Genomic DNA, 72,089 nt, shown 5'->3' with positions numbered 1-72,089 from the left:
GTGTGTGTGTGTGTGTGTGTGTGTGTGTGTGTGTGTTTGCCCTGTTGGACTGGCGACCCTGTCCTACCCTTCACCCAATCGTACCCACCGCAACCCATTTACATTACATTTAATAATGTTACTGTTATTAGTATATTTAATAATGTTATTATTGCTGTGTGTGTGTGTGTGTGTGTGTGTGTGTGTGTGTGTGTGTGTGTGTGTGCAGGAGCTGTCTCTGTTTTCTGTGGTTGATGTGCAGCTGACGGTGGCTGAAGCTTCACTCAAATACACTGCAGTACTGAAGAGACCTGGATCAACCCCAGCATGAACACACACTCACACACACTAATACACACACATACATACACACACACACACACACACTCTCATACACATACATACACACACACACACACACACGACTGGTTTTAATGTATATGACTTGAGATTAGTGAGCAGATCTGCTGCTGTATATTTTTAATTTAACACATTTTAAAAGCGTGAAGTGTTTGTTTTAGAAGCGCTCAGTTCTGTGTGAGCTGAGAATGTTTCTCTGAAGTCCCCGTGTGTCTTTTATTTCTTATTTTTAAAATATTGAAGGTTATTAACACATTAAACACATTAAACACATTAAACACATTAAACGCATTATTACACACGAGTACAGGTGTTCCAGAGGAGGCAAGCAGAGGGCGCCAGAAAGGTGCGGTTTGTTGTTCCACATAATTTAACCAGGGGTGCACAAACTTTTCAGTCTTTAGTAGAATCCAGCGTGTAGGTTATTAGTGTTAGATCCTCTGCTCGGTGATGGTCGGGGTCCTGATGCAGGTTAAGCCGCTGTGTGTGTATGAGATGATCCAGTTCTCCCAGTGGGAGGTGTTTTCAGTTCCTCTGTTAACACCACATGGTGTGTAGGATTATGTCTCTGTATTTATTGCTAGCTGACTCTCACTGTGCATTGTTATTTTATTTTTATTTTAACTCAGTTTTTGGTGTTTTTAAGAGGACGATGAACTGAACTGAACTGTCACAGAGGAACATTAAAATATTTACATGCATACCAAAACGAGACTGCTGATTTTATTTCTGCACTTATTTCTGATGTAAAGCTGCTAAATGTCAGATTTGTGGTTTGTTGGGACAAGGAGGCCCATCATTACACTGTATACATGCACAATATGGCCAAAAGTATGTGGACACTATGAGCTTGTCGGACTTCTGGGTGATCTTTTCAGTTAGAACAACAGCCACTCTTGTGAGAAGCTTCTCACAAGACTTTCAGATTTGCCTGTGGGAATTTGTGCCCATTCAATCAAAAGATGACAGCGTTGATCTACAATTTCCACATAAATAATCGATCTGATCTTTCTACCCTTATACTAAACATAATCCGATACATCAGACATGAGTGTTAGAAACAAGGACGTTATAATTATGATCATTTCTGCAGTTGCTTTTCATCCAGCACTGTTTAAACCTCCCTCTTCCTCCGTTCTGGAACCAGTCCAGTCCACTAAAGATCCAATTTCTACCACTAAAGATCCAAGACAGTCCGGCCTACCTGGTCAGATCACTGCTGAACTTCAAGTGCTGAGGCTGTGGTGAGTACTGCTCGAATATAGTGCTAAGGTCTATTGGAACAATCAGGGGTCATTTAATATAAAATCCTCGATCCATCACTCATGTCAGATTTTTAATCAGGTCACCCACCATTCCTAGGGACCCAATGTAGGGGTGGTTCAGTTTTAAATGACACCCATCCATAGGAAAAGACTGTAAGTCCAGAATTACTTCAGGTGACATTGTTTTTGATTTCTGAATTTTTGTCCTATAATGTTGAAAAAAGTTTATAAATAATCTTCTTGTACTGAATTCTGCTTGTAAGTTAATTGGTTAGTGGAACCATTTAGATGCACAAAGTAAAATAATTATAGTAAAAGATTTTTCCACAATGAATAATAAGTACTATTTTATTTAAGCCTGAATATCGTGATTGTTTACGTTAATTGCATTTAGTGGATGCTTTTATCAAAACCGACCTCCAATTAAGACCAAAGACAATCCAAGAAGTTGATGGTTGAGAACCTGGCAGTTTTGGGGCTTTAACCAGCCACTCTCTGATCAATAGTTAATCACCTTAACCACTTAGCTACTTTTATTTAAGGTGGACCACTTGCTCTTTTGGATGAAACAACTTTCTTCATGAGAATGTATCATGTAAAATCTAAATGACCGAATAGAAACAGACTGAAAGGTTTCAAGCAGCGTAATCAGGTTCCTGACATGAACCCTATGCTGTGAGACCTAAAACCTAAAAGCAGTTCATGTCTGATGCTCCACCTAGTTTAATAAGGGGTGCTATTACTTTTTCACAAACGTAATTTAGATGTTGGATGACTTTGATCCTCATCATTTTCTTATTTGTGTAATACACTATATGGACACTATTTAGTATGTAAAGTTCTGCAGATACAGAACATGCTGTTTCTAACATCTTGTGATGAAATGATAAAGGTAAGTAATCATGTTTTATTCATTATTATTAATATATTTTATATTATTGTTGTTGTTAATTCATATACATCTTTGCTTGGGTCATTTTCGACTTTACGGCTGTTCTTAAAAAAATAAGATAAATAATTCGATTGACACAAAGTTGTTTATGCAACTTTAAAACCACCTGAACAGTAAAAAAACAATTGCAGAATTACATGCAATAAATGTTAAAATGTATAAATGTAATGTCATAATGTCATGTGTAAAATCATTAAAATGCTTAAAAATGTAAAAATACTGTATTGTGTAATTTACACTGCGTTCTGTACTTGTAGTTTGTTTATTTGTTCCAAAACTCACGAATTATTTAGAAAAACGCTTTAAAACGACATAGACACTCAAAAAATCCAAGTAACCCCAAAAAGTAGCTAATACAAGACTTATTTGTACCTGATGGGTGAAGTAAACAAATCTGATGGGTGAAGTAAACAAATTTAACACAAACGAGACACTGAATCCTACTTAAACACAATTACGAATAAAATGTAATAAACTGGCGCCGCTGTGTGGCGTAACGCTGGAACTACAAGTACAGAACGCCATGTAAATTACACAATACAGTATTTTTACATTTTAAGCATTTAAATGATTTTATACATGACATTATTTTATATATTTTTACATTTATTGCAGGTGATTCTGCAGTGTTTTACTGTTTAGGTGATTTCTATGGGCTTTTTAATATTTTGTGTTGACTAACATAAAGTTGCATAAACAACTTTGTGTCAATCGAATTATTTATCTTATTTTTTTTATTAAGAAGAACAGCTGTAAAGTCGAAAATGACCCAAGCAAAGATGTATATGAATTAACAACAATTAACAACAATAATAATATAAAATATATTATGTATATAATGAATAAAACATGATTACTTACCTTTATCAATTCATCACAAGATGTTAGAAACAGCATGTTCTGTATCTGCAGGTCTAGAACTTTACATACTAAATAGTGTCCATATAGTGTATTACACAAATAAGAAAATGATGAGGATCAAAGTCATCCAACATCTAAATTACGTTTGTGAAAAAGTAATAGCACCCCTTATTTAAGTGGAGCATCAGACATGTGTTCATGTGTCGTTTTAAACCGTTTTTCTAAATAAGTCGTAAGTTTTGGATCAAATGAACGAATTAGGACGAGGTGTTTCTGCAGCTTTATGTTAGTCAACAAAAAATATTAAAAAAAACCCCGTAAAAATAAATAAATCACCAAAACAGTAAAACATTGCAGAATCACCAGCAATAAATGTTAAAATATATAAAATAATGTCATGTATAAAATCATTAAAATGCATAAAATGTAAAAATAATATATAATTTACATGGCGTTCTGTACTTGTAGTTCCAGCGTTACGCCACACGGCGGCGCCAGTTTATTACATTTTATTCGTAATTGTGTTTAAGTAGGATTCAGTGTCTCGTTTGTGTTAAATTTGTTGCCTTCACCCATCAGGTACAAATAATTATTTACTTTCCTTATATTCACATTATTTGTAGAAATTTCTTATAAATTTAAATTGTAGAAATGTATTAAAAACCATTAAAATGTTGAATTATCAAACGATTTCTTGTATTAGCTACTTTTTGGGGTTATTTGGGTTTTTTGAGTGTCTAGGTCGTTTTAAACCGTTTTTCTAAATAAGTCGTGAGTTTTGGAACAAATGAACGAATTAGGACGAGGTGTTTCAGCAACTTTATGTTAGTCAGCAAAATATATATATAAAAAAACCCATAAAAATAAATAAATCACCTGAACAGTAAAAAAGTTGCAGAATCACCTGCAATAAATGTTAAAATACATAAAATAATGTTCTGTATAAAATCATTTAAATGCTTAAAAATGTAAAAATACTGTATTGTGTAATTTACATGGCGTTCTGCACTTGTAGTTTCAGCGTTACGCCACACGGCGGCGCCAGTTTATTACATTTTATTCGTAATTGTGTTTGCAGTTTTTCTCGATTGCTTTGGTGCATTTCTCTGATCAGAATTAAAATTCTCATAACTGTTAGTTCAACCTCCACAAGATTTAGTCATTTGTGCACATCACAGTAGCAGTTTCTCATTCCTTCCAACAAACTGCAAATGCTTTTGGACATGCATCAATTGCTTCCATACAATTCTCTGCTGTTTTATAACATTATCATTTGCTTATGTCATGTCAGTCAAAATGAACTATACGAATGAATGCTGAATAGTCGTTCCCTATTAAACTAATAGTCCTTATTTCATTGCTTGAATCATTACATACGAAAATGTTGAAGTAGTTGTCAAAATCAGTCAAGCAAATCTTTTGCATTTCTTTATCATTTTTTCCAGAGAATGTCTCCCAAATTGAACAGTTTCTCTCAGGTGAACCTCAGCTTTCACTGATGAGGAGTGTTTGAAGCATTAGTTGTAACCAATGATAAGCCACTTCTCCACAGTCACTCAGAGCTGAATCCCACGAACCCTCATTTGGCAAGCATATATGAACCGAGCAGGACATAGTGTGTACCATTTCGACAATACTGTGACACAGAAATGGAAGGTCAGCATCGTGGAAGAGGGGTGAGGATGCGTGGAGGAAGGGGAAGGGGATGAAACAGAGGAAGAGGAAGAAGAGGCCAAGTACATAGGCAGATTCCTGATGGAATTAGGGCTACAATTGTGGACCATGTAGTCAATCACGGCCTCACGATGGCTGAGGCTGGTTGAAGGGTGCAGCCAGATGTTGGGAGAACCACTGTAAATTCAATTATTCAAACATTTCGTCGGGAGAACAGGTGTGTATATTGGACACTAAACAATCTGCACTGCACTACTGTCACTGTGTCATACATGAAGCTTACAGTGGGACAAGAACTTGTCACTTTTTACATTTTACATTTAGACTAACAGCTTTATTGCAGCACAGATTCACTGTATTGTAGTGTAAAGTAGTGTTACAGTAAAGATTTGCCATATTTACAGTATGGTACAAGTGAGAGGCACTGTTATTGTACACTACAGTAATATGGGTTAAAGCAGTATATCTCATGTTTACTGTACATTACTGTCATTTTACTCTGCACCACATAGGATTGCAAAACAACCTCCGCAACAAGAGGAAGCCATTTGTGCAATGGTGATTGCAAACAATGCCCTGAGGTTGAAAGAGATACAAAGCGCTGTTATAGAGGACGACAATACAGTATCTTTGGGAATATTGAATCCGTTTCAATCGCTACAGGAGAAATAAAATGCGCATGAAACAATTGTACAATGGGCCATTTGAACGGAACAGTGACAGAGTGAAGGAGATCCGTCACCAGTATGTACAGGTAAAAACATTTATGTGTTCTGTGCATACTCTAATGTACAGTGCTGTAAACTGGTTACTTTGTGTAGTGCCATGCAGTACACTTACATGCAGTTCATACTGTACAATATGTTGTCCAAAATGCGTTATGTTACACAGGAAAAGGTGTTATAGGTTTTCTCTCTCTCTCTCTCTTCTGGTATAAAGCATGTACTGGAGCTGGAGGCCATGGGAAACGCTGCACACATTCATATACAGTATGTTGATGAGGTGGGTTTTAATCTGGCAAAAGGTAGAATTCGTGGAAATCGCATTGGACAGAGAGCAACCATTGATGTCCCAGGCCAACGAGGAGGGAATATTACAGTGTGTGCAGCCATCTCAGAAAACGGCGTCCTCACCCATATACCCCGTCTTGGTCCATACAACACACAACTGCCGACTTTTTTAGACACTCTTTTTTTACAGGGACATAATCCCTGAGAACGAGAGGGGTCTAAATGGAGACCATCTGAACGAGTATGTTGTAATATGGGATAATGTGTGTTTTCACCACTCAGATTTGGTCAGATGGTGGTTTGCAGCACATGACAGGATGCTGGTGGAATATCTCCCTCCCTACTCCCCATTCCGTAATCCAATAGAGGAGGTTTTCTCTGCCTGGAGGTGGAAGATATATGACCGGCATCCACATACCCAAATGGCCCTGCTAGTGGCCATGGATGCAGCATCCTTTGGTCCTGCAGAGGGTGGATTCGCCACTCGAGGAGATACTTTCCTTGCTGCATTGCCAGGGATGATATTCGCTGTGATGTCCATGAAAATATGGAATGTCTGGATGTGCAAGAATGATTTACAGTACTGTGTATGTTGTATGTTCCAATTCAGTTCCAATATGTACTGCAATATTGTTTACAGTTGTGCACAGCTCTACCCAAAGGGTGTTTCTTATGTTTGTTGTAAATAAGTTTGTACTTTGCTTTAGCACAACGCTGTGAACAAGTTAGAATTGCAAAGAGCATATGCAGTAAAAAAGTGAAACATACGTATTGAGTGTCTTGTACTCATTTACCTCACTACATACAGTAATGTGCTAATAGTGTTTAGTGCTGCCTTGAGCATTTTCAGGTTTTCATGATCTGACTTTTTTTTGCATTGGAAAACACAGAGTGTCATAATGAAAACATGACGAAGCCATTTGACTATCTTGTTCATAAACAATGGTGTCAGGACTTTATTTTGATGACACTGACACTTTCATTGACATGAATACTTGCTCTTGAGGAATGAACTCTCCATTTTGAGCAAGTAAAACGCTTTTGCAGGTTATCAACTAGGTTTTGCAGTTTGTACTAATTGTTTTGAGAAATGTACTTACTGTTGTGCAAATGTTAATAGTGATGTGAGAAATGCACCAAAGCGACTGAGATAAACTGTAACTTTCTATTTCTGTGTTCATGCTGCTCTGCTGAACCGATCTAATGATCCGACTCCTGCATTCGACTCCCGACTCGGAATTCCCGACTCTTATCCATCCGGATCTTCCACAGTGAAAATCCTCCCGAGTCAGAGACAGAGAGAAGAAACCGAAAGTATAAAGTCCCGATTCAACAGAAGATTATTGTACTAAATAAATGAGATTATTCATCATCACACGGTGAGTTTAAAGCGATCAGAGTTCCACTGTATATGGAGTTTAGTTTAAAGCAGCAGGAAGTGTTTGTATCAGAATAAAAAGCTGGATTGTTGTTAGATTCATGATGAAGAGTTTGTTGTGTAAAATGGAGGAACCGTTATTTCTGATGGTTTATAAGAGCTGCTAGAGAAATCATTCAGTCCCTCTCCTGTTTATTACTACAGTGTCGTTCTAACTGTTCAATATTCAGCTCTGCTTCATTCTGCATCTTTATCTCTGTATTATGTATAAAGTGCGTTATTAATAACATGGGTGTGGTGAGAGCTTCAGAGCTTCTACATCAGTAAGAGTTTATTTACACTTATTGTCTCACTTAGATTCAATATATATCAACTTTATACTAAATGTAAGTTAGCCAAAAGTATGTGGAAACCTGAACTTTAGCTTTTTACACGTTCCATTAGAAAATCTTCTAACAGGACTCTTCACAAGTGTGTCTGTGGGGAATAGATGGACAGACAGACAGACAGACAGACAGACAGACAGACAGATAGATAGATAGATAGATAGATAGATAGATAGATAGATAGATAGACAGATAGAAAGACAGATAGATAGATAGATAGATAGACAGATAGAAAGACAGACAGATAGATAGATAGATAGATAGACAGACAGATATATAGATAGAAAGACAGACAGATAGATAGATAGATAGATAGATAGATAGATAGATAGATAGATAGATAGATAGATAGATAGATTGTTAGGAGTTTCTCAGGGGCTGTTGTTCCCTAGACTCCCTTTGTGGGCAGTTTTGGCGACATCTGGTGGTGGCTGGAGGCACTTCACCTCCATTTTCCAGCCAATAGATCTCTCCTCTGCCTAATTAGGCACACCTGTCTCCAATCTACTCCTCATCAGCCTACTGTTTTAAACCCTTGGTTTCTTCCCAGTCACCACCAGATTGTCAGTTGCTGTTTGCTCTGCACACTGCCTGGTTCCCTTTGCACCTGTTCCTGTGTTCCTGCCTTCTCTGCCTGGTTCCTGGATCCCCCGCCGGCTCTCTGTTCCTGTGTTCCTGCCTTCTCTGCCTGGTTCCTGGATCCCCCGCCGGCTCTCTGTTCCTGTGTTCCTGCCTTCTCTGCCTGGTTCCTGGATCCCCCGCCGGCTCTCTGTTCCTGTGTTCCTGCCTTCTCTGCCTGGTTCCTGGATCCCTCGCCGGCTCTCTGTTCCTGTGTTCCTGCCTTCTCTGCCTGGTCCCTGGATCCCTCATCCACCTGCCACCTGGGGTCCCTGTCACCCTTCAACCCTCTAAACTGCCGCTGGTACCCTCGCCTTCACCCTCGTTCCCTGGTTCTCTGTTTGGACTGTGATTCTTAATAAACCATTTAAACCCTGTTTCAGTCTCTGTGGTTGAGTTCGCATTGTGGTTCCAATTTCAAACCTCTTAACAGTACAATCTGGTCTACCATGGAACCCGCGAACCCCTCCACAGATGGGCAGGAGTCCATTGAGTCCCTGCTGAGCTGCCAAGCCACTCAGCTGATTCAGCACGACCAATTGCTCAGGTCTCTCATTGAGAGCAACCGCCAGCTTGTGCAGCAATTAGGCCAGGTCTTCCGGCAAGTTGAAGCCCTTACCTTCGCCCAACCTATCTCGTCCCCGAACCCCAGCGCCGTGCCACACGTTCCTGTTGCCGAGTTGGGTCCCCCTGCGCCGTCCATGGCTGAGGGACTCACCACCCATCCGGAACCTTACCATGGTGAGTTGGATAAGTGCCGGGGTTTCCTGTACCAGTGCGGCCTGGTCTTTAGCCAGCGACCCATCACCTTTGCCACCGACGCCAGCAAGATAGTCTATGTGATTGGACTCCTCAGGGGAAGAGCCTTAACTTGGGCCGAAGCTGCCCAGTCTTCTGTGGGTCCACAGGCGGGTAATTATGAGGACTTCCTCTGCCAGTTTCAGGCGGTGTTTGATCACCCTGATCATGCCGGGGATGCGGCCAGTCGACTGTTGGGGCTACACCAGGGCTCCCGGTCTGTTGCTGAGTACGCCGTGGAGTTCTGGACGCTTGCGGCTGATGCCGGCTGGAATGACGCCGCCCTCCGGGGAGCTTTCCGTCGTGGCCTAGAAGAATGCCTTAAAGATGAGTTGGCAGCCCGGGATGAACCTTCTAGTCTTCAGGGTCTCATTGACCTGGCTATCCGTCTGGACGGCCGGCTCCGGGAGCGCCGCCGGGAGCGGTCGTCACGCCCTGCTCCGACCCCGAAACCAGTTTTTCCTAGATCCTCTCTTCATGAAACGCCTGTTCCGTGTCTAGCTTTCCCCACTGCGGAGGGTGCCGAACCCATGCAGCTTGGACGAGCCCGGCTCGCCCCGGAAGAACGTCTCAGAAGATTGCGTTCGGGCGAATGCCTCTATTGTGGCCAAACCGGGCACCTTCTCGCTTCATGCCCCATACGCCCAAAAGGTGGAGCTCGCCAGTAGGAGTGGGGACTCTGACGAGCTCAAGACCCACAACCCCACCTCTTCGTCCTCGCCTCCAGGTCCCTGCTACCCTATGCTTCCCTGGGAATCCAGTGTCCCTCCTGGCACTCATCGATTCTGGGTCAGAAGACAATCTCATCGATGAGGGTTTTGCCACCAAGAAGGGGTGCGTCTTGGAGGCTCTCGACACCCCCGTAACCGCTTTCGCTCTGGATGGGCGCATGCTCGCTCGCATTACTCACCGCACTGCTCCAGTGACCCTCGTTCTTTCTGGCAATCATCGCGAGTCCCTCCGTTTCTCGGTTGTCAAGACCCCCAAGTCCCCTCTGGTTTTGGGTTTCCCATGGCTCTCCACCCATAATCCCCATCTTGATTGGCAGCTAGGAAAGATCACTGCTTGGAGTGATCTTTGCCACTCCCGGTGTTTACAGTCTGCAGTCCATCCCTCTAGCCCTCGTGCCGACCCTCCTCCCTCAACCTCTCCTGACCATGTTGACCTCTCCCAGGTCCCCTCCGAGTATCATGATCTCAGGGAAGTATTTAGTAAGGACCGAGCTCGATCTCTTCCTCCACACCGGCCCTACGACTGCGTTATTGATCTCCTCCCCGGGGCCGCACTTCCCACCAGCCGCCTTTACCATCTGTCTCGTCCTGAGCGTGAAGCCATGGAAAATTATATCTCTGAGAGTCTTGAAACGGGTCTCATCCGTCCATCCTCCTCTCCCCTTGGTGCAGGGTTCTTTTTTGTGGAAAAGAAGGATAAGTCCTTGAGGCCCTGCATAGACTACCGAGGGCTGAACCAGATCACTGTCAGGAACAAGTATCCCCTTCCCCTCTCGTCTTCTGTGTTCGAGTCGTTGCAAGGTGCTTCTATCTTTAGCAAACTTGACCTCCGCAATGCCTATCACCTGGTGCGTATCCGTGAAGGTGATGAGTGGAAGACGGCCTTCAACACTCCCCTAGGTCATTTCGAATATCAGGTGATGCCCTTTGGCCTGACCAACGCCCCCGCCGTCTTCCAGGCCCTGGCAAATGATGTTCTACGAGATTTCCTTTACCGTTTTGTCTTTGTTTACCTGGATGACATCCTGATCTTTTCCCGGTCTTCTGAGGAGCATGTTGTTCACGTCCGGCGGGTTCTTACCCGCCTGTTGGAAAACCGACTATACGTTAAAGCCGAAAAATGTGAATTCCATGCTCGCACCATCGCCTTTCTAGGTTTCATCATCCAGCCTGGACAAATTAGGGCTGACCTCGAGAAGCTTCGAGCTGTGAAGGAGTGGCCGACCCCATCCTGCCGTAAGGCATTGCAGCGCTTCCTGGGGTTTGCCAACTTCTACAGGATATTCATCCGCAACTACAGCAAGGTAGCGGCCCCCCTCACCAGTCTGACGTCCACCAAAGTCCCCTTCTCTTGGTCCCTAGAGGCTCAGGCCGCTTTCGACCGTCTTAAGGCCCTATTCACCTCGGCACCTGTTCTCTCTCAACCAGACCCCTCAAGGCAGTTCTTCGTGGAGGTGGATGCGTCTTCTAGTGGAGTCGGAGCGGTCCTCTCCCAACGCTCCAGCTCTGACAATAGGCTCCATCCCTGTGCCTTTTTCTCCCGACGGCTCACCCCTTCGGAAGCCAATTACGACGTAGGTAATCGAGAGCTCTTGGCTGTCAAATTAGCCCTTGAAGAGTGGAGGCACTGGCTGGAGGGCGCTAGCCAGCCATTCGTGGTTTGGACAGATCACAAGAACCTTTCCTATGTCCAGACGGCTAAACGACTGAATTCCCGTCAGGCCAGATGGGCCTTATTCTTCAGCCGATTCAACTTCACGCTGACGTACCGCCCAGGCACCCGCAACACCAAACCCGATGCGCTTTCACGTCAGTTCAGTGCAGAGGACTCTCCACCCTCCTCCGATTCCATCTTGCCCTCTAATTGTGTGCTAGCTGGAGTTACCTGGGAGATCCAGGAAGCTATAAGAGAAGCCCAAGAACAGGAACCTGACCCTGGGGATGGACCCCCCAACCGTCTGTTCGTCCCGACCGCTGTAAGGCCTTCTGTCCTCAAGTGGTCCCACAGTTCCAATTTCGCTGGTCACCCCGGAGCGAACCGCACCGAATCTCTCCTCAGACGTCATTTTTGGTGGCCCTCCCTCGAGGCAGACTCTAGGGAGTTTGTGGCTGCCTGCGCCACCTGCGCCCGTAACAAAGCCACCCACGCGCCTTCAGCTGGCCTACTACAGCCCCTGTCCATCCCTGGTCGTCCCTGGTCCCACATCGCCCTAGACTTTATTACTGGTCTTCCAGAATCTAAGGGTATGACTGTCATCCTGACGGTTGTGGACCGTTTTTCCAAGGCTGTCCGACTGATTGCTCTACCCAAGCTGCCCTCAGCCCTGGAGACGGCTCAACTTTTATTTGACCAAGTCTTTAAGATCCATGGAATTCCCTTGGACATTGTCTCAGACCGCGGTCCCCAGTTTGTGTCTCAAGTCTGGCGTGCCTTTTGTAAGTCCCTGGGAGCTACCGTCAGCCTTTCGTCCGGGTTCCACCCCCAGTCCAACGGACAAGCTGAAAGGGCAAATCAAGAAGTGGAGGCTGCCCTGCGCTGTATGACGGCCAAAGACCCCTCTCTCTGGAGCACTCACCTCGCCTGGGCGGAATACGCTCACAACACCCTCACCTGCTCGGCTACTGGTCGATCCCCGTTCGAGGCCTCCCTGGGCTACCTACCACCACTGTTGTCTGAACAAGAGGTTGAGTTGGCAGTACCCTCAGTCGACCACCACATCCGCCGCTGCAAGAAGGTCTGGAAATTCGTAAGGGCCGCTTTACTTAGATCTCAGACCGCCGCCCAACGTTCGGCCAACCGCCACCGGAAACCCAGTCCTCAATACCTTCTTGGTCAGTCGGTTTGGTTGTCCTCCAAAAACATCCCCCTACGCTCTGAATCCCGAAAGCTGGCGCCCCGTTATATTGGCCCCTACACCGTACAAGGTATCATCAGCCCCACTGCAGTCCGACTCAACCTGCCCCGACATATGCGCATTCACCCCACTTTCCACGTCTCTCAGTTGAAACCTGTCCACCTTTCCGACCTGTGCCCTCCGTCCGAACCCGCTCCACCCGCCCGACTCATCGAAGGACACCCGGCCTACACAGTCCGCCGTCTCCTGGATTCCAGGCACCGGGGCCGGGGCCTCCAATACCTGGTGGACTGGGAGGGTTACGGTCCAGAGGAACGGTCCTGGGTTCCCCGCTCTGCCATTTTGGACCCCCACCTCATCCAGGACTTTCACCGGGACAACCCTGACAAGCCGGGTAGGTCGCCTAGAGGCGCCCGTTAAAGGGGGGGGGGGTACTGTTAGGAGTTTCTCAGGGGCTGTTGTTCCCTAGACTCCCTTTGTGGGCAGTTTTGGCGACATCTGGTGGTGGCTGGAGGCACTTCACCTCCATTTTCCAGCCAATAGATCTCTCCTCTGCCTAATTAGGCACACCTGTCTCCAATCTACTCCTCATCAGCCTACTGTTTTAAACCCTTGGTTTCTTCCCAGTCACCACCAGATTGTCAGTTGCTGTTTGCTCTGCACACTGCCTGGTTCCCTTTGCACCTGCTCTCTGTTCCTGTGTTCCTGCCTTCTCTGCCTGGTTCCTGGATCCCCCGCCGGCTCTCTGTTCCTGTGTTCCTGCCTTCTCTGCCTGGTTCCTGGATCCCTCGCCGGCTCTCTGTTCCTGTGTTCCTGCCTTCTCTGCCTGGTCCCTGGATCCCTCATCCACCTGCCACCTGGGGTCCCTGTCACCCTTCAACCCTCTAAACTGCCGCTGGTACCCTCGCCTTCACCCTCGTTCCCTGGTTCTCTGTTTGGACTGTGATTCTTAATAAACCATTTAAACCCTGTTTCAGTCTCTGTGGTTGAGTTCGCATTGTGGTTCCAATTTCAAACCTCTTAACAGTACAATCTGGTCTACCATGGAACCCGCGAACCCCTCCACAGATGGGCAGGAGTCCATTGAGTCCCTGCTGAGCTGCCAAGCCACTCAGCTGATTCAGCACGACCAATTGCTCAGGTCTCTCATTGAGAGCAACCGCCAGCTTGTGCAGCAATTAGGCCAGGTCTTCCGGCAAGTTGAAGCCCTTACCTTCGCCCAACCTATCTCGTCCCCGAACCCCAGCGCCGTGCCACACGTTCCTGTTGCCGAGTTGGGTCCCCCTGCGCCGTCCATGGCTGAGGGACTCACCACCCATCCGGAACCTTACCATGGTGAGTTGGATAAGTGCCGGGGTTTCCTGTACCAGTGCGGCCTGGTCTTTAGCCAGCGACCCATCACCTTTGCCACCGACGCCAGCAAGATAGTCTATGTGATTGGACTCCTCAGGGGAAGAGCCTTAACTTGGGCCGAAGCTGCCCAGTCTTCTGTGGGTCCACAGGCGGGTAATTATGAGGACTTCCTCTGCCAGTTTCAGGCGGTGTTTGATCACCCTGATCATGCCGGGGATGCGGCCAGTCGACTGTTGGGGCTACACCAGGGCTCCCGGTCTGTTGCTGAGTACGCCGTGGAGTTCTGGACGCTTGCGGCTGATGCCGGCTGGAATGACGCCGCCCTCCGGGGAGCTTTCCGTCGTGGCCTAGAAGAATGCCTTAAAGATGAGTTGGCAGCCCGGGATGAACCTTCTAGTCTTCAGGGTCTCATTGACCTGGCTATCCGTCTGGACGGCCGGCTCCGGGAGCGCCGCCGGGAGCGGTCGTCACGCCCTGCTCCGACCCCGAAACCAGTTTTTCCTAGATCCTCTCTTCATGAAACGCCTGTTCCGTGTCTAGCTTTCCCCACTGCGGAGGGTGCCGAACCCATGCAGCTTGGACGAGCCCGGCTCGCCCCGGAAGAACGTCTCAGAAGATTGCGTTCGGGCGAATGCCTCTATTGTGGCCAAACCGGGCACCTTCTCGCTTCATGCCCCATACGCCCAAAAGGTGGAGCTCGCCAGTAGGAGTGGGGACTCTGACGAGCTCAAGACCCACAACCCCACCTCTTCGTCCTCGCCTCCAGGTCCCTGCTACCCTATGCTTCCCTGGGAATCCAGTGTCCCTCCTGGCACTCATCGATTCTGGGTCAGAAGACAATCTCATCGATGAGGGTTTTGCCACCAAGAAGGGGTGCGTCTTGGAGGCTCTCGACACCCCCGTAACCGCTTTCGCTCTGGATGGGCGCATGCTCGCTCGCATTACTCACCGCACTGCTCCAGTGACCCTCGTTCTTTCTGGCAATCATCGCGAGTCCCTCCGTTTCTCGGTTGTCAAGACCCCCAAGTCCCCTCTGGTTTTGGGTTTCCCATGGCTCTCCACCCATAATCCCCATCTTGATTGGCAGCTAGGAAAGATCACTGCTTGGAGTGATCTTTGCCACTCCCGGTGTTTACAGTCTGCAGTCCATCCCTCTAGCCCTCGTGCCGACCCTCCTCCCTCAACCTCTCCTGACCATGTTGACCTCTCCCAGGTCCCCTCCGAGTATCATGATCTCAGGGAAGTATTTAGTAAGGACCGAGCTCGATCTCTTCCTCCACACCGGCCCTACGACTGCGTTATTGATCTCCTCCCCGGGGCCGCACTTCCCACCAGCCGCCTTTACCATCTGTCTCGTCCTGAGCGTGAAGCCATGGAAAATTATATCTCTGAGAGTCTTGAAACGGGTCTCATCCGTCCATCCTCCTCTCCCCTTGGTGCAGGGTTCTTTTTTGTGGAAAAGAAGGATAAGTCCTTGAGGCCCTGCATAGACTACCGAGGGCTGAACCAGATCACTGTCAGGAACAAGTATCCCCTTCCCCTCTCGTCTTCTGTGTTCGAGTCGTTGCAAGGTGCTTCTATCTTTAGCAAACTTGACCTCCGCAATGCCTATCACCTGGTGCGTATCCGTGAAGGTGATGAGTGGAAGACGGCCTTCAACACTCCCCTAGGTCATTTCGAATATCAGGTGATGCCCTTTGGCCTGACCAACGCCCCCGCCGTCTTCCAGGCCCTGGCAAATGATGTTCTACGAGATTTCCTTTACCGTTTTGTCTTTGTTTACCTGGATGACATCCTGATCTTTTCCCGGTCTTCTGAGGAGCATGTTGTTCACGTCCGGCGGGTTCTTACCCGCCTGTTGGAAAACCGACTATACGTTAAAGCCGAAAAATGTGAATTCCATGCTCGCACCATCGCCTTTCTAGGTTTCATCATCCAGCCTGGACAAATTAGGGCTGACCTCGAGAAGCTTCGAGCTGTGAAGGAGTGGCCGACCCCATCCTGCCGTAAGGCATTGCAGCGCTTCCTGGGGTTTGCCAACTTCTACAGGATATTCATCCGCAACTACAGCAAGGTAGCGGCCCCCCTCACCAGTCTGACGTCCACCAAAGTCCCCTTCTCTTGGTCCCTAGAGGCTCAGGCCGCTTTCGACCGTCTTAAGGCCCTATTCACCTCGGCACCTGTTCTCTCTCAACCAGACCCCTCAAGGCAGTTCTTCGTGGAGGTGGATGCGTCTTCTAGTGGAGTCGGAGCGGTCCTCTCCCAACGCTCCAGCTCTGACAATAGGCTCCATCCCTGTGCCTTTTTCTCCCGACGGCTCACCCCTTCGGAAGCCAATTACGACGTAGGTAATCGAGAGCTCTTGGCTGTCAAATTAGCCCTTGAAGAGTGGAGGCACTGGCTGGAGGGCGCTAGCCAGCCATTCGTGGTTTGGACAGATCACAAGAACCTTTCCTATGTCCAGACGGCTAAACGACTGAATTCCCGTCAGGCCAGATGGGCCTTATTCTTCAGCCGATTCAACTTCACGCTGACGTACCGCCCAGGCACCCGCAACACCAAACCCGATGCGCTTTCACGTCAGTTCAGTGCAGAGGACTCTCCACCCTCCTCCGATTCCATCTTGCCCTCTAATTGTGTGCTAGCTGGAGTTACCTGGGAGATCCAGGAAGCTATAAGAGAAGCCCAAGAACAGGAACCTGACCCTGGGGATGGACCCCCCAACCGTCTGTTCGTCCCGACCGCTGTAAGGCCTTCTGTCCTCAAGTGGTCCCACAGTTCCAATTTCGCTGGTCACCCCGGAGCGAACCGCACCGAATCTCTCCTCAGACGTCATTTTTGGTGGCCCTCCCTCGAGGCAGACTCTAGGGAGTTTGTGGCTGCCTGCGCCACCTGCGCCCGTAACAAAGCCACCCACGCGCCTTCAGCTGGCCTACTACAGCCCCTGTCCATCCCTGGTCGTCCCTGGTCCCACATCGCCCTAGACTTTATTACTGGTCTTCCAGAATCTAAGGGTATGACTGTCATCCTGACGGTTGTGGACCGTTTTTCCAAGGCTGTCCGACTGATTGCTCTACCCAAGCTGCCCTCAGCCCTGGAGACGGCTCAACTTTTATTTGACCAAGTCTTTAAGATCCATGGAATTCCCTTGGACATTGTCTCAGACCGCGGTCCCCAGTTTGTGTCTCAAGTCTGGCGTGCCTTTTGTAAGTCCCTGGGAGCTACCGTCAGCCTTTCGTCCGGGTTCCACCCCCAGTCCAACGGACAAGCTGAAAGGGCAAATCAAGAAGTGGAGGCTGCCCTGCGCTGTATGACGGCCAAAGACCCCTCTCTCTGGAGCACTCACCTCGCCTGGGCGGAATACGCTCACAACACCCTCACCTGCTCGGCTACTGGTCGATCCCCGTTCGAGGCCTCCCTGGGCTACCTACCACCACTGTTGTCTGAACAAGAGGTTGAGTTGGCAGTACCCTCAGTCGACCACCACATCCGCCGCTGCAAGAAGGTCTGGAAATTCGTAAGGGCCGCTTTACTTAGATCTCAGACCGCCGCCCAACGTTCGGCCAACCGCCACCGGAAACCCAGTCCTCAATACCTTCTTGGTCAGTCGGTTTGGTTGTCCTCCAAAAACATCCCCCTACGCTCTGAATCCCGAAAGCTGGCGCCCCGTTATATTGGCCCCTACACCGTACAAGGTATCATCAGCCCCACTGCAGTCCGACTCAACCTGCCCCGACATATGCGCATTCACCCCACTTTCCACGTCTCTCAGTTGAAACCTGTCCACCTTTCCGACCTGTGCCCTCCGTCCGAACCCGCTCCACCCGCCCGACTCATCGAAGGACACCCGGCCTACACAGTCCGCCGTCTCCTGGATTCCAGGCACCGGGGCCGGGGCCTCCAATACCTGGTGGACTGGGAGGGTTACGGTCCAGAGGAACGGTCCTGGGTTCCCCGCTCTGCCATTTTGGACCCCCACCTCATCCAGGACTTTCACCGGGACAACCCTGACAAGCCGGGTAGGTCGCCTAGAGGCGCCCGTTAAAGGGGGGGGGGGTACTGTTAGGAGTTTCTCAGGGGCTGTTGTTCCCTAGACTCCCTTTGTGGGCAGTTTTGGCGACATCTGGTGGTGGCTGGAGGCACTTCACCTCCATTTTCCAGCCAATAGATCTCTCCTCTGCCTAATTAGGCACACCTGTCTCCAATCTACTCCTCATCAGCCTACTGTTTTAAACCCTTGGTTTCTTCCCAGTCACCACCAGATTGTCAGTTGCTGTTTGCTCTGCACACTGCCTGGTTCCCTTTGCACCTGCTCTCTGTTCCTGTGTTCCTGCCTTCTCTGCCTGGTTCCTGGATCCCCCGCCGGCTCTCTGTTCCTGTGTTCCTGCCTTCTCTGCCTGGTTCCTGGATCCCTCGCCGGCTCTCTGTTCCTGTGTTCCTGCCTTCTCTGCCTGGTCCCTGGATCCCTCATCCACCTGCCACCTGGGGTCCCTGTCACCCTTCAACCCTCTAAACTGCCGCTGGTACCCTCGCCTTCACCCTCGTTCCCTGGTTCTCTGTTTGGACTGTGATTCTTAATAAACCATTTAAACCCTGTTTCAGTCTCTGTGGTTGAGTTCGCATTGTGGTTCCAATTTCAAACCTCTTAACACAGATAGATAGACAGACAGATATATAGATAGATAGATAGATAGATAAACAGACATAGATAGAAAGACAGACAGACAGATAGATAGATAGATAGATAGATAGATAGATAAACAGACATAGATAGAAAGACAGACAGACAGATATATAGATAGAAAGACAGATAGATAGATAGATAGATAGATAGATAAACAGACATAGATAGAAAGACAGACAGACAGATAGATAGATAGATAGATAGATAGATAGATAGATAAACAGACATAGATAGAAAGACAGACAGACAGATATATAGATAGAAAGACAGATAGATAGATAGACAGACAGACAGACAGATATATAGATGATTTAATGATACTCTGCACTGTAGAGGGAGAACATGCAAATCCCTTCCAATCTTTCTTTGAGGTTCATTGTTTTTAAACATTTCAATCATTTTCTCACACATTTGTGGACAAACTGGATCCTCTAATCATCTTTACTCATCATGGATGTTTATTAATAAATGAAATGAAGTTGAGCAGATAAAAGATGAAATATCTCAGGTTCATCCTGTCTGACATCAAATAAACGTCAATGTAAGGAACTCTGTGTTTTTATTTTATTTGCATTTCCCATACTGTCCCAACATTTTCAGATTTGTGATTGTAATAAACATTGTCAGATTATTTACCTACGAAACATCTCGCCTGTTCTCACCTGTACTGAACTGATTGTGCTGTTGTGTTTCAGCAGCTATGAAGCTCGGCAGCGTTCCTCACCAGATCCTCTTATTGTTCATCTTCTCATTCATGGCTGGTAAGTGTAATCTCACCTACCTACATCTAGCACACCTTACATGATAGCTGCAGATGACATTACAGCTTTATGGACATATTGCCTTATGCAAAGTTTGTGCACCCCTTCAGTTATGAAGTCTACAAACTGCATCCACTTGTTTGGCTCTGAATGTTTTAAAGCTTATACTGACACTCAGTGGGCTGTTAGGGATTTGAAAGCAGAGAAAGGAACACTATTGGAATGGATTGCAAGTATCACAAACATTTGATAGCAGTCATTACTGCAGAAAGTGGAACAACCAGTAATGAAGTTTTTACATCAGTGCTGGTTCAGAATAAATCCTAGTCTGTAATAAATGGTTTGGGGTTTACCTGATTGCGTTCTCTCGCCACTCTCCTTTTATTCTTCTACCTTTTTTCCTTGTAGTGATGTCACGTTTTACACTTGTATATTAATATAAATGTATTTTGGCTGCAGGATCTAAATCAGCCGTGACTGAAGTTCGGGTGAAGTTGAATCAACCTGCTACTCTCACCTGTGAAAGGAATTGTACTGCTGTTGAATGGTCTGTGTTTGATAAACCAAACGATGTTCTGGCTCAGTGTAACCAGAAATCATGTTGGCCAAAGAGTGGATTTAACACTTCCCATGATCAGTATCTGAGGGGGGTTCAGACCTTCACCATCACTGCTGCTGATTTCAGTAAGAGGAACACGTACACATGTAGGTGTGATGGTAAAGACATTTGTGATGTTCGTCTCAGCATTGATCGTAAGTGTCCTGTTTTATTCTTCTGATTCAACAATAAATAATAAATGCTTTAAATCCACATACAGCTGAAGTTCCTCATAGTTCCTTATAGTTCCTCATAGTTCCTTATAGTTCCTCATGGTTCCTCATGATTTTTAATGGTTCCTCATGATTTTTCCCCTCAGCCCTGATTTCATTAGTTCATCTGAATCAGTTTAACAGTCAGGTGATGGATGTACATATAACAGAGCCAGTGAAGTTGATCTATAGCAGAGATTCTGCTGGTGTATCTGCTGAAGACATCTGCTGGATGGAGAACGCTGGAGAACTACAATGCAGAGACGATTATAAACACAGAGTTTCATTCCATCACACCAGTATCACACTGAGAGGAGTAAAACCAGCTGATAGTGGAGTTTACACCATCCAGGACATGAAGAATAAAGATCTTCATATATACTCCGTCACTGTAGGTAAGTGTTTATATGTGGGGGACTGTAGGGGTGAAGGTTTACAGAACTGTATTATGGGAAATCCTGTCATATGCGGCTGAAGCTTAATTTATTACACCTATTAGAAGAAGTGTCGCAATAATTTTGTCCATGTAGTGTACGTGTGATTCTCTTAATATTTACTCTTAATAAAAGATGTAAATCAGGATCACATTATTAATAAAATCTCTTTTCTGTGTGTTTGTGGTTTCCAGTGTTTCCAGTTTGGGCGATTATACTGATACTGTTGCTGGTGGTGCTGCTGGTGCTGTATGTGCTGCCGCTGATTGTTGGAGTTTGGATTCTGAGAAAGTGTGTAGACCTGAGGAAAAAGATTCTGCAGTTACTATGGTTTCCTGTAAGTAACTTTAACACAGAACACTGTTAAATATTTGTGATTTGTTGTGTCTAAACGAAGCCCCTGTTCTTTAATGGTCAGGACCACCACAGAGCAGGTATTATTTAGGTGGTGGATCATTCTCAGCACTGCATTGACACTGACATGGTGGTGGTGTGTTAGTGTGTGTTGTGCTGGTATGAGTGGATCAGACACAGCAGCGCTGCTGGAGTTTTTAAACACCGTGTCCACTCACTGTCCACTCTATTAGACACTCCTACCTAGTCGGTCCACCTTGTAGATATAAAGTCAGAGACAATCGCTCATCTACAGTCAGTAATTGTAGAACTACAAAGTGCTTCTCTGTGGTAAGTGGAGCTGTCGTAAAAAAATGAATTGAGATTAAAATTTTTAATCCAACTATTTTTATTTGGCTGTTTGTGCCACATACACATGTGTGTCTCTGTGGTAATGAACTGTATTTCAGATGAATTTGGATGTAAAGCGCATGAACTGTACACAGAACTTTACAAACACTGCTGTTAAATGGATCACAAAGTCCGGATCGGGTTTTATACGGCCCGCATCTTAAACTGCATTACTTGTCACCCACCAGCGCAGTCAATCAGAAAAAATAAATTAATAAATTATTAATTATTATTAATAAAACTACTTTTAGCGGTTTTTACTTTTTTTACGTGTTGATGAAAAGATGAATGAAATCACGTGATCTCTGTAACGAGTATCTCCATTGGCTGCTAGAGCTGTCCATCAAAACCGCGTATCTCCGCCTTCTCCCCTCAAGTACTGTTTGAGACAGAAGTGAAACTCGTTTACTGTGTGATGTTTCATCTCTACAGTTTATTCAGGTTATTCTATCATATGGTTATAAACATGATTTATATTTGTGATGTTTGTAGTTGTTTAAAAACACATTCGTATCTGATATTTATATGGACTAAGCGTTTACATGGACTGTATTAATTAACACTTTTTTTTATATAGCTACAGTCAATTACTTATAGATAATGTCTGGTAACTTGATTGTTTCTGGTATTTATAGGTATTTAATGGTAATTTAGAACAGTATTTCCCAGTCATGTTTCTGCACAACACGGTATTTAAAGGTTTTCTTAATACTGTAGATCTATGAAATAATTGTATCTGTGTTTTGGTGCTTTATTGATGCACAATATTTGACACGACCGACTACTACTCCTCACACCCTCACCGTTAAACTTAAATAATAGATAATAGATTAAACTTTAATAATAAAATCTTTTCTGTGTTTCAGGTGAAGCAGGTGAAAGATGACGTAGTAAGGAACACGGTGCTGCTGGCTGCGGCGCCGCTGTACTCTGCACTGGTGCTTTGGATGGAGTACAAAAACCTGAAGAAAAAATATCTGCAGTACAAAAACCATTCTGTAAGTAACTGAGACGAATATTTATTATAAAATACACCAAATACACCCAGGAACTGTCTGATCATCTCAACATTTATAACCTGTTAACCTGTAAAAATATATATAAGGATTTACATTTTATTATATATAATGAAACTATAATCATTTGTAATATTTATAACCCCAAATCAAAAAAGTTGGGACAGTATGGAAAATGCAAATAATATAAAAACACAGAATTTCTTAGATGTATACGGGGGTTACTAAAGGTGATTGTAATCATGGTTTGGTACAAAAGCAGCATCCAGGAAAGGCTGAGAGTCTCTTATGAGCACCCATGATCTTCCATCCCCACTCAACACTAGCTGATAGAACCACATGAGTGAGGGATTAGTTCATCAAACCTTTATCAGCTCTACAATACAGAGTTACTGCACAAATGATACTTAACACTTTACTGTGCAAAAAAGAAGCCTCATGTTAACCATGTCCAGAAGCGGCGTCCACTTCTCTGGGCTCTGAGGCATCTAGGATGGACCATCACACAGTGGAAACGTGTATTATGGTCAGATGAATCAGCATTCCAGGTCTTTTTTGGAAAAAATGGTCGCTGTGTGATCCGGACCAAAGACGAAAAGGATCCAGACTGTTAACAGCAACACGTCCAAAAGCCAGGACCTGTCATGGTATGGGGGTGTGTCAGTACCAGGGTCTGTCATGATATGGGGGTGTGTCAGTACCAGGGTCTGTCATGGTATGGGGGTGTGTCAGTACCAGGGTGTGTCATGGTATGGGGTGTCAGTACCAGGGTCTTTCATGGTATGGGGGTGTGTCAGTACCAGGGTGTATCATGGTATGGGGGTGTATCAGTACCAGGGTGTGTCATGGTATGGGGGTGTGTCAGTACCAGGGTGTATCATGGTATGGGGGTGTGTCAGTACCAGGGTGTATCATGGTATGGGGGTGTGTCAGTACCAGGGTGTGTCATAGTATGGGACGTGTCAGTACCAGGGTCTGTCATGGTATGGGGGTGTGTCAGTACCAGGGTGTATCATGGTATGGGGGTGTATCAGTACCAGGGTGTGTCATGGTATGGGGGTGTGTCAGTACCAGGGTGTATCATGGTATGGGGGTGTGTCAGTACCAGGGTGTGTCATGGTATGGGACGTGTCAGTACCAGGGTCTGTCATGGTATGGGGGCGTGTCAGTACCAGGGTGTGTCATGGTATGGGGCGTGTCAGTACCAGGGTGTGTCATGGTATGGGGGTGTGTCAGTACCAGGGTGTGTCATGGTATGGGGGTGTGTCAGTACCAGGGTCTGTCATAGTATGGGGGTGTGTCAGTACCAGGGTCTGTCATGGTATGGGGGTGTCAGTACCAGGGTCTGTCATGGTATGGGGGTGTGTCAGTACCAGGGTCTGTCATGGTATGGGGGTGTGTCAGTACCAGGGTCTGTCATGGTATGGGGGTGTGTCAGTGCCAGGGTCTGTCATGGTATGGGGGCGTGTCAGTACCAGGGTCTGTCATGGTATGAGAGTGTGTCAGTACCAGGGTGTGTCATGGTATGGGGGTGTGTCAGTACCAGTACCAGGGTGTGTCATGGTATGGGGGCGTGTCAGTACCATGGTGTATCATGGTATGGGGGTGTGTCAGTACCAGGGTGTGTCATGGTATGGGAGTGTGTCAGTACCAGGGTGTGTCATGGTATGGGGGTGTGTCAGTACCAGGGTGTGTCATGGTATGGGGGTGTGTCAGTACCAGGGTCTGTCATAATATGGGGGTGTGTCAGTACCAGGGTCTGTCATGATATGGGGGTGTGTCAGTACCAGGGTCTGTCATGGTATGGGGGTGTGTCAGTACCAGGGTGTGTCAAGGTATGGGGTGTCAGTACCAGGGTTTTTCATGGTATGGGGGTGTGTCAGTACCAGGGTCTGTCATGGTATGGGGGCGTGTCAGTACCAAGGTGTATCATGGTATGGGGGCGTGTCAGTACCAGGGTGTATCATGGTATGGGGGTGTGTCAGTACCAGGGTGTGTCATGGTATGGGACGTGTCAGTACCAGGGTCTGTCATGGTATGGGGGCGTGTCAGTACCAGGGTGTGTCATGGTATGGGGGCGTGTCAGTACCAGGGTGTATCATGGTATGGGGGTGTGTCAGTACCAGGGTCTGTCATGGTATGGGGGTGTGTCAGTACCAGGGTCTGTCATGGTATGGGGTGTCAGTACCAGGGTCTGTCATGGTATGGGGGCGTGTCAGTACCAGGGTCTGTCATGGTATGGGGGCGTGTCAGTACCAGGGTGTATCATGGTATGGGGGCGTGTCAGTACCAGGGTGTATCATGGTATGGGGGTGTGTCAGTACCAGGGTGTGTCATGGTATGGGAGTGTGTCAGTACCAGGGTGTGTCATGGTATGGGAGTGTGTCAGTACCAGGGTGTGTCATGGTATGGGAGTGTGTCAGTACCAGGGTCTGTCATGGTATGGGGGTGTGTCAGTACCAGGGTCTGTCATGGTATGGGGGTGTGTCAGTACCAGGGTCTGTCATGGTATGGGGGCGTGTCAGTACCAGGGTGTATCATGGTATGGGGGTGTGTTAGTACCAGGGTGTGTCATGGTATGGGAGTGTGTCAGTACCAGGGTGTGTCATGGTATGGGAGTGTGTCAGTACCAGGGTGTGTCATGGTATGGGAGTGTGTCAGTACCAGGGTCTGTCATGGTATGGGAGTGTGTCAGTACCAGGGTCTGTCATGGTATGGGGGTGTGTCAGTACCAGGGTCTGTCATGGTATGGGGGTGTGTCAGTACCAGGGTCTGTCATTGTATGGGGGCGTGTCAGTACCAGGGTGTATCATGGTATGGGGGTGTGTCAGTACCAGGGTTTGTCATGGTATGGGGGCGTGTCAGTACCAGGGTGTATCATGGTATGGGGGTGTGTCAGTACCAGGGTCTGTCATGGTATGGGGGTGTGTCAGTACCAGGGTCTGTCATGGTATGGGGGCGTGTCAGTACCAGGGTGTATCATGGTATGGGGGTGTGTCAGTACCAGGGTGTATCATGGTATGGGGGTGTGTCAGTACCAGGGTGTGTCATGGTATGGGAGTGTGTCAGTACCAGGGTGTGTCATGGTATGGGAGTGTGTCAGTACCAGGGTGTATCATGGTATGGGGCGTGTCAGTACCAGGGTCTGTCATGGTATGGGGGTGTGTCAGTACCAGGGTCTGTCATGGTATGGGGGTGTGTCAGTACCAGGGTCTGTCATGGTATGGGGGCGTGTCAGTACCAGGGTCTGTCATGGTATGAGGGCGTGTCAGTACCAGGGTGTATCATGGTATGGGGTGTGTCAGTACCAGGGTGTATCATGGTATGGGGGTGTATTAGTACCAGGGTCTGTCATGGTATGGGGTGTGTTAGTACCAGGGTCTGTCATGGTATGGGGGCGTGTCAGTACCAGGGTCTGTCATGGTATGGGGGCGTGTCAGTACCAGGGTGTGTCAGGGTATGGGGTGTGTCAGTACCAGGGTCTGTCATGGTATGGGGGGGTGTCAGTACCAGGGTGTTTCATGGTATGGGGTGTGTCAGTACCAGGGTCTGTCATGGTATGGGGGTGTGTCAGTACCAGGGTGTGTCATGGTATTGGGTGTGTCAGTACCAGAGTCTGTCATGGTATGGGGTGTGTCAGTACCAGGGTGTATCATGGTATGGGGTGTGTCATGATATGGGGGTGTGTCAGTACCAGGGTGTATAATGGTATGGGGGGGTGTCAGTACCTGGGTGTGTCATGGTATGTGGGTGTGTCAGTACCAGGGTGTGTCATGGTATGAGGGCGTGTCAGTACCAGGGTGTATCATGGTATGGGGGTGTGTCAGTACCAGGGTCTGTCATGGTATGGGGTGTGTCAGTACCAGGGTGTATCATGGTATGGGGTGTGTCATGATATGGGGGTGTGTCAGTACCAGGGTGTATAATGGTATGGGGGTGTGTCAGTACCTGGGTGTGTCATGGTATGTGGGTGTGTCAGTACCAGGGTGTGTCATGGTATGAGGGCGTGTCAGTACCAGGGTGTATCATGGTATGGGGGTGTGTCAGTACCAGGGTCTGTCATGGTATGGGAGTGTGTCAGTACCAGGGTGTGTCATGGTATGGGGGTGTGTCAGTACCAGGGTGTGTCATGGTATGGGAGTGTGTCAGTACCAGGGTGTGTCATGGTATGGAGTGTGTCAGTACCAGGGTGTGTCATGGTATGGGGGGTGTCAGTACCAGGGTGTGTCATGGTATGGGGGCTTGTCAGTACCAGGGTCTGTCATGGTATGGGGGTGTGTCAGTACCAGGGTGTGTCATGGTATGGGGGTGTGTCAGTGCCAGGGTGTGTCATGGTATGGGGGTGTGTCAGTACCAGGGTGTATCATGGTATGGGGGTGTGTCAGTACCAGGGTCTGTCATGGTATGGGGCGTGTCAGTACCAGGGTCTGTCATGGTATGGGGGTGTGTCAGTACCAGGGTGTGTCATGGTATGGGGGTGTGTCAGTACCAGGGTGTGTCATGGTATGGGGGTGTGTCAGTACCAGGGTGTATCATGGGATGGGGTTTGTCAGTACTAGGGTGTATCATGGTATGGGGCTGTGTCAGTACCAGGGTGTGTCATGGTATGGGGCGTGTCAGTACCAGGGTCTGTCATGGTATGGGGGGGTGTCAGTACCAGGGTGTGTCATGGTATGGTTGTGTGTCAGTACCTGGGTGTGTCATGGTATGGGGGTGTGTCAGTACCAGGGTGTATCATGGGATGGGGTATGTCAGTACCAGGGTGTGTCATGGTATGGGGGCGTGTCAGTACCAGGGTCTGTCATGGTATGGGGGTGTGTCAGTGCCAGGGTGTATCATGGTATGGGGTGGTGTCAGTACCAGGGTGTGTCATGGTATGGGGGTGTGTCAGTACCAGGGTGTATCATGGTATGGGGCTGTGTCAGTACCAGGGTGTGTCATGGTATGTGGGTGTGTCAGTACCAGGGTGTGTCATGGTATGGGGGTGTGTCAGTACCAGGGTGTATCATGGTATGGGGTGTGTCAGTACCAGGGTCTTTCATGGTATGGGGGTGTGTCAGTACCAGTGTGTGTCATGGTATGGGGGTGTGTCAGTACCAGGGTGTGTCATGGTATGGGGGTGTGTCAGTACCAGGGTGTGTCATGGTATGGGGGTGTGTCAGTATCAGGGTGTGTCATGGTATGGGGGTGTGTCAGTACCAGGGTGTATCATGGTATGGGGGTGTGTCAGTACCAGGGTGTATCATGGTATGGGGTGTGTCAGTACCAGGGTGTGTCATGGTATTGGGTGTGTCAGTACCAGAGTCTGTCATGGTATGGGGGGGTGTCAGTACCAGGGTGTGTCATGGTATGGGGGTGTGTCAGTACCAGGGTCTGTCATGGTATGGGGTGTGTCAGTACCAGGGTGTATCATGGTATGGGGTGTGTCAGTACCAGGGTGTGTCATGGTATGTGGGTGTGTCAGTACCAGGGTGTGTCATGGTATGGGGGTGTGTCAGTACCAGGGTGTATCATGGTATGGGGGGGTGTCAGTACCAGGGTGTGTCATGGTATGTGGGTGTGTCAGTACCAGGGTGTGTCATGGTATGAGGGCGTGTCAGTACCAGGGTGTATCATGGTATGGGGCGTGTCAGTACCAGGGTCTGTCATGGTATGGGGGTGTGTCAGTACCAGGGTGTATCATGGTATGGGGGTGTGTCAGTACCAGGGTGTATCATGGTATGGGGGCGTGTCAGTACCAGGGTGTATCATGGGATGGGGTATGTCAGTACCAGAGTGTGTCATGGTATGGGGGTGTGTCAGTACCAGGGTGTATCATGGTATGGGGGTGTGTCAGTACCAGGGTGTATCATGGTATGGGGGCGTGTCAGTACCAGGGTGTATCATGGGATGGGGTATGTCAGTACCAGGGTGTGTCATGGTATGGGGGTGTGTCAGTACCAGGGTGTATCATGGGATGGGGTATGTCAGTACCAGGGTGTGTCATGGTATGGGGGTGTGTCAGTACCAGGGTCTGTCATGGTATGGGGGTGTGTCAGTACCAGGGTGTGTCATGGTATGGGGGTGTGTCAGTACCAGGGTGTATCATGGTATGGGGGTGTGTCAGTACCAGGGTCTGTCATGGTATGGGGTGTGTCAGTACCAGGGTGTGTCATGGTATGGGGGTGTGTCAGTACCAGGGTCTGTCATGGTATGGGGGCGTGTCAGTACCAGGGTCTGTCATGGTATGAGGGCGTGTCAGTACCAGGGTGTGTCATGGTAAAAGTCATTTACACTCTGTGATGCAGCATTAATACAGAAAAGTACGTTGAGATCTTAGAGGAACATGTGCTGCCTTCAAGACGTCTTTTCCAGGGACGTCCAGCATTTTTCAACAAGACGATGCAAATCTACCTGCTGCACATGTTTAGAACGAGACAAAATAAAAGCTGAAACACTAAATCACTTGGTCTCCTCGGTGCGAAAACCTTGTTTAAGTGGTGAATAGGAGCGGCGACGTTACAAAGTGGTAAATGCTTTACTGTCCCAATTTTTCTTTATTTGGGGTTGTATTATATCCAGTTACAAAACCAACCCTGTTTTACACGTTCACACCAAGAGTGTCTATAACTGACTGTATTGTATCTGTTCTGGAGTTTGTTGTTGGTTTAATGACTCCTGATTTTGATGTTGTGTTTAACAGGAAGGTTTTGATGTGTATTTTAAATTACAAGAGAACAATGAAGACGGAATAAGTGACATAAAATCAGACGAGCAGAAACAGCAGGTCCTGTTTTATCTGCTGGTTGATTTAAATGACTATGTGGACCAGTTCAGATCTGCAGAGGAGTCCGGTGAGAGCTATACGGAGGCGTGGAAGAACATTGAGCATGTAAACGGACTCCTACAGGTCCTAAATAACACATCACTGAGCCAGGAGAACCACACCGTATAAAGCCTGATGAGACTGATTCATCATTCTAATGAGCTGCACTGAAGCTGAACGTGTTTCTGGTTGTTGTTGGTTGTTTTTGGTTTTACTCAGAACTGTTAGAAGTGATGATGTGGGAGTAGAACCTGTTGTAGGGAATGTATTGTGTATGGTGTTTCTTCACATCTGTGTGAAATAACCATCAAACCCAGTCTAACATACAGCACATGTATCTGTGTTTAACTGGATTTACTTCACGTGTGCTGGTTCTGCAGCTCCAGGTTCTGAATCCACAAAAATCTTCAACCAGATAAAGAGTAACGTGTCTGAATGTACTAACAGTTCCACACAGGAACACTCAACCTGTCTGTTATTACTGGTTATAAGTGTCTCTGTACTGGTTATAAGTGTCTCTGTACTGGTTATAAGAGCTCTGTACAGGTTACAAGTTCAAATTCATCACTCAGTGTTTTAGTACAACAAGCCATGTTAAGCTTTATTTTTCACGTTAAACGTTGTTCGTTCTGTCCGGGTCATGTTTACCGCGTTATATCACACAGTTCATCTCTTTAAAAATATCAGCAGCAAACTGGATCAGAATGTAATCAGGTGACTTTAAATGATGAAAGTGGTTTATATTCTATGTAATGTTATAATGTCTCATGTGAAAACGTCCATTCCAAACCTCGACACTGTGACACGCCCACAGACGACGTAACGGTTCACGCTGAAAAACCCAGTACTCTGTGGTGCCAGATTAGAACCCTAGTTCTCTGTCTGGAACCTATTTCTTCCGGTGGAAACACACGGAACCGGTTCAAAATCAAGTTCGGATCCGGGCCGGTGGAAAAGGGGTAACAGTGACGTGGCTCCTGGTGATTGGTGGAGTGCAGAGCCGTAGATAGAGAGAGTTGCGACACTCCTTGATCTCGCCGCTACGCGGTCACGTGGTTCATGTAACCCTCCAATAGTTCCAAACAAACCCGGCGCTGTCATGTTCTCATATGGAACGGCAGCAGTGAATGAAATATTAAACACTAAATAATAAACATTTGTACAATTTCTGGGTATTTTCACCTGCATTTACATTTACTGCATCTGCTTTAATGTCAATTTGGTATATAAAGTGTAAGATTGATGTTAATAATGACTAATAACACACAGTACATTATATTAGCATACATTACATAATGTCATATCATTAAGTAGTAGAGACGATATACAGTACAGAGATTAAAGTTTATGTTTTGTTTTTTGCATAAACTCTCCCTTCACTTTCCTGAGGATTCATAATAATAATAATAATCATTTTGGTTAAACACTAAGCCATGTGGCTGTATTCATAAGGTTTACCTGCACTGAATGAACAGATTGATAAACACACTACCGTACCAATACCTTTAACATTATAGTGCAGGTACATGACATAGCTTCATTCATCTCTTATTTCATGAGTGATTAATCATTCATTCCTACATGTAACACATGAATGAATTCATTATGAATATGCACAAGTTCATTTTGTCTAATGTAAGTGGTGGACAAGGTGCACAAACCATGTAGTCGAGTTAAAGTAGAGATATCCAAGGTAAAATATTACTCCAGTAAAAGTAGTAGTAAAAGTAAAAATACTCTTTACCTCCACTAAAGTACTAAACTAAATTTACCTTCAAATGTACTTAAGTATGAAAGTAAAAGTAGCATGATTTATTATGGCTCTAATGTTTTATGATCATTTCTGTAACAAAACTCTTGATTAATCACCTCATTTTAGGTGAAAAGACTCGAGTGTCATTAATTAAGCTTAACTGACTGAGCTAAATTGGGTTATACCTATTAATTAAGATAAACATGTAACATTTAGTGCTGAGCAAATTCTAAACAATAACAGTATTAAGTATATTAATGACATCAAATTCATTATTTATTTTAAAACAAAGCAACATACAACTGAAAATGCTTGATAAGTAGTGGAAATGAATGGGGCTCTATGGGATGTTTGGAACTTTTGAGCAGCCCACGATGCGGAAGCTGCACAGAAAAATGTCCCGTCCCCGTTACAACGGTTCCCTATGGGAGAGTCGTCACTCTGTTCTCTACACCGCTCTGGTGTGGAGTGGAAAAAGCCGCCACTATAAAGACTCTTTGTTTCGGCTGAGCGGGAGTCATCTTTTTCTCTCCTGCGCCGCTAGACATAAAGACGTTTATGCTTGTGATTCACTTCCTTGGCGTTTTTTATATATATTTTTTTTCTGGAGGCGGGGCGGGAGTAATGCGGTTCACTATGTCTGGCGTACAAAGGAAACACCTAGTAACTGTGATCCAGACCAAATTGAGTCATTCCAGATTTTCTATACACAGCTGGGATTAGTGCTACAATCCTAATACATTTAACACACGTGTCTATCACTGTTTTAAATACAAATATCTACCTGGTGAGAAATGTGTTTTTTATTATCTAAATAAACAATAAATACAGATAATAATAGAAGAATTCATCTAAATGAATGTTGATCAGATGAGGGACAGAGTGGTGACCCCACACCTTCACTGTTATCGGATGATCCCACGTTCAGGAGACTTAACCACTGCAGAGCGATACTGATAGATTCTTTATTGATCCTTTGCAGGAAATTTCTTTGTTATAGCAGCTCACATCAGACAACAACAACTTCTTGTATACATACAACATTCACTTACAGAAATGTTTACAGCTGTAAAGCTACACAAACAAAAGAAAGGGAAATAAATCACAAACGAACTATTGCCGAAGCCTAAAGTGGAACCAGGGAGAAGAAGGTCACTCCACTTCATGAACATGATTACCAGGAAACTCCAGAAACAAAGAAACAGATTAGAGAGGAAACGAAAGTTCAACAGTGACTGGAAAAAACTCCCTAAATTCTACTACAATGAAACAACAGAGACCTCCGTTCTACTTTGGGTGGTTTCCTTTAAGCTCATCATAAACTTTATTGATTATAATTAATCACCACATTAGTTTAAGATTCGTCCACATTTACATCAAAAGCTTCAGGGTAAACTGGATGTGCCTAACAGTGATTTATATAAAGAGCACCAGAGAAGAACATCAAGGTAAAAGCATTCCACAACTGCACAAAATCAAGTCCAACTCAGAAAGGCTCGAAAATAAAACGAGGTTTTTGGAGTGACTGTGTTTTGGATCTTTAACAGATGCTTCATGCTGAAAAGCTTTTAATGTGTCTTAATCATTTTGTAAAGAAGAGTGGAGCTCATTTCCTCCACAGTGATGAAAAGATTTCCAGTGATCAGAAGCATCAGAGGTAACACAACCAGTCACCGTGTTTATAGAGAATTGTTACTTCTTTCCTTTAATAAATTAATTAATTACTTAAAACTGTACTATGTTTTTACTCTGTAAAACTCTCTTTGTAAAGAAAAGTGCGTCAAACTTAGCAAATTTAGTTTAAATAATTACAAATTGTGGAAAGGAAATGCAGAAATATAAGACATCAGACATGAATGTCATGTATTGGGATAAATAAAGCTCTATTTTCTGTTTCTATCTACCTAAAGCTAAAATGCATTACAGTTTATCTCACTTACTGAATGTTAACTACAGTTTGCTTCATGATAGGATTCTCTTTTGGCTGTTCCCGTTTGGGGTTCCCACAGTGGATCATCTGTGTCCATCCCTTTTTTGTCCTGAGCATCCTCCTCTGTTACCCCAACCACCTGCATGTCCTCCATCACTGTGATGTTATTCACGATAACACACTCCCTCTCGTGTTCTATTGCTTAAACATAAACTGTATACATGCATATATTTACAGTGTATCACAAAAGTGAGTACACCCCTCACATTTCTGCAAATATTTTATTATATCTTTTCATGGGACAACACTATAGAAATAAAACTTGGATATAACTTAGAGTAGTCAGTGTACAGCTTGTATAGCAGTGTAGATTTACTGTCTTCTGAAAATAACTCAACACACAGCCATTAATGTCTAAATGGCTGCAACATAAGTGAGTACACCCCACAGTGAACATGTCCAAATTGTGCCCAAAGTGTCAATATTTTGTGTGACCACCATTATTATCCAGCACTGCCTTAACCCTCCTGGGCATGGAATTCACCAGAGCTGCACAGGTTGCTACTGGAATCCTCTTCCACTGCTCCATGATGACATCACGGAGCTGGTGGATGTTAGACACCTTGAACTACTCCACCTTCCACTTGAGGATGCGCCACAGGTGCTCAATTGGGTTTAGTCCATCACCTTTACCTTCAGCTTCCTCAGCAAGGCAGTTGTCATCTTGGAGGTTGTGTTTGGGGTCGTTATCCTGTTGGAAAACTGCCATGAGGCCCAGTTTTCGAAGGGAGGGGATCATGCTCTGTTTCAGAATGTCACAGTACATGTTGGAATTCATGTTTCCCTCAATGAACTGCAGCTCCCCAGTGCCAGCAACACTCATGCAGCCCAAGACCATGATGCTACCACAACCATGCTTGACTGTAGGCAAGATACAGTTGTCTTGGTACTTCTCACCAGGGCGCCGCCACACATGCTGGACACCATCTGAGCCAAACAAGTTTATCTTGGTCTCGTCAGACCACAGGGCATTCCAGTAATCCATGTTCTTGGACTGCTTGTTTTCAGCAAACTGTTTGCGGGCTTTCTTGTGCGTCAGCTTCCTTCTGGGATGACGACCATGCAGACCGAGTCGATGCAGTGTGCGGCGTATGGTCTGAGCACTGACAGGCTGACCTCCCACGTCTTCAACCTCTGCAGCAATGCTGGCAGCACTCATGTGTCTATTTTTTAAAGCCGACCTCTGGATATGACGCCGAACACGTGGACTCGACTTCTTTGGTCGACCCTGGCGAAGCCTGTTCCGAGTGGAACCTGTCCTGGAAAACCGCTGTATGACCTTGGCCACCATGCTGTAGCTCAGTTTCAGGGTGTTAGCAATCTTCTTATAGCCCAGGCCATCTTTGTGGAGAGCAACAATTCTATTTCTCACATCCTCAGAGAGTTCTTTGCCATGAGGTGCCATGTTGAATATCCAGTGGCCAGTATGAGAGAATTGTACCCAAAACACCAAATTTAACAGCCCTGCTCCCCATTTACACCTGGGACCTTGACACATGACACCAGGGAGGGACAACGACACATTTGGGCACAATTTGGACATGTTCACTGTGGGGTGTACTCACTTATGTTGCAGCTATTTAGACATTAATGGCTGTGTGTTGAGTTATTTTCAGAAGACAGTAAATCTACACTGCTATACAAGCTGTACACTGACTACTCTAAGTTATATCCAAGTTTCATGTCTATAGTGTTGTCCCATGAAAAGATATAATGAAATATTTGCAGAAATGTGAGGGGTGTACTCACTTTTGTGATACACTGTACATATACACATACATACAGGTATGTCTACATATACACACATATATATATATATATATATATATATATATGTATATATACATGTAAATTAGATGCAAGTTGTGTAAATTTAGTCCTGAATGCTATTTCCGTTGAGGACTCGAACAGCTTGTGAGAAAAAGCTTCTTCTCATCCTCTCCGTTTTGGCCTTCAGGGCACGAAAACGCTTCCCAGACCATAACAAAGAAAACAGTCCATTACCTTTACTATCCTCCTGGCCCTTGTCCAGCACCGTTTGGGGAGATGGGCGCTGATGTCCTGTGAAAGCCTTCATGACCTTGTTACCTGCTCGCTCTCCCTTTTAGTTATGCTGTAATAATTAGGGCTGCCGGAGTCTAAAACTCTCTGTAAAACTGTTTTACTCAACTAGCATTGTACATTATTAACTACATTCTTTGTTGTTTTACTCCAAAGGCATTCTGATGGAAACCTGTTTACCCGCTGAGGTTAAGGATTAAAGTCGAGACCGCCGTGACAACTATGCTGCTCCTGCCGGATGTGACGGGTCTGGAGTAATTGCACCAAGAATGACAAGAAATCACTACAGACTTTATTGAAGACTAGAGCGAAGAACAACTCTATTATTATTTATCTATTTATCTATTTATTACCAGTTATAACTTTTAGATTATTTAATTCTGTGTTTGTATGCTCTGTGTAAATCGTGTATTTATTTAAAGTTTCCTCCAGGCCACCCAAGAAGGATGGAGGGCCCTGCTGAGTCTGGTTCCTCTCAAGGTTTCTTCCTGTAATTTTCAGGGAGTTTTTCCTTGCCACAGTCGCCCTCGGCTTGCTCAACAGGGGTTTTTTGTATCTGTTGGTCCTAGATTTTGTAAAGTTGCTTTGAGACAATGTCTATTGTAAAAAGCGCTATATAAATAAAGTTGACTTGACTTGACTTGACGTTTCCTGTATATGGACTGCAGGTCAGGAAGCTCAGTCCGGATTATGCGCTCAGCTGAACGCACCACCCTCTGTAGAGCCGCCTATCCTGCTTGGTGCTGTTTCAGAACCAGGTTGTGATGTTTCCCGTTATGATGAATTCAGTGGTGCAGGTGTAGAAGTTACGAAGCACCTTGGATGGTAGTTTGAAGTCCCTCAAGCGTCTGAGGTGATAAAGACGCTGACGGGCCTTCTTTTCCAGAGTGGTAGTGTGGCAGGACCATGACAGGTCCTTAGAGATGTGAACTCCAAGGTACTTGAAATTGTCTACTCTTTCCACTGCAGTGCCACTGATCATAACGGGGTGGTAGTTCCTCTCCTGCTTTATGCTGCAGTCCACTATCAGCTGCTTTGTCTTGCTGATGTTAAGGAGCAGATTGTTGTCCTGGCACCAGTCCTCCAGGTGTTTAATCTCCTCTAGGTAGGCCCTCTCATCGTTGTTAGAGATCAGGCCCACCACAACAGTGTCGTCAGCAAACTTGACAATGGTGGTAGAGCTGGAAGTGGCCACACAGTCATATGTGTACAGTGAGTACAGCAGGGGGCTCAGGACACAGCCCTGGGGGGCACCAGTGCTAAGTGTGAGGGTGGGTGAGACGTGTTTGCCTACCCGTACTGCCTGTGGTCTGTCCGTCAAGAAGTTAGAGATCCAGTGACACAAGGATGGATGAAGTCCCAGGTTCTCCAACTTGATGGTTAGTGTAGAGGGGATAATCATGTTAAATGCTGAGCTGTAGTCAACAAACAGCATTTTAACATAATTACCCCTCCCAGCGTCCAGGTGTGATAATGTGGTGTGAAGGAGGTAGGTGATGGCAGGTATTTGGAACATTGGAATCACAAACTTGATGTTAAAAGGTTTTATGTGAGTCAGATTTCGTTCTGAATAATTGTACAACAACGGACATAATTTATTGGCTCAAATATTTAAAAACATGCGGTTTTGGGCCATGAAGTAGCACAAAGTACACGGCATTAGCAAATAGTGAAAGGCCTTGTTTCAATCCACACACAATAACCCTACACTGTGTGCTCAAAACACTATAGCTTTACCATTGGTTCAAATCTAATGTAGTACACTATGTAGTGTACATGACGGTAACTGGAACATTAGAATGTTCTCATGTGGGACAGGCAGCAGTGCATGAAATATTAAACCATAAATAATAAACATTTGTACAATTTCTGGGTGTTTTCACCTGCATTTACATTTACTGCATCTGCTTTAATGTCAGTTTGGTATATAAAGTGGAAGATTGATGTTTATAATGACTAATAACACTATTAGCATACATTACATAATGCCATATCATTAAGTAGTGAAGACGATATACAGTACAGAGATTAAAGAGTTTTTTTTGTTTTGTTTTTTTGCATAAACTCTCCCTTCACTTTCCTGAGGATTCATAATAATAATAATAATCATTTTGGCTAAACACTAAGTCATGTGGCTGTATTCATAAGGTTTACCTGCACTGAATGAACAGATTGATAAACACACTACCGTACCTTTAACATTATAGTGCAGGTACATGAAATAGCTTCATTCATCTCTTATTTCATGAGTGATTAATCATTGATTCCTACATGTAACACATGAATGAATTCATTATGAATATGCACAAGTTCATTTTGTCTAATGTAAGTGGTGGACAAGGTACAAAAACCATGTAGCTGAGTTAAAGTAGAGAAATCCAAGGTAACATATTACTCCAGTAAAAGTAGTAGTAAAAGTAAAAATACTCTTTACCTTCACTTGAGTAAAAGTACTAAAGTATTTACCTTCAAATGTACTTAAGTATGAAAGTAAAAGTAGCATGATTTATTATGGCTCTAATGTTTTATGATCATTTCTGTAACAAGACTCTTGATTAATCACCTCATTTTAGGTGAAAAGACTCTAGTGGCATTAATTTAGCTTACAGTGGTGCTTGAAAGTTTGTGAACCCTTTAGAATTTTCTAGATTTCTGCATAAATGACCTAAAACATCATCAGATTTTCACACAAGTCCTACAAGTAGATAAAGAGAACCCAGTTAAACAAATGAGACAAAAATATTGTACTTGGTCATTTATTTATTGAGGAAAATGATCCAATATTACATATTTGTGAGTGGAAAAAGTATGTGAACCTCTAGGATTAGCTGTTAATTTGAAGGTGAAATTAGAGTCAGGTGTTTTCACCTGATCATGGGACGACAATCATGTGTGAGTGGCACCCTGTTTTATTTAAAGAACAGGGATCTATCAAAGTCTGCTCTTCACAACACATGTTTGTGGTAGTGTATCATGGCACGAACAAAGGAGATTTCTGAGGACCTCAGAAAAAGAGTTGTTGATGCTCATCAGGCTGGAAAAGGTTACAAAACCATCTCTAAAGAGTTTGGACTCCACCAATCCACAGTCAGACAGATTGTGTACAAATGGAGGAAATTCAAGACCATTGTTACCCTCCTCAGGAGTGGTCGACCATCAAAGATCACTCCAAGAGCAAGGCGTGTAATAGTCGGCGAGGTCACAAAGGACCCCAGGGTAACTTCTAAGCAACTGAAGGCCTCTCTCACATTGGCTAATGTTAATGTTCATGAGTCCACCATCAGGAGAACGCTGAACAACAATGGTGTGCATGGCAGGGTTGCAAGGAGAAAGCCACTGCTCTCCAAAAAGAACATTGCTGCTCGTCTGCAGTTTGCTACAGATCACGTGGACGAGACAGAAGGCTACTGGAAGAATGTTTTGTGGACGGATGAGACCAAAATAGAACTTTTTGGTTTAAATGAAAAGCGTTATGTTTGGAGAAAGGAAAACACTGCATTCCAGCATAAGAACCTTATCCCATCTGTGAAACATGGTGGTGGTAGTATCATGGTTTGGGCCTGTTTTGCTGCATCTGGGCCAGGACGGCTTGCCATCATTGATGGAACAATGAATTCTGAATTATATCAGAGAATTCTAAAGGAAAATGTCAGGACATCTGTCCATGAACTGAATCTCAAGAGAAGGTGGGTCATGCAGCAAGACAACGACCCTAAGCACACAAGTCGTTCTACAAAGAACGGTTAAAGAAGAATAAAGTTCATGTTTTGGAATGGCCAAGTCAAAGTCCTGATGTTAATCCAATGGAAATGTTGTGGAAGGACCTGAAGCGAGCAGTTAATGTGAGGAAACCCACCAACATCCCAGAGTTGAAGCTGTTCTGTACGGAGGAATGGGCTAAAATTCCTCCAGGCATGATGCAGGACTGATCAACAGTTACCGGAAAAGTTTAGTTGCAGTTATTGCTGCAAAAGGGGGTCACACCAGATACTGAAAGCAAAGGTTCACATACTTTTGCCACTCACAAATATGTAATATTGGATCATTTTCCTCAATAAATAAATGACCAAGTATAATATTTTTGTCTCATTTGTTTAACTGGGTTCTCTTTATCTACTTTTAGGACTCGTGTGAAAATCTGATGATGTTTTAGGTCAAATTTATGCAGAAATCTAGAAAATTCTAAAGGGTTCACAAACTTTCAAGCACCACTGTAACTGACTGAGCTAAATTGGGTTATACCTATTAATTAAGATAAACATGTAACATTTAGTGCTGAGCAAATGCTAAACAATAACAGTATTAAGTATATTAATGACATCAAATTCATTATTTTTTTTAAACAAAGCAACATACAGCTAAAAATGCTTGATAAGTGGTGGAAATGAATGGAGCTCTATGGGATGTTTGGAACCTTTCAGAGCTCCACAACCCGGAAGCTGCACAAAAAAATGTCCCGCCCCCGTTACAACGGTTCCCTATAGACCACTGAAGTCGTGTCGTCATTTTGTAGTCCACGCCATGTTGTTATGCCCATATTTGGTAACCTGGGTCTAAGAGAAATTTTGAATAGGAAAAATGAACGGAGATTTCGCAAATTGCCTCTCTCGCATCCTGTAGTCATAAAAAATGTTCCAGAGCTGTTATGTTTTGTTTTATGGAGATTCTTCTGTCTATTATCACTGGATCCTCTGAATTATGAAGTTATTACAGAGTCAAAATATGAATAGTGCTGCATGTAAGCTAATGCTACTGCGCACTGAATTAACGTCACTAAACTGGAAGCCTCTTAATTTTTTCTTTATTTTCTTTTATAAGCCTCTTAAATAACCACACGAAGCAGCACGATTCACCAGAGTAACAGTGCCGTGATATTCACAAGTTTTGGTTGATATTTTTAGTAGCTAGCTACATTAAAGTAGAAAGCGAGGACGGTCGGGTGTTACGCCTTTGTTTGTACTCAACAAAAACGGGCCGCTCGTTCCGTCGATTTGATTGGTGTAGTTCAGTGACGTCTAATTAATGCGCAGTAGCGTTAGCTTTCGTGTAGCATTATTAGTATTACGATCCTTTAACGACCTCGTAATTCAGAGGATCCGGTGATGTACAGGAGAAAAATGTACACAGGACAAAACGTAGAACGTTCTGAACATGTTTATTTAGCACAGGATGCGTTAGAGTCGATTTTTTGAAAACCCCGTTCATTTTTCCGATAGGAAATCTGACTTGGACCCGGGTCTCCAAATATGGGCATAACGAGGACTACAGAATGACGCACGACTTCAGTGGTCTATGGGAGTGTCGCCACTCTGTTCTCTCTACTGCTCTGCCCACTGGGATTTAAGTGACAGCTGTGGGTCTGCCGGTTGGAGACTATTTTCTCAAAACTCTGTCATTTGAATCTGTTCATTTGATTAGACTCTGCATGAAGGCTATCTGTGAGGTCCTGCACAGTGATGACCCAGAGGCTAAAGAACCTTTTTTGTTTGTTTTTGAGCACGGGGAGGATATGGAGCTGTTTTTGCAAGCCTGTCATGATGAGCAGGGACTCCGGATCAATACAATGTTTACACACTGCCCCTCACGCAGTGCCCCTCACCAAAAAAATAATATAATAAATTAATGTAAATGAATCCCTTGTCAGTCATTCTTTCAGCTTTGAATTTACATAGTTTTACCAGTACGTCTATTGTTAAATTATGATATTTTGTTACAAAATACTTCAATGTTATGTTATACAGTACAATAAACAAGGTAAACATTTTTAATTGAGACCACATAAGGTGTGTCCTACAAGGGGGAAAATGTCTGCATACATATACAGTGTATCACAAAAGTGAGTACACCCCTCACATTTCTGCAGATATTTAAGTATATCTTTTCATGGGACAACACTGACAAAATGACACTTTGACACAATGAAAAGTAGTCTGTGTGCAGCTTATATAACAGTGTAAATTTATTCTTCCCTCAAAATAACTCAATATACAGCCATTAATGTCTAAACCACCGGCAACAAAAGTGAGTACACCCCCAAGAGACTACACCCCTAAATGTCCAAATTGAGCACTGCTTGTCATTTTCCCTCCAAAATGTCATGTGATTTGTTAGTGTTACTAGGTCTCAGGTGTGCATAGGGAGCAGGTGTGTTCAATTTAGTAGTACAGCTCTCACACTCTCTCATACTGGTCACTGAAAGTTCCAACATGGCACCTCATGGCAAAGAACTCTCTGAGGATCTTAAAAGACGAATTGTTGCGCTATATGAAGATGGCCAAGGCTACAAGAAGATTGCCAACACCCTGAAACTGAGCTGCAGCACAGTGGCCAAGATCATCCAGCATTTTAAAGAAGCAGGGTCCACTCAGAAAAGACCTCGCGTTGGTCGTCCAAAGAAGCTGAGTGCACGTGCTCAGCGTCACATCCAACTGCTGTCTTTGAAAGATAGGCGCAGGAGTGCTGTCAGCATTGCTGCAGAGATTGAAAAGGTGGGGGGTCAGCCTGTCAGTGCTCAGACCATACGCCGCACACTACATCAAATTGGTCTGCATGGCTGTCACCCCAGAAGGAAGCCTCTTCTGAAGTCTCTACACAGGAAAGCCCGCAAACAGTTTGCTGAAGACATGTCAACAAAGGACATGGATTACTGGAACCATGTCCTATGGTCTGATGAGACCAAGATTAATTTGTTTGGTTCAGATGGTCTCAAGCATGTGTGGCGGCAATCAGGTGAGGAGTACAAAGATAAGTGTGTCATGCCTACAGTCAAGCATGGTGGTGGGAATGCCATGGTCTGGGGCTGCATGAGTGCAGCAGGTGTTGGGGAGTTACATTTCATTGAGGGACACATGAACTCCAATATGTACTGTGAAATACTGAAGCAGAGCATGATCCCTCCCTCCGGAAACTGGGTCGCAGGGCAGTGTTCCAGCATGATAATGACCCCAAACACACCTCTAAGACGACCACTGCTTTATTGAAGAGGCTGAGGGTAAAGGTGATGGACTGGCCAAGCATGTCTCCAGACCTAAACCCAATAGAACATCTTTGGGGCATCCTCAAGCGGAAGGTGGAGGAGCGCAAAGTCTCGAATATCCGCCAGCTCCGTGATGTCGTCATGGAGGAGTGGAAAAGCATTCCAGTGGCAACCTGTGAAGCTCTGGTAAACTCCATGCCCAGGAGAGTTAAGGCAGTTCTGGGAAATAATGGTGGCCACACAAAATATTGACACTTCAGGAACTTTCACTAAGGGGTGTACTCACTTTTGTTGCCGGTGGTTTAGACATTAATGGCTGTATATTGAGTTATTTTGAGGGAAGAATAAATTTACACTGTTATATAAGCTGCACACAGACTACTTTTCATTGTGTCAAAGTGTCATTTTGTCAGTGTTGTCCCATGAAAAGATATACTTAAATATCTGCAGAAATGTGAGGGGTGTACTCACTTTTGTGATACACTGTATATAGGCTACTACTCCCTTTCTATTAAAAGATCTGAAAGTTAATATGGGTGGTGAGGAACCCATGGGAATTGCCTGCAAATATGTGGAAGTGTAACAGTGTACACTTGTTTTTCTAATGAAAGCACACTGGACTCACTATTTAATATCAAGTAGAGATATAATAATCTATTATTTATACAAAAGTTATATAAAAATTTAACACACTGCAATTAACTTATATCTGAAATGAACTATATGAAAGCATAATCATCAAAACTCTAGTCCAACTTAATTATTTGGGTTTTAGATTTACAAGGAGGGGGTTATAATGTTATGCCTGATTGGTGTATGCTATTATTAATATTGTTTAGTAATACCTCTTATCCAAAATCAGAATTTAAATGCATTTTATTTAACTTGTACCTATAATATAATTTATTTAACTTGTACCTGACAGTGATATTTGAACAATAACAGGTAACACATACTATCTTAATTATGTTTCTGATGTCAAAGTTGCATATTAAATAGTGGGTTAAGACGGGAAAATCATCTAATACTGCTCCTTTAGGACCCTGGCTTGCAAAGACGTTCTTTCGCTGATATCCACCCACTTGCTGTATAAGCCCCTCCCACTTTAGGTATAAGCCACTCCCACTTGCTGTATAAGCCCCTCCCACTTGCAGTTCTCCGGTCTGCAGAGATACGTACTAGTGATGGGAATTTCGGCTCTTTTTAGAGAGCCGGTTCTTTTGGCTCGGCTCACTAAAAAGAGCCGGCTCTTTCGGCTCCCAAGTGGCTCCTTAGAAATTAATTTATTACCAAATTACATGTAAAATTAATTACTAATGTAAAAAAAAACATTGTATCAAATGTTTATTATTTAAATGGCTTTATTTATATACCCAACATGGAACAGTGCGACAACAATAAATTATAAAATACAAAGACCCATCTCAATTAGACAAAAAGGTCTGATTGTGTATATTATTTGTAAATTTGCATCTAGAGTGGTGCGGCACGGTAGCTAAGTGGGTAGCACTGTCGCCTCACAGCAAGGCGGGACGGTCCGGGTCCTTTCTGTGTGGAGTTTGCATGTTCTTCCCGTGTCTGTGTGGGTTTCCTCCGGGTGCTCCGGTTCCCTCCCACAGTCCAAATACGTGCAAGTGAGGTGAATTGGAGATACTAAATTGTCCAAGACTGTGTTGGATATAATCTTGTGAACTGATGAATCTTGTGTAATGAGTAACTACCGGTTCTGTCATGAATGTAACCACAAGTGTAAAACATGACGAATAAACCCTAATAAATAAAACAAAATAAACAAGCATCTAGAGTGAAACAACACAACATCAACGAAGCATCACTCAACAAAATATAAATGAAAATGTGCAAAACAAAAAGAAAAATCAGCATCCAGGTGACAGTATCAGGAGCCGGATCCCGTCGTTCACTTTAAAGAGCCGACTCTTAGAGCCGAGTTGTTCGCGACCGACTCATCACTAATACATACTTGAATATCAAGGAGCAGAGAGGACGCGGCATTAGCGGAAACTAGGGGCTGTGTCTCAATCCACACACACTAACCCTACACTGTGTGCTCTAAACACTAGTTTCACCACTGGTTGACAGATAATGTAGCACCCTATGTAGTGTACGTGGCTGTAATTGGAACATTAGAATCACAAACTTGATGTTGTAATATTTTGTTCGTGGGTCAGAATATTTGTACAACAAAGGACAAAATATTTTGATTTAAATATTTAAAAACATGCTGTTTTGGGTCATGAAGAAGCACAAAGTACACGGCATTAGCGGATAATGTAGGGCTGTGTCCCAATCCACACACAATAATACGACACTGTGTGCTCAAAACATTAGCTTCACAATTGGTTGACAGCTAATGTAGTACACTATGTAGTCTGACATAATATTTTGGCTCAAATATTTAAAAACATGCTGTTTTGGGCCATGAAGAGCACAAAGTACACGGCTTAACAGAAACTAGAGGGCTGTGTCCCAATCCACACACAATAACCCTACACTGTGTGCTCAAAACATGTGCCAATGTAGCACACTATGTAGTGTACATGGCGGTAATTGGAACACAGCAGCTCTCCTCTGCTCCGTGTTCAGCCTAATGTAATAAATAGAGTTTTAAGTTGATATACAGTATATACTGCCTGGACCAGAATAAAAATAAAGCTTTACTGCATGTTTCAGCTGTATTAATTCTATTTGAACCCAAACTGATTGACTGAGCAGCTCATTTAGTAAACAATCAGTGGTCGTGGAACAGCGTTACTGGCTCTGAGTGTAAATAAAAGTGGTTTTTTTATACATGGACCACGACAGAGGTGCTGATTTTGGGATGTAAACTGTGCTGGAGGCTTGACAGGGCGCTGCGTCTCCGCTCGTCACCACCAGGCGGCGCTCCGGAGCCCTGCGGTCTGGGGTCTATTGTGGAGGCGCTGGTGTGAATGGGGACTCACTTCCTGGAGAGCTGTGACGCCATCGCCGGGTCTGCATGGAGCGTCATACTGTACCGTGTTCATTTAGGCACTGCGTCTGATTTTATCTGATCAACCGGTGTGTCTGATGTGAGGAGAATAAAGAGCGAATCGGGACGTGCACCGCGAGTGTGTGTGTGTGTGTGTGTGTGTGTGCGGTGGTGTATCCGCCGCATCTCCATCAGTCCTCCAGCGCCCATTCAGCTCTGATATTAATCATCATCATCATCATCATGGTGATAAAGGTGGACTTTGAGGAGTGTGTGAAGGACTCACCCAGGTTCAGGTAAGTGTGTGTGTGATATCAGTGCATGTGTTCCTCAGGTTACCTGTTCATAACCTGCTGGATGTGATGATGATGATGGTGGTGATGATGCTGATGATGCTGAAGGCCCTGCAGCAGCTTCAGGGATGCATGATTAGATGAACGCGTTTCCTCCTCTCTGACTCTAAATGCTTCATTTATTATTTTATTATTCTGTTATTGATTATATCTGATCATCTGATCTGCTTCCATCTCATAACAAACGTTCAGACTGTAACAGACTGCAGCTTCATGCTTTCTTACATTCAAATATCGTGGATCAAGTCAAAGAATCACACAATATATAACTAAAATAATAAAATAGAACTATTCATTCATTCCTTATCTGTTTCACCGACGCTTAATTCAGTTCAGGGTCGCGGTGGGTCCACGTCACTGGGTGAAAGGTAGGAAACACCCTGGACATGTCGCCAGTCCATCACAGGGCATAAATGTTATTATTATTATTTATAATCATTATTTATAATCTGTGGAGCTGGATTACAATCTCACTCCACTTTCGCTGTCTGTTAGGAGTTTGGCATGTTCTCTGTCTCCTTTGGGTACTTCAGTTTCCTCCCACCTTACAGTAACATGATGTTAATGATGATGTTAATGATGTTAATGATGATGTTAATGATGATGTTAATGATGATGATGGTGATGATGATGATGTGCAGGGCTGCTGTAGAAGATGTAGAGGGCGACGTCGGGGAACTGGAGTCCAAACTGGACAAGGTGAGCACCCATGTTTCCATTCCCAGTGTTTACTCATCCCAGTGTTTACTCATCCCAGTCTTTACTCATCCCACTGTTTACTCATCCCATTGTTTACTTATCCCAGTGTTTACTAATCCCAGTGTTTACTTATCCCAGTGTTTACTTATCCCAGTGTTTACTCATCCCAGTGTTTACTTATCCCAGTGTTTACTCATCCCAGTGTTTACTTATCCCAGTGTTTACTCATCCCAGTGTTTACTTATCCCAGTGTTTACTCATCCGTGTTTACTTATCCCAGTGTTTACTTATCCCAGTGTTTACTCATCCCAGTGTTTACTCATCTCAGTGTTTACTTATCCCAGTGTTTACTCATCCCAGTGTTTACTTATCCCAGTGTTTACTCATCCCAGTGTTTACTCATTTCAGTGTTTACTTATCCCAGTGTTTACTTATCCCAGTGTTTACTTATCCCAGTGTTTACCTATCCCAGTGTTTACTCATCCCAGTGTTTACTTATCCCAGTGTTTACCTATCCCAGTGTTTACTCATCCCAGTGTTTACTTATCCCAGTGTTTACTCATCCCAGTGTTTACTCATCCCAGTGTTTACTCATTCAAGTGTTTACTCATCTCAGTGTTTACTTATCCCAGTGTTTACTCATCCCAGTGTTTACTTATCCCAGTGTTTACTCATCCCAGTGTTTACTCATTTCAGTGTTTACTTATCCCAGTGTTTATTCATCCCAGTGTTTACTTATCCCAGTGATATACTCATCTCAGTATTTACTCATCCCACTGGTTTACTCAACCTGCTGATTCATAACAGGGTTTGATTTTATTCAGTGAATAAATTCTCCATGATGACAGTGTGTAACAAATCACAGGAAATTCATCATTTCATTAATGCCTGAAACATACTTCAAAAATGTTGGGACAAAATAAGAGTGAAGAGACCTGTCCCATATTTAATTTACTGAACGTGTGTGTGTGTGTGTGTGTGTGTGTGTTGCAGTTGGTTAAGCTGTGTATCGGAATGATCGATGCAGGACGAGTCTACAGCCATGCTAACAGACAGTTCATTAACGGGATCAGAGACTTAGCGCTACAGTCCAGCAGTGATGATGTCATCGGGGTAAGAGACGCTTCGTCCTCTGTGAAGGACACGAACACAGGAACCCTCTTTATACAGGGCACCAGTCCTTATTTAGGGGTAATACAGAGCAGCCAGAAAAGTGTGGAATAAAATCCAGAACCTCTCGAACCGTTCTGCTTTGTACCACCCACTTTACCACCTGGGTCACCCTGCCACCCCTTATAGAGGCATTGATATTTTCTCCCAAAAGTTTGTAATAACATATAAAGTATAGAAACAGTTTGGTGGATCTGTCGGTATTTACGATCTTTCTGTAACGTTTAACGATTGTTGTTTTTTCTCTCTCTTCAGTCCAGTTTAGCTGCGTTTGCTGAGACTCTGCAGGAGATGAACAACTATCACACTGTAAGCTCTGTGTGTGTGTGTGTCTGTGTGTGTGTGTGTTTATATTGACACTATATGTATGTTGGGTTATATAGGGTCACATTAGTCTGGTGGAGTAAAGTGTAGTGAAGTACAGTTGTAATGAAGTAAGGTTGTAGTGAAGTACAGTGGTAGCGAGGGACAGTTGTTGTGTAGTGATGTACAGCTTGTAGTAAGAATGGTTGTAGTAAAATACAGTTGTAGTGAAGTACAGTAGTGGTGAGGGATGGTTGTAGTGAGGGACAGCTGTAGTGAGTACAGTTGTAGTGAGTACAGTTGTAGTGTAGTAATGTACAGTTGAAGTGAGAATGGTTGTAGTGTAGTAATGTACAGTTGTAGTGAGTACAGTTGTAGTGTAGTAATGTACAGTTGAAGTGAGAATGGTTGTAGTGTAGTAATGTACAGTTGTAGTGAGTACAGATGTAGTGTAGTAATGTCAGAGTCAGAGAGGTTTTATTGTCATTTCAGCTACATACAAGTACATATTGAAACGAAACAGCGTTCCTCTAGGATCACGGTGTAACACGGTACAAAAAGTGCAAGACAATACAAAACACTGTAAATACAACAATAATACAAAAAATCCTATAATAAATAACTACAAAAGATATTCCTAATTATCCCTAATCTAAACAAGTAATTAGAAGACAGGACTAAAGACAAGTGTTAGTACATGATGGTGAATAGATGGTACAATGGTTCATGAGGTAGTGACATGTTGTACATTAGCAGCGTAAAATTGGCAATGCAGATAAGGTGCCTAAAAAGTAAATAAGGTGCAAAAATACAAGTAAGGTGCAGAAATTACTTGTGCAGTTCCAGGAGGTGTGCAAAAAATGCAAGTAACATAATCAATACAGTTCAGTGTGTGGCAGCAGAACATTTCCGGAGGAAATTGTTACAGTACTGAGTTTAGAAGTCTGATTGCCTGAGGGATAAAACTGTTACACAGTCTGGTTGTGTTAGTCCGGATGCTGCGGTATCGTCTCCCAGACGGGAGCAGAGTAAAAAGTCCATGTGATGGATGGGTTGGATCGTCCACAATGCTGAGAGCTTTGCGGATGCAGCGGGTGTTAAAAATGTCCGTGAGAGATGGAAGAGCGACCCCGATGATCTTTTTAGCTGTCCTCACTACTCGCTGTAGAGTCCTGCGGTCCGACGCAGTACAATTTCTGAACCAGACAGTGATGCAGCCGCTCAGGATGCTCTCGATCGTTCCTCTGTAGAACGTGGTGAGAATGGGGGGTGGCAGATGAGCTTTCCTCAGTCTTCTCAAAAAGTAGAGACGCTGCTGGGCTTTCTTGGTGATAGAACTGGTGTTGAGGGTCCAGGTGAGATTCTCCTCCAGATGAACACCGAGAAATTTGGTGCTCTTGACGATCTCAACAGATGAGCCGTCGATGTGCAGTGGGGAGTGGTCCCTTAGTGTCTTTCTAAAGTCAATGACCATCTCTTTGGTTTTATCCACGTTCAGAGACAGGTTGTTGACTTGGCACCAGTTCGTTAGATGTTGTACCTCCTCTCTGTACGCTGACTCATCGTTGTTGCTGATGAGTCCCACCACAGTTGTGTCGTCTGCAAACTTAACGATGGAATTCGAGCTGTGCATTGCTGTACAGTCGTGCGTAAGCAGAGTAAACAGCAGTGGACTGAGCACACAGCCTTGGGGAGCGCCGGTGCTCAGTGTGGTGGTGCTGGAGGTGTTCTTACCGATCCGGACGGACTGAGGTCTCTCAGTCAAGAAATCCAGGATCCAGTTGCAGAGAGAGGTGTTCAGGCCCAGCGTGCTCAGCTTTCCAATTAGATGCTGAGGAATGATGGTGTTGAATGCTGAGCTAAAGTCTCCTGTTGTAGTGAGTACAGTTGTAGTGTAGTAATGTACAGTTGTAGTAAGAATGGTTGTAGTGTAGTAATGTACAGTTGTAGTGAGTACAGTTGTAGTGTAGTAATGTACAGTTGTAGTGAGAATGGTTGTAGTGTATAAATGTACAGTTGTTGTAAAATATTGCCTATTCAGCAATATGTAGAAGTTTGAAAAATAGCTGGTAATAGATGGTTATGCTATCGTGATGCTGTGCCCATTAAAACACATAGGACAGAAAGTGAATAGATTGATAAGTTCCTTTTATTGCCAGTTACACAAACAGTTCCATTTACTTGAACATTAGGTGCAAAGTTGAAATTGGATGCAAGTACATGAAGGAATGGATGAAGGAATGGCTGAAGGAATGGATGAAGGATTGGCTCAAGGCATGGATAAAGGAATGGAGAAATGGATGGTTTTCACTAAATAAATACAAAGAACAAATTAACAAACATAACAGTGCAACATAACTAATAACTATACATATCAAGGAATATAATTACCATCCTATTTTAAACAATGAACTCAAGAAATAGTAGCAAACAAACTTACTTTACACACATCCAAATCAGGAATAGGCCTCATGGCACCTTACACAATTAGTGTGCTTAAAGAAAATGGCTGACTGCACCTTTTAAATACTAAGCCCCACCCTTTCCTGGAGCAAGGGCTTCTGGGGTTTGGAGTCCTTTTCTGGAGTTTTTTACAGCCGCCCCTCAATATGTGCATGCATATTGACTAAAAATAAAAACGATTAGGAGAAGGAAGAATCATCAACATCAGCCATTGAGTTCAAAGGAATAAGACGTACGATTGGTCTGATATAAGTCTTGCCTTGTACACTTACTTCAGCTGTACGGACTTGCCCATCAGAACTTGGGATGACTCTGGTGAGTTTGCCTATAGGCCACATACCTCTTGGTTGCTGGGGGTCCATGACCAGTACCACTGTTTGGTTTACTGGATTTGTCGTCAGTTGTTTCCATTTATTTCGGAGTTGCAGGTTAGGGAGGTACTCTCTGATAAAGCGGTTCCAAAAATGATCTGCCAGGATTTGACTCTGTTGCCATCTTCTTCTTTTCAATTTAGTAGTTTGTGCATAGATGGCTTGGGGTAGGGATGCATCCCGCCGCCCCATGAGGAGAATATTTGGGGTGATGGGATCTGGGTCAGCAACATCAGATGATACATAGCCTAAGGGTTTGGAGTTCAACATACCTTCTATCTCCACAAGTACTGTTTTCAGTACTTCTTCAGTCACTGACTGGTTGCCTAAAACAGTTCGTAAAGCTGTTTTGATTGATCTGATTTCTCTTTCCCAGGTTCCGCCAAAGTGTGGAGCATTAGGAGGGTTGAACTGAAAGTGGATTTGATGTTTGGCTAGTAATGTCTGAAGATCAGGGCTGAGGGCTGCAAAAGCTTCTTTCAGCTCTTTACTTCCACCTTTGAAGTTTGTCCCTTGGTCTGACCATACTTCATAAGGACATCCTCTTCTGGCAATGAATCGTCTCAGTGCCATCAGGAAACTGTCTGTATCAAGGTTATTAAGCAAGTCAATATGAATACATCTCGTTGTTTGACACTTGAAAAGTATACCCCATCTCTTTTCTGTTTTACGGCCATGACTTACTGTGAAAGGTCCAAAACAGTCCATTCCTGTTGACCAGAAGGGAGGTTGCCAGATACGTAGTCGAGAGGTTGGCAGGTTTGCCATTTGAGGGTTGATTGGTTTTGCTCGCCATCTTCTACATTTCACAGCTTGTCTTCCACGTAGAATCCAATAATGCCTTCGGATCTCTGAAAACACACGTTCTGGACCAGAGTGAAATAGAATTTCATCATAGTGTTTGATCAAGAGTCTAGTTAAAGGATGATTAGGATCTAGCACTATTGGATGTAAAACATCAGGTTCAGCATTATTTAGTTGTCTTAATCTACCACCTACTCTTATCAGATTGGCATGCTGATCATGTTCTGGAGCTAGAGCTGATAACCTGCTGGAATTAGAAATAGGTTGATTCGTTGTTAAGGCTTTCATCTCATCTGGGAAACTTTCTTGTTGGGCTTGGGACAACAACAGTGTTTCTACTTGTTTTCTGGTTAAGTTTGTAGTTGTTTGAGTTAAGGACTGATAAGCATCTTCAACTAAGTTGTTCCAGTTTGTGTACTTGGTAACATCAGGCAGCGGAGTAGAGGAGGTAAGTTCTGCATGACCACAGAATTGTTTTCTCAATTCAGCTTTGTCAACTGTGTCAGGACAAGAAGGGATACGTGGCCATTCATCCTGAGGTTTCTGGAGAAAGGCTGGGCCACAATTCCATCTGGAGGGAATAGCTAAGGAGGATAAACTAAGGCCTCTAGTTATATCATCTGCTGGATTATTCTTTGAGTCTACGTAGCGCCAAACATCTGGGGTAGTGTGTTCTAGAATTTCTGTCAAACGATTGGCTACAAAGGGCTTATAGCGACAGGATTCTGACTTTATCCATGTTAAAACTACCATAGAATCGGACCAGAGGATAGTACGAGTCACTGGAAGCGTCAGTTCAGACCACAGAAGTTTGGCTAGCTGTATCCCTGACACAGCAGCTAACAACTCTAGACGAGGGATAGACACTGTTTTCTTGGGTGCCACTCTGGATCTGGCCATTAGAAAGGATATATGGGCATCTTCTGGAGCACGTTCTATCCTAAGATATGCTACTGAACCATATGCTTGTTCGGAAGCATCACAGAAGATATGAAGTTCACTTACGTCTCCACTTCATCCAGTCCATCTAGGTAGTTGAATTCGATGCAGTGATGGCAATTCCTCTTCCCATTGTTGCCAGGCTCGATGTAAAGCATCAGGTAGAAGCGGATCATCCCATTCTCTTTTCTTGGACCACAATTGTTGAAGAATGACTTTGGCTCTGGTAATGAAAGGACTAAGGTAACCTAGGGGGTCATACTGAGTGGCTAGTACTCTGTACACATTTCTCATTGTTAGAGTTTGATACTTCACAGGGCGATACTTATAGCCAAGGGTGTCTGAAGTGCAATTCCATGTCAGTCCAAGTGTTCCTTCAAGTGAGTCCTCTGCATCCTGATTCAACAGATGAACTGTACTGTTTGCAAGAGCATCTATGGGAAGTTGTGCTACAACTGAAGGGTCGTTACTTGCCCATTGGCAGATATCAAAGCCACCTTCTGCCAGGATCTCCCTCATCTTAGTGATGAGCTCTTTAGCTTGGGCTGAGTTCTGTAAAGATTTCAAACAGTTATCAACATAGAAGGAATTCAGAACTGATTCCACTATGTCTTCATCTGCTCTAGGATGTGTTTGGACATGCCTTTGAAGTGCATAAATAGCACAACAGGGACTACATGTTGTGCCAAAAGGTAACACTTGCCATTCATAAGTCAAAGGCACTTTAGTGGTCTGATCTCGCCATAGGAACCTGGTAAAAGGTCTATCCTTGGGGAGAAGTCTAATCTGGTGGAACATTGCCTTAACATCTCCACTAATGGCAATGGGATGTTCACGGAATCTAAGGAGAACACCAATCAGTGTGGGGCCTAGGATAGGTCCTGGAAGGAGATTTTCATTAAGAACATAGTTTTTATAGAGAAAGGAAAAGTTGAAAACAATACGGTACTTTTGATTGTGTTCAACAAGATGATGGGGTACATACCAGGATACAGGGGATTCGGTTTCTTGTTCTAGGGGGACTAAAGAGATGTATCCTGACTCTTTCAGTCTCTGGATTTCTTTATTATAGATTTCAATCAGGTTAGGATTTCGTCTCAGCCTTTGCTCTGCTCTTCGGAGTAGGGGGGGGACAGCCTCTTTGCCAGAGTTGAAAGCCACTGAACTGTCCTTCCATAAAAGGGGAGTTGCATACCGTTGTATGCCATTCACTTCCACTGTGGTCGTTTCCTCATCCAACATTACTTGTGCTCTTTTGTCTTGTTTGGATCGAGTTGCTTCCTTCTCATTTTGATAGGGCAGGATATCAACTTGCCATAACTTCTCTACATTCTGCATGAGTTCTTTAGAGGAAGAGGTAGAAACAAACATGCACTTTGTTTTGCTTTTCACTTTGTGAAGATAAGTTGGTCCTTGCAGGGTCCATCCCAATTTTGTGTGGATGGCGACAGGAGTTCCAGGAGGACCGGTTCTCACCTTTTCTATAGCTGTTATGAGGTGGGAATTGTCTGCACCGATAAGCAGTAATGGAGTAATATGGTCAAAGTCTGGCAGGGGTAAATCTTCCAAGTGTTGGTAATATCTCTTGATGTATTGCATTGGATAACTGTGCTCAGTTAATGCAAGGTGTGAGGATGTGAATGCTCCCTTGATTATATACTGCTCAGAGGGATTATGAGCTGCAGCAATGTTAAATGTCACTGATGACCCTTGGATTTGCTCAATGCCTTGGCGGATGGTGTGGAGTTCTAGAACTTCTGGTGTTCCTTCCAGCTGTAATATCTCTGCAGCTTGTGACAATATCATTGTGCGTTCTGAGCCATCATATAGGAGGGCATATGCTTGACAGGACTGACCTTTATGACTTAGAATAACATTCACCAATTTGAGGAGTACTTTGGGGGAATAACTCTGAGGATTCAAATAGAATACTTTGGATGCTGAGTGTTGAGGAGAAGGATCATTCAGCTTTGTGTTCACTTGGTGTAGGACTCCTAAGTGTGTACCTTGGCACTTGGGACATGGTTTCTTGAGGGTACAATCTTTGGCTTGATGGTGTCTTGCACATCTCCAGCATAACCCATTGCTCCTGATCCACTCCTTTAGATCACTGGCGCTTAACTGCTTGATTTTGGAGCAGTAAGTGATACTGTGGCCTTCTTCATTACAATAGGGACAACATTGGGAACTTCTTGCTCTCTCCTGTGCTTGGATTGGGGACTTAACATGCTCTTTGGTATGTTGGAAGAAGGAGGAGGTAGGATTCACGTGAGCGATCACTCGTCGGTGCGGCTTCATATAGGTAGGAGGTCTAGTAGGCTTGGAATAATCACTGTTGTTAAAGACACCAGTTGCTAAGGCTTGGCATTGTGCTTCTCCTTGAAGCCAATCACTAAAGGCTATAAGGTTGTGTTGCACATGGGGGTGGTGTAGTTGAGCATACCGTGCATAATTTGCAATTTGATCTGTTGGTAGTTTACTTAGGAGCTGCTGGACGTGGGATGAGCAGGAAAGTTCTGCTGCTCCAGCTCCATGACCAAGGGACTGCAGCATACCAACTAAAGATCTCACTCTAAGAGCAAAAGCATAGAAGCTCTTTGAGTCTCCTGGACGTAATCTAGGAAGTTGCAAAATAGACGATATCTCTCTCATAACTAAATGGTGGGGCTGGCCATATTGTTGCTCAAGGGCTGCTATTGATTTAGTATAAGGATGTGGGTCATAAGCATAAGAAAGAGCTATATGGCGAGCAGAGGGCAGCAAAAGGTGATCTAACAGGATGTGATACTTGAACATCTCAGGTTCATGTGGAGAAACTAGATTATCCAATGCCATTTTCAGCATGACAAATTCATATGGGTCATCACTGTTAAAATCAGGGAAGGAAGGAGTTACTGTACGGGGAGAGTAGTGAAAGCCGTAGTCTGTAGTGGAGGACTGGGTAAACTGAGGCTGAGGCACAGGAAGGCTCTGTAAAGGAGCAGACAAGGATTGTGCTCCTGATATATGGCCAGACTGAAGGTCATAAGAATTAGATAAATGATTGGGCTGGCTTATTGAACTAGGCTGAAACTGGGCCATAGGAGGAGAAGGCAGCACACCAAGCTGGGTGACTAACTGGGGTACAGGATTAGGTTGGGTAACAGGAGGGTGAGGAGGCACATAACTAACTTGTGGAACAGGCTGAAGTGAGGAACTAGATTGAGAATTGGGATGAGGCAACACACTTGGCTGGGAAGTCGGTACTGGATAAGGAGACGAAGAGCTGGCTTCAGGAGGAAGGTAAGGTAAGGTTAATCTTGGAGGGGCTGAACAGGAGCCTCCAGCTCTTGGTTGGAGCCGTTTACAAGGATCTACAAATTCTACACAACTGTGGGGTCTTACTTTACAGTGCGATTCATCTTCATCTGAATCAGATTCTTCAATATGGGAACTAGAGGACTGGGAAGCTGGGACTGAACATACTGATTCAGAATCTCTATTATGGCTATACATGGATTCCATTTTATCCACTAAACATTGAACAGTTTCTTTGAGATTCTGTACCTCTTCTTGTAGAACCTTGATGTGAAAATCCTGAGGGTGTGCAGGAGGAGGTGGTTGCTGGTAAGAGTCCAGGAATACTTGCTCTCGGTTTCCATTTTTAGGACGGGTAGTCAAAGGCCTTGGGAGCGATGAACTTGACTCCTTTGTGCGGTCAGGTCCCACTGAATCCGTTTGGTACTGTTCAAGATAGCTGGGGAGTTTCCTCTGTCGTGTAGACTGTCTGTTCACTTTGTCCATCTCCATCATAATAACAATCCCGGGTTACGGCACCATGTAAAATATTGCCTATTCAGCAATATGTAGAAGTTTGAAAAATAGCTGGTAATAGATGGTTATGCTATCGTGATGGTGTGCCCATTAAAACACATAGGACAGAAAGTGAATAGATTGATAAGTTCCTTTTATTGCCAGTTACACAAACAGTTCCATTTACTTGAACATTAGGTGCAAAGTTGAAATTGGATGCAAGTACATGAAGGAATGGATGAAGGAATGGCTGAAGGAATGGATGAAGGATTGGCTCAAGGCATGGATAAAGGAATGGAGAAATGGATGGTTTTCACTAAATAAATACAAAGAACAAATTAACAAACATAACAGTGCAACATAACTAATAACTATACATATCAAGGAATATAATTACCATCCTATTTTAAACAATGAACTCAAGAAATAGTAGCAAACAAACTTACTTTACACACATCCAAATCAGGAATAGGCCTCATGGCACCTTACACAATTAGTGTGCTTAAAGAAAATGGCTGACTGCACCTTTTTAAATACTAAGCCCCACCCTTTCCTGGAGCAAGGGCTTCTGGGGTTTGGAGTCCTTTTCTGGAGTTTTTTACAGTTGTAGTGAGTACAGTTGTAGTGTAGTAATGTACAGTTGTAGTGAGAATGGTTGTAGTGTAGTGATTTACAGTTGTACTGAAGTATGGTTGTAAGGATGGTTGTAGTAAAGTACAATTGTAGTGAGGTACAATCGTTGTAGTGTAGAACGATTGTGGTGAAGGCCAAAAGTAAGTGGACGCCGTACCACGAGCTTGTTGGACGTTCCATCAAAAAACCAGTGACCATAACCTTATAACTGGGAATGCTTTCACAACAGTTTTAAGTGCATTATTTGGAATTTGTGACCATTAGGTCAGAGGAGAGTTTGTGATGTTGGAAGAGAAGGCCTGGCTCACAACTGATGTTCCAATTCATCCCGCAGGTGTTCAGTGTGGTTGAGGTCAAGGCTCTGTGCAGACCACCAGAGTTCCTCCACACCAAACTCATCACACTCCACCATGTCTTTATTTGTGGAGCTTTTATTTGGATGTGGCTGAAACACCTGAACTTGATAATGAGGAGAGGTGTCCACATACTTTTGGCCTTGTTGTGTATTATATTAAATATTGTATCTAATATTTTACATGTTTTTTTATCCAGATTTTATTCGATCAGGCTCAGCGGTCGGTGAAATCTCAGCTCCAGACCTTCGTGAAGGAGTAGGTCCTTTATCTTCATTTCTCAGTAGTGTAACAGTACCAGTAAAACCCAGAGCACCTCGCGTCCGAGTGTTTCTGGACCGTCGTATGAACTGTGTTGTGAATATTTTTGGGTCTCAGGGATCTGAGGAAATTTAAGGAGGTGAAGAAACAGTTTGATAAAGCCAGTGAGGAGAAGGAAGCAGCTCTAGTGAAAAACGCTCAGGTTCCCCGAACCAAGCAGCACGAGGTGGACGAGGCCACCAACATCCTCACCACCACCCGCAAGTGCTTCCGCCACGTCGCCCTCGACTACGTACTGCAGGTTAGCGCACTTAATTACAACCGGTTATCAGGGCATGATGCCATCATACAGTCTCATGGAGTTATTAGGTGTTGTACCTGGGTCACAGTAGGTTCTATTGGGTTATATATGAGTCTGGTGGAGTAAAGTGTAGTAAAGTTGTTGTACTGTTGTAGTGTAGTGATGTACAGTTGTTGTGAAGAATGGTTGTAGCGAAGTACGATTGTAGTGTAGTGAAGTACAGTAGTAGTGAAATACAGTTGAAGTGAGGTATGATTGAAGTGAAGAACGGATGTAGTAAAGTATGGATGTTGTGAAGTGCAGTTGTAGTAAAGTACAGTTGTAGTGAAGGACGGTTGTAGTAAAGTACAGTTGTAGTGAAGGATGGTTGTAGTGAAGGAGGGTTGTAGTCAAGGACCATTGTTGTAGTAAAGGATGGTTGTAGTGAAGTACAGTTATAGTGAAAGACAGTTGTAGTAAAGGACTGTTGTTGTGAAGTACAGTTGTAGTGGAAGACAGTTGTAGTGTAGTGAAGTATGGTTGTAGTGAAGTATGGTTGAAATGATGGATAGTTGTAGTAAAGTACAGTTGTAGTGAAGTACAGTTGTAGTGTAGTGAAGGACAGTTGTAGTGATGTATGGTTGTAATGAAGTATGGTTGTAGTGAAGTATGATAGTAGTGAAAAATGGTTGTAGTGAAGGATTGTTGTAGTAAAGTACAGTTGTAGTGAAGTATGATTATTGTAGTGAAGGACAGTTGTAATGAAGGATGGTTGTAGTGAAATATGATTGTTGTAGTGAAGTATGATTGTTGTAGTGAAGTACAGTTGTAGTAAAGTACAGCTGTAGTAAAGTACAGATGTGGTGCAGTATGCCCTGTTGTTAAGTACAGTTGTAGTGCAGTATGGTTGTGCAGTACAGTTGTAGTGAAGGATGGTTGTAGTGAAAAACGCTTGTAGTGAAGGATGGTTGTAGTGAAGTACGATTGTTGTAGTGTAGAATGATTGTGGTAAAGTACGACTGTAGTGAGGGAGGGTTGTAGTAAAGTATGATTGTGGTAAAGTACGACTATAGTGAGGGACGGTTGTAGTGTAGAATGATTGTTGTAGTGTAGAATGATTGTGGTAAAGTACAACTTTAGTGAGGGACAGTTGTAGTGAAGTATGATGGTTGTAGTGTAGAATGATTGTGGTAACATACGACTGTAGTGAGTGACGGTTGTAGTGAAGTACGACTGTAGTGAAGTATGATTGTTGTAGTGTAGAATGATTGTGGTAATGACTGTAGGGAAGTACGACTGTAGTAAAGTATGACTGTAGTGAGGGACGGTTGTAGTGAAGTATGACTGTAGTAAAGTATGATTGTTGTAGTGTATAATGATTGTGGTAATGACTGTAGTGAGGGACGGTTGTAGTGAAGTATGACTGTAGTAAAGTATGATTGTTGTAGTGTATAATGATTGTGGTAATGACTGTAGTGATGTACGACTGTAGTGAAGTATGACTGTAGTAAAGTATGATTGTTGTAGTGTAGAATGATTGTGGTAAAGTATGCCTGTAGTGAGGGACGGTTGTAGTGAAGTACGATTGTTGTAGTGTAGTATATTATCTGTAAAAGCTACACTGTAAACATCTGCATATTTTTTATTTTTTTCAGATCAACGTTCTTCAGTCTAAGAAGCGACTGGAGATCCTGAAATCAGTAAGAGTTCTATAAATAACTGAACTAATACCTACACCGTTATACAGCTGTTAGTGATGGGTACAACAGACACACCTGAGTAATAACAGGGGTGTCCACATACTTTTGGCTCTGTAGTGTGTTTGAGGATGTTAATGTAGGAGATTATAAATGAAGCTGTTTGTATTTTGCAGATGTTGTCCTTCATGAACTCCAACCTGAGCTTCTTCCAGCAGGGATACACCATGTTCACTGATCTACAACCACTGATGAAGCAGCTCGGGGGACAGGTACACACACACACACACACACACACACACACACACACACACACACACACACACTGTCCAGAGAAATTGGGACACAGATATTGAGATATTAGGAGAGTAAATCTTGCCTTCTACCAGCTTCCCCAATCAGTGGGCCAAAACCAACACCATTCATGTTTCATCAAAACAGTTATTAGAGATTTTTATGAGGTAAATGGGAATTCTGTGAGTGTAAATGGGAATTCTATAAAGTAATTGAAAGTCTGTGAGGTAAATTTTATAAGTATAAATGGGGCCAGTCATATAAGTATGAGAGGGGCCAGTGATAGCTCAGTGGTTAAGGTACTGGACTAGTAAACAGAAGGTTGCCGGTTCAAGCCCCGCCACCACCAAGTTGCCACTGTTGGGTCCCTGAGCGAGGCCCTTAACCCTCAATTGCTCATCGTGTTCAGCTCACTGTGTAAGTCGCTTTGGATAAAAGTGTCTGCTAAATGCTGAAAATGTAAATGTAAATGGGAATTCTATGAGGTAAATGATGGAAATTCTATGAGTATAAATGGTAATTCTATGAGTGTAAATGTAAATTTTATGAGATAAATTGGAATTCTGTGAGTGTAAATGGTCATTCTTGAGGTCAGTAGAAATTCCGTGAGTGTTTTCGTTTGTTTATTATTAGCTGGATCAGCTGGTTGTCGACTCAGCAAAAGAAAAAAGAGACATGGAGCAAAAACACTCAGCTATACAACAACAGGTAACACACACACACACACACACACACACACACACACACACACACACAATAATTATCCAGGTAAAAGTACTAATGTTCTCATGTTCTTTATTTTGTTCTGTGCTGGTTCTGATGGACCTGCTGCTCCAGGCTGCACTGCAGGTACCTACTGCCCTACATCCTACAGTTCATCTGTTCTGTCTGTGATTGATCAGCACGTTTAGAATGAAGTGTGTGTGTGTGTGTGTGTGTGTGTGTGTGTGTGTGCAGGACTTTTCGTCGGAGGACTGCAGGCTGCAGGTCAGTGTGGATTGTGATGATGGAGTGATGATGGAGGGGTATCTGTTCAAACGAGCCAGCAACGCCTTCAAAACCTGGAACAGGTACAAAATAACGTCCGTGCAGTTCAGATCAAACGTTTTACATTTCTTAAAATATATATGACAGAAATTGGTTATACCCTTAAGCCGTTTCCACCTCTGGTTGGATCTTTGACCTCTCTATCTCTAGACTTGTTGCTTTTCACTACTGTCCACATATTTTTAATTGAGTTGTGGTCCAGACTTTGTGAAGGCACTTTGTGAACCAGCAGTTTAATCAGCCTGATCAGCCATTCCAAACCAGGTCTATGTTTGTTCTCTAAAGCGTAATACTACAACCACCACACTTTACAGTAGGTACAGCGCTGTTGAGTTGAAATGTCGTGAATCGTATCGCATCGTGGGTAAAGTGTATCGTTACATCCCTACAAACGACACATCAAAACAAAACACAAAACAAACGGAATTAATGAAATTGGTGGCGATCTGGTCCCACTGTGGCTGGTGTAACGTAAAGTCTCCACAAGAGGGCATTTGTTTTCATTTTTGTCATATGTCTGTTAAAAATTAGTTTATTAAATCGTTACTATTTTCCGCTGCAACCCATTGTTTTGGCTCAACCCTGATCTAGTCCACTGCTATCAGCTGGGGGGTGGGTGGGATGATGGAACAGCCTAGCTATTAGGAGGTGCGCATGTTAGTGCGCTCTTAGTTCTGGTCCCAAGCCCGGATGCAATAAGGAGTGTTGAATCAGGAAGGGCATCCAGAGTAATGAGGTACGCCTGGTGGCGACGCCTACATATACCAGCTGTGGGTGACCGAATCCCAGCAGAGATGTGTGATGTGATAACACACTCCTGGTGTTGGACAGTATGAACGTTACTCTCGCTGTACTGCTCTGCTTTCAGGCGCTGGTTCTCCATTCAGAACAATCAGCTGGTCTATCAGAAGAAGTTCAGGGTGAGCAGAGTATAACACACACACACACACACACTTCACATGTTAGTGTGTATCATGTCGAGATTACACTGGGTGTGTGTGTGTGTGTGGATCAGGATCATCTGACTGTGGTGGTAGAAGATCTGCGGCTCTGTACAGTTAAACAGTGTGAAGATGTGGAACGGCGCTTCTGTTTCGAGGTCGTTTCTCCTAACAAGTAAGTGTGTGTGTGTGTGTGTGTGTGTGTGCTGGGGGTCTATAGATGTATAATTATCAGGAGATTATTATGATTACGTGATTTACTTTAGCAGAACAGAGGTAAGCATTAAGGTTTGGCTCCTACAGGACATTGACTCAGCCAGGGGTGTCCAAACTTTTCTTGGATGTCTCTGAACTAAGGGGTCAGATTTGGTGAGACAGCAGGTAGTGTGGGTGCTGCACAGATCCAGGAGAGGGTGGATTGGCTGCTTTAAGTTGCCACTTGAAGTAAATGAGTGACCTGTGATGAGTCCTGCTCAGACGTGGTTTAGTCTCCTCACTGAATTCCGTCCAGCACAAGCAGTGATCTTGTCTTCTCACACAGTCCAGAAGAGACCATGTTACCTACTGTGGCAACCTTCCAATGTTAATCAACGAAGTCGACTAAACCATTAATAACACTGTTTTCCTAACAACGTGTGTGTGTGTGTGTGTGTGTGTGTGTGTGTGTGTGCGTGTGTGTGTGTGTATGTGTAGGAGCTGTATGCTACAGGCTGACTCGGAGAAGCTGCGTCAGTTCTGGACCAAAGCTGTACAAACCAGCATCGCTACAGCGTTCAGAGAGAACGGAGATGAACCTGTAGCTGTGAGTAACAACCACACCCACTCCATATAAGGAGAGAGAGTTCTAGAACCTGTAGGAAGAGCGTCTGTGAGCACAGCCAGCATGTAGTGTGAGAAAGGAAAGTTCTAGAACCTTTTGGAAGAGCATCTGTGAGCACAGCTAGCACATAGTGTAAGGAAGGAAACTTCTAGAACCTGTAGGAAGAGCGTCTTTGAGCACAGCCAGCATGTAGTGTGAGGAAGGAAAGTTCTAGAACCTGTAGGAAGAGCGTCTGTGAGCACAGCCAGCATGTAGTGTGAGGAAGGAAAGTTCTAGAACCTGTAGGAAGAGCGTCTGTGAGCACAGCCAGCATGTAGTGTGAGGAAGGAAAGTTCTAGAACCTGTAGGAAGAGCGTCTGTGAGCACAGCCAGCATGTAGTGTGAGGAAGGAAAGTTCTAGAACCTGTAGGAAGAGCGTCTGTGAGCACAGGCAGCTTATTAAACGATTCTGGATGCTAACACTGATACGATTTGAACGTTCTGTTGATTCTGCAGCGTTTGGAGCGGGAGGCGTCTCTATCTCTGGGCAGTCTGGACTCGGTGGGCGAGCCGTGCCGCCCCGCCCGGGCCGACAGCGCCCTGCACCGGGTCCTGTCCGTTAAAGGGAACCAGAACTGCTGTGACTGTGGGGAGGCGGAGCCACTCTGGGCCAGCATCAACCTGGGCATCACCCTCTGCATCGCCTGCTCCGGCATCCACAGGTACAACTCAGATATGACGGCTGCAGCATGATCCAGAAGAGTTGGGACGGGCATGCTTACCACTGTTACGTCACTTTTCCTTTTGTTAGTGTCCTGTAATGGTTCGGGAACTGTGGACACCAGTTGTCGTGGGTGTGAAAGTGGAATTTTACATTTATATTTTCTGCATTTAGCAGATGCTTTTATCCAAAGTGACAGTATATTATCTAAGCAATTGAGGGTTAAGGGCCTTGCTCAAGGGCCCAACAGTGGTGGGGCTTGAACCAGCGACCTTTTGATTACTAGTCCAGTACCTTAACCACTAGGCTACACCTGCCACTGGAATAAATTCCACTTACATGATAAAATACGTCAGCTGATAATCAGTCTGGGTTCTCCCCCATAGTGCTCCATATGTTGGGAGACAGGTCTGGATTGTTCTCTCTTACTACAAAGCCTCACTTTTTCTGACACCTGCAGAAGGTGGCTTGGCATAATCTTACTAAAACAAGCTGGTACGTTCAATCCCATTGGCACTACCGCCCCCCAGATTATGACAGCTGCTGGATTTTGAACTAAACTCCTGAATTCCTTGCCATTATTCGTTTGTTCTTACTGGTTTGATTACCGTCCACAGACCCTTTTCTTCATTCCACAAACTTTCCAGTCTTGCACTGCACCGTCCCAACTTTTTTGGAATGTATCGCAGGCATCAAATGAGGAATTATGTAAAAAGCAATCCACATTTTTCTTTGTGATGTTTAATTATTTGTAACAGACACTTCACACATCATGGTTCTCTGTTCTTGCATTTTACGTTCTGTCCCAACTTTTTTGGAATTAGGGTTGTAGAATGATCGTACCCTGAGTAACCCCACACTGTCCCTGTTTGTTTCCCATGTTTCCTGCAGGAGTTTAGGAGTTCATAACTCGAAGGTCAGATCTCTGACTCTGGACTCGTGGGAACCAGAACTTCTGAAGGTGAGTCAGGAGTTCCACTTCATCTTCACCACCCCAAATCTTCATCTTCTTCTTGGTTTTTGAACCGAGCTCTTCTTCATGTCATGCTGGAACACAGCTGGAAGGGCCCTTCCCTAAACTGCTGCTTGTAATTTCCTTTAAATTTGACAAGAATTATGTGGACACATGACCATACGCTTGTTGGATATTCAGTATTCGATATTTAAACCACAGGGTTTGTTCCTACGTAGCTGAAGGAGCATTTGCTGGATGAGGGTTAGGGTTAGGGTTAGGGTTGGGATGTATAGTACTTCAGACACTGGTCTCTAATACAGTAAACATTTCTACTATATGTGCACAATATTACGGCACAGCAGGTAGTGTTGGTGCAGCACAGCTCCAGGGTTCCTGAGACCCGGGTTTGATCCTGGCTGCTACTGTGTTACTGTGTGTCTGGTGCCAACCCTCTTGACTGGGCACCAGTCCATCACAGAGACCCATGTAGGAACAAACCCAGGACCTCAGGTACCATGATGCCGTGCAGCACCCACTCTACCAGCCGTGCCCATGCCGTCATCGCTCTTCCCTCCGCTCACATGTGTGTGTACCTGCTCTAGCTGATGTGTGAGCTGGGGAACCAGCTGATCAATCAGATCTACGAAGCTCGACGAGAAGAAATGGGCTGGAGGAAACCACAGCCGGGGGACTCCAGGTACCCACACTTTCACTGCATCACCGGTTGCATGCACCCAGGGGGGCGGGATTCGGATGATCGGGTGTACCTGGCGAGCTAAAGGAGGGTGATGAGTGTAGAAGATGAACCCAAGTACAGCAGACTTGACATGTTTATTCTATTTCTGCATTTCCCCCCTTTATTCCCAATCTAGTCATATCCAGTTCCCCAGTTGTATCTCTGAGGAGAGCTGTACCTTACACACGCCCCCTCTGACAAGTATTTTACAGCCAACGGTTCTCACAGGGATCAGAACCATGTACGAGAGACGCACTGCTCTCCATTATTCATCGTCTCGGTGCAGTACCTCAACCAGCCAGCAGTTGCCACAGTTGCAGCAGTGATGACGAATCTCTTCCACAAATGCGCCAGGCCAGCTAGTAACAGAGCTGAAATCTGAACTTGCGAGCTCGAGACCCCAGCACTGGTGGGCTAGCGTGTCACAGGGGCGCCTACCTGTGACATTACTCAGCATAAAAGATGCAGAGATCCTAATTCATGTCAAGTCAAGTCAAGTTTATTTATATAGCGCTTTTTACATTGGACATCGTCTCAAGGCAACTTTACAGAATCCAGGACCAACAGACCAAAAACCCCTGTTGAGCAAGCCGAGGGCGACAGTGGCAGGAAAAAAACCCTTAATAATACAGGAAGGAACCTTGAGAGGAACCAGACTCAGCAGGGACCTCCATCCTTCTTGGGTAAAAGTTATAACTAGCAAAAAATAAATGGAGTTCATTATTTAGTCGAGTCTGTGATAAAGTCTGTAGTTCTGGACATTTTTGGTGCAAACACGCCAGGATACCGTCACAACTAGTAGGAGCAGCACTGTTGGCACTGTAGACTTCACTTGCAGGATTTAATCTCGAGAGGGTAAACAGGTTTCCGTCAGAACCACTTCGAGAAACAACAGAAGATGTAGTTAAATATAAGTTTTACAGAGAGTTTTAGACTCCGGCAGCCCTAATTATTACAGCATAACTAAAAGGGAGAGCGAGCAGGTAACAAGGTCATGAAGGCTTTCACAGGACATCAGCGCCCATCTCCATCACCATCAAACCTGAGTGATCGGATAAGAGAGGCAGAACGACAGCAACCCAACATCCCTGATCAAGAACCCCCAAGCTCTGCGCCTCTGTCTATAGTCGGGTGGGCAGCCTAGGGGTCCTAGAGGTCAGAAATTGGGCAAACATGAGAGCATGTTCTAATTCATGCCTTTGTAACTTCAAGACTGGACGACTGGGACGTCCTGTTCACTGGTCTTCCTTCCAAAACCACTGCTGTACCTACTCACACCAAGACACCTTCCCATATCACCACCATTCTGTTCAGGGTCCACTGGTTACCCATCTTCTCATCTACAAAGCTCTCCATCATCCTGTACACCCTGGGAAGTACCCTTAGATCCTCAAACCACTTTGGAACTCAAAATGTTCAAGTCTTTGACCTTTTCCTCCAGTCCTACCCTCCTAGTCCTGCTCTTGTATATTATTGTAACGTGTACTTTTAGTGTAATATGAAAAAATCATCAGTGCTTCATCTCCTCACCTTGCTGTTCCAGGCAGGACATGGAGGCCTACATCCGGGCCAAGTATGTGGAGAGGAGGTTTGTACGAAGGCAAGACTCCCAGGAGCAAAAGTCAAGGGTCACGATGCTGAGTAAACAAGACAAGCGAATGAAGGGGAGCATGGAGTTCCTGCCACCCCGTCCACCACCTCCCACCCCGAAGATCCGAGCCCCATCCAACAGCTCAGGTAGGTTCACCTGCTCATGTGGTTTAATAATGAGCACCTTTGAGCAGCCAGACTTTCATTTTAAATCTTCTGGTACTTGATGGAGTCCATGATCGGTCTGGTCCAGAATCACTGGGTGCAATGCAGGATGCCAATCCATCACCGAGGCTGGGCTACTCTCTCCCTCAGACACAGCCAATCATGTCTGGATGTAGACACCCAACCAGCCGATAGCTTTGCTGGGGATTTGAACCCTGCATCCCAGGAGTAGAGCGCCACCTGAGCGCCCCCTAGCCACACTTTATGTTCTCATGTTTGTAATAAATTGAGCAGTGACGTGTGCTTCATATGACGGGCGTAATGACTCAAATTCTGCCTTTTCTGCCCTTGATGTGCACCGCTCTTGGTGAACAGCGTCCCTCAGTGGTCAGGAGGTGCGCCGTGACTCGCTCTTCTGCCCCGACGAGCTCGATTCTCTGTTTTCTTACTTCGACACGTCGTCAAAGCTCCGGAGCCGTAAGTATCCGACATTTAATCGAACCTCATTAATGTTCGTAAGGAGACGTGAAGTGTGTAGACGTCGTTTCTCGTCTGTCTGTTTGTACCCACAGTAAAGAGTGCGGACAGCGGCATCCAGAACAGCACTGACGGGAGCAGAGAGATGCTCAGCTCACCGTCCTGCACCAGCCTTACCGAACCAGGTTTGAACCTCTGACCTTCACCCTCACAGTTCCCCCCATTCACAAATCATTAAAATGGTACAAACGGCATGCTTGGTATATCCATGATAAAAAGACACAGCTTTTAATATACACTATATTATAAACTATATTATAAACTATATTATAAACTACAGTATATTATACACTATATTGCCAAAAGTATTCGGTCGTCTGCCTTCACACTCATATGAACTTGAGTGACTCCCATTCTTAATCCACAGGGTTTAATATGATGTCGCCACCCTTTGCAGCTATAACAGCTTCAACTCTTCTGGGAAGGCTTTCCACAAGGTTTAGGAGTGTGTTTATGGGAATTCTTGACCGTTCTTCCAGAGGCGCATTTGTAAGGTCAGACACTGATGTTGGGCGAGAAGGCCTGGCTCACAGTCTCCGCTCTAATTCATCCCAAAGGTGTTCTATCTATCGGGTTGAGGTCAGGACTCTGTGCAGGCCAGTCGAGTTCTTCCACACCAAACTGGCTCATCCACGTCTTTATGGAGCTTGTGCTTTGTGCACTGGTGCGCAGTCATGTTGGAACAGGAAGGGGCCATCCCCAAACTGTTCCCACAAAGTTGAAAGCATGAAATTGTCCAAAATCTCTTGGTGTGCTGAAGCATTAAGAGTTCCTTTCACTGGAACTAAGGGGTCGAGCCCAACTCCTGAAAAACTCCTGGAAACCCGTTCCATGAAGCTCTACACACTGTTCCTGAGCTCATCTGAAGGCCACATGAAGTTTGGAGGTCTGTAATGATCGACTCTGCAGAAAGTTGGTGACCTCTGTGCACTATGTTCCTCAGCATCCGCTGACCCGCCCTGTCATTTTACGTGGTAACACTTGGTGGCTGAGTCGCCGTCGTTCCCGATCACTTCCACTTTGTTATACAAGCACTGACAGTCGACTGTGGAATATTTAGTAGTGAGGAAATTTCACCACTGGACTTGTTGCACAGGTGGCATCACGGTACCACGCTGGAATTCACTGAGCTCCTGAGAGCGACCCGTTCTTTCACTAATGTGTGTAGAAGCGTCTGCATGCAGAGGTGCTCGGTTCTATACACCTGTGGCCACGGAAGTGATTGGAACACCTGAATTCAGTGATTTGGATGGGGGAGTGAATACTTTTGGCAATATAGTGTATTATTTAGCCCTCTGACCGACTGTGACCCCTTGTTTCATTGTTATTTAATGAATTAATGACATGTTGTGGATATTGCACTTTATTTTTGGTTGAAATGAAGCAGCTTTACAGCATCCAGGACCAACAGACCCTTGATCAAACAGACTGAGCAGCAATGTGTGTTTCTGTGGTGCAGATCTACACGAGGTGGAGTCTCAGCGTGATTCTCCGCCGGTTCTCTCTGAGGTGACGGAGTGCTCTCCCAGTATGCTGCTGTACTGGGCCTCCTGTACCTCCAGTTTAGCTGACATGGTCGAGGCGTTTGCACTCGGCGCCGACGTCAACTGGGCCAGCGTGGAGGATCAGAGCCGAACGCCACTGATACAGGCCGTACACGGGGTGAGCGGGCATCTACTTCCTGTCTACTCAGGGCGGGACTGGGATCGGTATTCAGACTTGGGATTTGGGCTTGTTCCATCCATCACTGCACCAGTTATGATTTACCACCAGTTTTTAAGCTGGATGCCCTTCCTGATGCCCCCTTCCTTATTATCCAGGCTTGGGACCTGCACTGAGGGGGAACTTATGGCTATGTTCATGTAACACCAAATCAATTGTGTATGTGTGTCCAGTGTTTTATTCACCGTCTCTGAGAAAGTGTACATCAGTACCGCTAATAATAATAGTGTGTGTGTGTGTGTGTGTGTGTGTGTGTGTGTTTTCAGGGCTCGTTACTGACCTGTGAGTTCCTGCTGCAGAATTCGGCTAATATGGATCAGCAGGACGCTCGTGGCAGAGCCGCCTTGCACCACGCGGCCATGCTGGGACACACAGGGTACACACCTACACACACACACACACACACACACACACACACACATACTGGTATGTTAGCATCATTAGAGTTAAGCATGTTCTCCGTCTCTCTCTGTGTTCTGATCTGTGTTGTTGGTTTTATTCAGACTGGTGTGTCTGTTTCTGAAACGTGGAGCCCGTCATGCCGTCACAGACGTGGACGACAGGAGTCCTCTATCCATCGCCATGGATACCACCAATGCGGACATCATCACCTTGTACGCAACACACACACACACACACACACACACACACACACACTGACCCCAATATTATGCCGTTAGTGTCGTTATTACTCCTGCACTTCTGATACACACCGATCAGCCATAACATTAAACCCACCTCCTTGTTTCTACACTCACTTATAGAAGCACTTTGTAGTTCTACAATTACTGACTGTAGTCCATCTGTTTCTCTGCATGCTTCAATGGTCAGGACCCACCACAGAGCAGGTATTATTTAGGTGGTGGATGATTCTCAGCACTGCAGTGACACTGACATGGTGGTGGTGTGTTAGTGTGTGTTGTGCTGGTATGAGTGGATCAGACACAGCAGCGCTGCTGGAGTTTTTAAACACCGTGTCCACTCACTGTCCACTCTATTAGACGCTCCTACCTAGTCGGTCCACCTTGTAGATGTAAAGTCGGAGACGATCGCTCATCTATTGCTGCTGTTTGAGTCGCTCATCTTCTAGACCTTCATCAGTGCTCACAGGACGCCGCCCACGGGGCGCTGTTGGCTTGATGTATTTGGTTGGTGGACTATTCTCAGTCCAGCAGTGACAGTGCGGTGTTTAAAAACTCCAGCAGCGCTGCTGTGTCTGATCCACTCATACCAGCACAGCACACACTAACACACCACCACCATGTCAGTGTCACTGCAGTGCTGAGAATCATCCACCACCTAAATAATACCTGCTCTGTGGTGGTCCTGTGGGGGTCCTGACCATTGAAGAACAGGGTGAAAGGGGGTAACAAAGCATGTAGACTACAGTCAGTAATTGTAGAACTACAAAGTGCTTCTATATGGTAAGTGGAGCTGATAAAATGGGCAGTGAGTGTAGAAACGAGGTGGTTTTAATGTTATGCTTCATTGGTGTATGTTGTAAGCCAGGACTTCTCATCAGTGCCAACCTTCACTAATGTTTTCTTTTGACCGAATGGCTCCTCATTCCCTTAGATACACTCCCAAATCTTGTGGCAATCTTTTTTTATAAGGGGTGGGTTTGGGGCGACTCCATATTAATGCTTGGCAATGGGATGTTTAACGACTTTTTAAGCCAATCAAATCGTGAGGTTGATTTATTTTAGGACGCAGCTGATCATGCTCTTCGCTCATTCTCAGGTTGCGGATGGTGAAGGTGAACGATGAGATGCGTGAATCGCTGGACCAGTCGGTTCAGTTCTCGCACTCTCAGAGTCAGTCGGATCAGCAGTACAGGAAGTGCTTACAGGATTTCATCAACCAGCAGCTGGACGAATGCTAACACGCGCCAACACGCCGCCGATACCGAGCGGAGCTGCCGAATTACCACCTCAGTACCTCACCTGCACAAATTACCGTATATTCCAGAGTACGAGGAGCGGATACTGCAAGCTGTATTTAACACGTCTGGAATCAGCTGGTGTTACACTGTGCGACAATCAGATCGACGATCTGATGTTGCTAATGCAGAAATCATGAAAGATCATTTTATTTATTTATTTATTTATTGGTGCTCGCCGTAATTAGTTCTGACTGTAAAATTTGGATAAAAATCTAGCAGTGTGGCGCCCAAGTGGCACTATTGGCAGTGCCTGCAGCAAATATAAATTGGCCACCGTGTCTGCTGGGCGGGATAACCGGACTAAGTGGGTCGGGTCTTTACAATTACATTTACATTTTTAGCATTTAGCAGACGCTTTTTATTTAAAACGACTTACATTACTGGGACAGTACACAGTCTAAGCAATTGAGTGTTAAGGGCCTTGCAACCTGGCACTGGTGGGGCTTGAACCAGCAACATTCTGATTACTAGTCCAGTACCTTAACCGCTTGGCTACACTGTCCCTACAGTCTTGTAAAAGCTGTGTAAGGATCCTGATTAGCAAATAAAGGCACCTGTGCCGAAAGCATGGGTGAAAAGAAGGGGTTCACGTGTCGGAGGGGGCGTGAACAGAAAATATACCCTCCTCGAACACAATCGGGGGTCCCCAGCAGCGGAAGACAGATCGATTACGCTAAATTGGGATAAAAAGGGGGAACAAATGCATAAATAAATAGAATAAAGTAGAAAAAAATGTAGTGCAGTGTGAGTGCTGATAAGAGGCCAGGGTAAAATCCACCAATCGGAAGATGGCAAATAATGATGCAACACTACTACACTCAACACTGTGACGTCATAATTCCTATATAATATTATATAATACATAATATTCACGTCTAACGCGATTGTTTAATAATTCCCACTTAAATACTGACATTAATAGATGAAGAACAGATGCTTAATGTAATTCTCCTTCATTAGCCACGATGCTACAAACACAATATCTGTGTGTTCGTGACGTGACGGTGGATTCACAATATTTGCTCATATAATCAGTCACTGAGTGTGCCATATATAATGGGACACGATATGATCTCACAAGACCACTGAGGTCGCACGGTGTAATCCTGGCTGTGTTTTTATTTTGCATGCGCATCTATTCTGTTGTTAGTGGTAGTTGTGGACGCGCTACTCCAGCAGTTACGGTAAATAAGCATCGCTAAAACACACGGTGCTACTGAAATATGAAGCACAAACGCTGTAGATTCTTCCTAACGAAGATATTTAGCACATATAATCATATTATTGTGAATATTTATAC

At 44.6% G+C, this 72,089-nt stretch overlaps 3 protein-coding genes across 4 annotated transcripts in view; all 3 read left to right on the top strand.

The window, feature by feature from the left end:
* Positions 1–1,048, top strand: part of dis3l2 (DIS3 like 3'-5' exoribonuclease 2) — a 36,243-nt gene extending 35,195 nt beyond the window's left edge. For both annotated transcript variants that reach the window (XM_062994575.1, XM_062994574.1), the window contains exon 21: positions 209–1,048. In XM_062994575.1, the coding sequence (XP_062850645.1) occupies positions 209–310 (102 nt within the window). In that variant the 3' untranslated portion in view covers positions 311–1,048. The remainder of the gene's footprint in view (positions 1–208) is intronic.
* Positions 1,049–20,367: 19,319 nt separating this feature from the next.
* LOC134311799 (uncharacterized) lies at positions 20,368–30,793 on the top strand. The gene is made up of 5 exons (XM_062993474.1): positions 20,368–20,418; positions 20,583–20,870; positions 21,104–21,246; positions 22,520–22,651; positions 29,352–30,793. The coding sequence occupies exons 2-5, from the start codon at positions 20,627–20,629 to the stop codon at positions 29,601–29,603; spliced, it is 771 nt and encodes a 256-aa protein (XP_062849544.1). The 5' UTR covers positions 20,368–20,418; positions 20,583–20,626; the 3' UTR covers positions 29,604–30,793.
* Positions 30,794–45,332: 14,539 nt separating this feature from the next.
* On the top strand, positions 45,333–70,975 carry acap2a (ArfGAP with coiled-coil, ankyrin repeat and PH domains 2a). Its single transcript, XM_062993473.1, has 24 exons — positions 45,333–45,518; positions 46,217–46,274; positions 47,268–47,387; positions 47,700–47,753; positions 57,302–57,360; positions 57,481–57,664; positions 59,299–59,343; positions 59,517–59,612; positions 60,268–60,342; positions 60,472–60,483; positions 60,592–60,704; positions 61,550–61,601; positions 61,697–61,797; positions 62,316–62,424; positions 62,938–63,143; positions 64,034–64,103; positions 64,700–64,794; positions 66,377–66,570; positions 66,964–67,065; positions 67,161–67,250; positions 68,585–68,787; positions 69,114–69,223; positions 69,351–69,461; positions 70,588–70,975. Exons 1-24 carry the CDS (start codon positions 45,466–45,468, stop codon positions 70,727–70,729), a joined length of 2,454 nt encoding a protein of 817 aa, XP_062849543.1. The 5' UTR covers positions 45,333–45,465; the 3' UTR covers positions 70,730–70,975.
* Positions 70,976–72,089: the final 1,114 nt, after the last annotated feature.

This window comes from Trichomycterus rosablanca, chromosome 4 (genome assembly GCF_030014385.1).
Source record: "Trichomycterus rosablanca isolate fTriRos1 chromosome 4, fTriRos1.hap1, whole genome shotgun sequence".
NCBI classification, from domain to species: Eukaryota; Metazoa; Chordata; class Actinopteri; order Siluriformes; family Trichomycteridae; genus Trichomycterus; species Trichomycterus rosablanca.
This window is presented reverse-complemented; position numbering and strand designations above follow the sequence as displayed.

Coding starts and splice junctions, on each gene's coding strand:
- acap2a (XM_062993473.1), top strand. CDS start 45,466: ATGGTGATAAAGGTGGACTTTGAGGAGTGTGTGAAGGACTCACCCAGG. Junction 47,388..47,699: donor GCAGTGATGATGTCATCGGG/GTAAGAGACGCT, acceptor CTCTCTCTTCAG/TCCAGTTTAGCTGCGTTTGC. Junction 69,224..69,350: donor GCCATGCTGGGACACACAGG/GTACACACCTAC, acceptor GGTTTTATTCAG/ACTGGTGTGTCTGTTTCTGA.
- LOC134311799 (XM_062993474.1), top strand. CDS start 20,627: ATGGATGTACATATAACAGAGCCAGTGAAGTTGATCTATAGCAGAGAT. Junction 20,871..21,103: donor TATATACTCCGTCACTGTAG/GTAAGTGTTTAT, acceptor TGTGGTTTCCAG/TGTTTCCAGTTTGGGCGATT. Junction 21,247..22,519: donor TGCAGTTACTATGGTTTCCT/GTAAGTAACTTT, acceptor TCTGTGTTTCAG/GTGAAGCAGGTGAAAGATGA.